Source organism: Sciurus carolinensis, chromosome 4 (assembly GCF_902686445.1).
Source record: "Sciurus carolinensis chromosome 4, mSciCar1.2, whole genome shotgun sequence".
NCBI classification, from domain to species: Eukaryota; Metazoa; Chordata; class Mammalia; order Rodentia; family Sciuridae; genus Sciurus; species Sciurus carolinensis.
This window is the reverse complement of record NC_062216.1, coordinates 16741849-16813473: the sequence shown is the minus strand read 5'-3', so window position 1 is coordinate 16813473 and position 71625 is coordinate 16741849. Positions and strand designations below refer to the sequence as shown.

Genomic DNA, 71625 nt, shown 5'->3' with positions numbered 1-71625 from the left:
GGTTTCTTGAGAACCCACTGCACTTCCACTTAGAAATGTGAGTGGCCCAGAGATCACAGCAGCTGAGGCTGTTAGACCACTTACTACCCCAGTGGGACTGTGTGTCCTGGGTCTTTCTTCATGAGGCCTAAGAAGCTTCTGGCCTGGAGATTCATTCTACCACACGAATGGCTCTGGAAAGGAGCACTCAGAGTCCCCAAGATCCAACTGTTCTTAATGAAAATGGGCATTTTCCCTAGGTAATCATAGCACATTTATACGAGGAGTTATCATTAAACCTTTGCATGCTCAAATCTAGTTGCTATGTACAAGAATTAAAGCAACTCAGATCAGTGAAGACAAATTTCTAAGCCAAGAGAATAACTGGAAACTGATAAAGTCAAAGCCTCAGTAATCTTGCTATGTCCTAAAAGGTGAAATAGTCCTAAGACTCAGGGGAAGGGGGCAGGGGGTAAGCTCTGTTCTTTCTGCCAAGGTGCAAAGTTTCCCAGGCCACTTCTGAAAAATCTCAGTTGGTCCAGGCCTCCGAGGAAATTCCCTTAAATGAAAGGCCCTGAAGGACCTAATGGTACTGGGAGCCCATTCGCCTGCCAGATTCTTGAAGGCTCCACCAAAGCTGTGGCCAGCTCGTGCTGTCTGCAGCAGACACCCACTGCAGACACCCTTGGCTGTGTGACACAGCTTCCTGGTGGCCCCCACAGACCCAACCACCAGCATGCAGCCCCACCCACTGAGCTGAGTCCAGAAATGCCTGGAGAAAAACAAGTCACCGCACCAGAAATGAAGCACAATAGCCTTTCACTTGGGTTAACACCATACTTGCTCCATGCAATCTCTGCAAAGGCCGAGTCCAAAGACGCCCTGGGGATGTGGTCGGGATGCTGTGATGTTCAAGTCCAAGTTTGCTCATGCCCAGCAGAGCAAGCCCGGTGGGTGGTTTTTTCAGCAGAGCTTCCTATGTGTGCTCCAAGCCAGAGACGGGCCCTGCCAGAAGTCTCTCTGGGAACGACTTGCTTCAGGTGCCCAAATCCACTGTTCCTATGTCGTTTGTGTCAATGGGCAGGAAGAAAGAATGATAGGCACCTGGAACTCTGTGAAGTTGAAACTTAACTTCCAAGCCTGATGAACTTCAGGTACACACTGAAACACACAGGTGGGACCTTATTCACCCTGCTCTGTTCCCAACACTGTGGGGTTCCCAAACCCATTTTCCATTGCCACTCCATGTTCTTTGCCTCTTAAGTAAATAAGCCAAATCTATTCTATGTTCATGCAGCTTTTTAAAAACACCTTCCATGTCCAAACACTGACTGCTTGCTACGTGGGTCTCAAAGATGATTCCTAGAGCAGCAGAGAGTCCTTGTAACTGCTACTGTCCCCTCCCTGTCAGCCCCATATGGTCCCCTGGGGGCTCCACTCTCTCCTTCCCTCAGTCCTTACCCTCATTTTCCTGGATGACTCCAAGCCCAACTCCACTGGAAAAAATTCTGGAGATAATTGTCCTTACAGAAAGGATAAAATGAAGAGTCCCCAATCCCCGCAGTATAATATTTCAATTGGGAAAATAAACATTCAGATCAGACCCTGTTGCTGGGCACCTGAGTGCAGGTGAGGAATTGTCTGCAGGGGCCTGTGCCAGGGTCGCCTGCTACTCGGCTCCTGGTGGGAGGTCAGCACCGGCTGAGGCACTGACGCACCGGGAAGGGCTTTCTAAGAAAGGTGGCAGCCCGCACCTTACAATGGGAAATACGCTGCTTCTCCCAGGCCGGTCTCCCCCGCCTTGCCTCCCCGCCAGCCTGTTAAGTGGGAGGTTTCAGCGGGGGTTCTGAGACCTCGGGCTCCCTGGTTCTGTGCTGAACATCAAGCAAACTCCTGAGAAGGGAGGTTCCACTTCCCAGCTGGGAGGAGCCCAGACGGGGGTGGGCGCAGGGAAGAGTCACCAGCGCACAGAAACACAGCTACACAAGGCAATCGGGCTGCCAGTGAGCTCCTCGAGGAAAGAGACCTTGTCAGAGCCTCTTCTCCAGAAGGTGTGAAAATAAGAAAACTGGGACTCACTTGTCACATCCGAGGCGACCCTGTGGGGGCCGTCCTGAGTGTAATGCCACTGAGCCCCACCGCAGCCTGGGGCAGGCGGACCTCACTAACCTATTTTCCCCAGGAGGAAACTGAGGCTCCAGGGTGATTGATTTGCCTAGTGTGACTACTGGCAGGACAGGATTGCTACCCGGGACTGTCTGCCTCCTGCCCTTGGTCTTTTGCCGGAAGTCAAAGCCCTCCTTGCAGACACAAGAGAGCCCTGTGTTCTTCAGGCCCTCTCAGCAGGATTTCCAGGGTGCCGCTCTCTGAAGTTTCCCTTGGTAGCTCACCAGCTCTGCCTGGAATCCACCCCATAAGCTCTCCTTCGGTTTACACAACCCCACAGGGCTGTCACACAGACCTCATAAAAGTACCAACTTAGCCGTATTGAGACATGACTAAAACCCTTAGCCACGGTCATGGGCAATTAGTTCCAGGGCCCCTCAAGGATACCAACATCCACGCTCAAGCCCTTACGGACAGTGACAAAGTGTATGTAAACTGTGCAGCACGTTCTCCTGAGTCCTTTAAATCATCTCCAGAGTACTCACAATACCTGATACAATGTCAGTGCTAGGTAAACACTTGTCACACAAGGAACGAAAGTTCTGTACACGTTCAGTACAGACACAGCCCCTCTTGACCCGCCCACACGCCACACTCTGCTGTTGGTCCGACTGACAGCATGGAAGCCACAGGATCAGAGGGCTGACTGTCGTCCCTGCTGGCTCTGAAGGAAGTCGGAACTCCCTGGAGAGGTTCTGAGGCCTCTGTATTAAAGAATTCTGGGGCACTTGGCCAGACCTGCCGCCTGCCTTGTACTTGCTTCTGCAGGTCATTTGAGGACCTGCCACGCTGCCCTGTCCTTGCCACTCGACTCCCCTTTGTGAGTGAGACACACACTCTTATCTGTACTGCAAGGTCAAATATCTCCTCGGAACACGTTTCTCTCCTCTCCCCCCACCTGCCACAGAGTGGCTGCCCAAGAGTGGCTGGTGGCAGGTGGAGTGCTCTTGCTCCAGGACCCTTTTAATCCTGACAGAGCCCCCCTCCCAAGACCTTCTTGAACAATGATTGAGTTTCTAGACAGGTAGGAACCAGGCTTGATCCAATTTTTCTAGTACAATAGCTGATAGACCATAAGAGATTAATACATGATAATGAAGACCAGACAAATCTATGAATGCTTGAATGAACCAGTGGGTATAAATGGTTGTTTCAAGGACTTTCAGGAAGGAGGGAAAGTGAGGGGGGGGGATAGACTGAAGGGAAAGCAGGGAAAGAGCACGGGGGGACATGCCCACTTCCTGGGTCACCCGCTCAATCTAAATGAAGGGAGCAGGTAGGCTGTGTTTGCCAGGAAACTGGTTGGGGGTTTAGCGCTGGGGAGCTGCCTTGGGAGACCCAGGAGACCTTAGGGAACTGCCGTAAGGATACCACAGTCCCACTGTGATAGGGTGGGTACAGCTTGGGGTGACCGGCACTGCCCAAACTAAAAGAGGACAGCTAAGTGACCAACCGCTTCACAAGCTTTCCTGGAGCCTTTGTGTAGCGGATTGGTTTTCTTTGCTGGTAGAAAAGCTCCTTGAAATTGAGAAAGCTGGAAGTTTCCCGGGTCAAGGAGTCACCAGTGTGACAAGGTCTCCTCCTGCTGGCTCTTCCCTAACCCTCTCCCTCTGTTCTTTTATTCAACTTTCTCTATTTTTTCTTTTTTCTTTTTGTATCTGAACTTGTTTTCTATCACTACTAACAAGTTGCCACAAACTTACTGGCTTAATAAAATAATTCCTTTTTTTAACCTTGCTGTTCTGCGGGTTAAACGTTTAGAATGAGCATCACTGGGCGAACATCAAGGAGCTGGTAAGGATGCCCCTTCCTGCAGGCTGGAGGCCTGGGGAGCCATTTTGTCTCCTCTGCCATCTTCCTGAGACCACCTGCATTCCATGGATCATCGCCCCTTCTGTCTTCAGAATCTCGTTTTCTCTGTCTCTCGCTTTTCTTTTTTTAGTAGTGGGGCTTGAACTCAGAGGTGCTCTACCACCAAACTACATTCCCAACCCTTTTTATTTTTTATTTTGAGACAAGGTCTCACTGTATTACCAAGGGTCTCACTAAATTGCTGAGGCTAGCCTCAAATGTTTGATCCTCCCACCTCAGCCTCCTGAATCACTGAAATCACAGATGTGCCAAATCTTTCTGACCCTTCTTCTGTTGTCACATCTCCTGACTCTGACCTCAGCCAGGGCAAGTCCTCTGCTAAGGGTCTATTTGATGAGATTGAACCTCTCCCAAATAATCAAGGATAATCTTCCCATCTCAAGACTCTAAATCACATCTACAGAGTCTCTTTGGCCATATAAGGCATTATACTCACAGGCTCCAGGGATTGGGATGTTGTTAGGGCTCTAACAAGGTCGCTCAAGGATAGGTGTTTTGACATACAGTGAGGCCTGAGAAGCTGCCTCAAGGTCCCTTGTCTGATTTCTCCCCTGAGGGTGGAGAGAAGCGCTTATCTGAGTAAGGAAAAGAATGCAACTGAATTAAACCTGCTCCCTAGGATTCCCACCAAATCACCGTGGAAGATAATCACTGGGGATAGAAGAGGTGAAAGTCTCCACATGTAGGACACCTGCCCAGACAGACATTTCCAGGATTTTCCACAGCACTAGGCAAGTGCCCAGCCCCTGAACTTCCTCCCAGTTCCTCCAACTGCAGACTGCTCAACTACTCTTCTGAGGGAGAGTCTAAGAGATCACCTAAGAGTCTTCACCTGCACCGGGCAACCTTTGTTCCCCATGCCTTCTTCTCCCACCCCTCCCACAGCTGTCCTCAGCACCTCCAGCATGCTCCAGGCCTCTCCCTACCCTAACTCTACTCCTCTCTATAATTCAGGAAGCTATTTGAGCCTCAACCATCTGGACCTTTGGGGAGACTTATACTGTATTATGATAACTTGCTCTGATTTTTTCTTGTGCGCAAACTTCCCTTCATCTGATCCTTGCAGTAATTCTGCGGCAGCAGGGAAGGTAAGGGTACTGAATCTTAGTGCTTGTAGGAATGGGATGAAGCCATGTGCCTGGGTCTCCCAGGCAGGAGGCATCCAGACCTACCTTTAATTTCGAAGCTCAGGTGCCTTTCCACCAGGCCGTAGTTATCTTAGGAAATGAACGTGACAGAACTAATCATTTCTGAGGTCTTTAATACCTACAAAATGTGCCCAGGGCTTTTAATAAATAAACCCTGACCTTCACATCTCTAATGATCTCCTAGGCCCCAGCACTGAACACCATGTAAAATTTGATCAAGTGAAAAATTAAGTTTTATAATGGAACAAAAATGCTGTGAAGCAATTTAATCAAGTGTAAGATAACATTCCATGTAGGATTTATAGGACATAATTATAGCTCATAAATAGAGCTATTCAATGAAGCATGTATTTGAGGGTAGAATTTCCTTAAATGCAGTCCTCACTAAGGTAAATGCTGCTGGTGCCTGACTCCCATGGGACCCAGAAGCCATGTTCCCCATTCCCTGTCTCTGACCTCTAAGTCATGTTATTTGCAACGCTCCTTTTGGTTTTGAAGAGGAAGGCTGAGGCCAAAGCCTGGTGCCATAATGAGCTCAAAAGTTTCATCTGAGCCTGGCATAGTGGTGCACGCTTGTAATCCCAGCAACTCAGAAGACTGAGGCAGAGGATTGCATGTTCAAAGCCAGCCTCAGCAACTAAGTGAGGCCCTAAGCAACTAAGCAAGACCCTGTCTCAAAATTAAAAAAATAAATAAATAAAAAATAAAAAGTACTGGGGATGGGGGATGTGGCTCAGTGGTTAAGTGCCCCTGGGTTCAATCCCAAGAACCAAAAAAAAAAAAGGCCCTGGGTTCGATCCCCAGCACTGAAAAAAAAAAAAAAAAAAAAAGAGTTCAACCAAAAAAAAAAAAAAAAAAGTTTCATCTGATGTAGTATAAACCTCTAGGGATTTCCCCACCCAAAACTCCCTGTCTCCATATGATTGCTGAGAGGTAATCTGAGGAACCACATGAAAAAATGGCAATATTAAAAAAAAAATCAATATTCAAAAGATTTAGAAAACAAAAGATAAATGGGTTTGCCAGTCACAAATCAGCAAAGCATTTCAGGGGAACGCCCAAGTAATTTTGGCCAGTTCAGTTGCTCAGAATTTCTCTACACAAATACTAATAAAGGACTGGGGTTGTAGCTCAGTAATAGGGCGCTTGCCTAGCATGTGTGAGGCACTGGGTTCCATACTCAGCACTGCATATAAATAAGTAAAATATAGGTCCATCAACAACTAAAAAAAATTTTTTAAAAACTCAAATAAAAGATGAAAGCAGAATACATAGAAGCCTAGAATGGTAGGATTGGCAATGACCAACCTCTTGGCTGCATAGGTGAGGACACCAGAACCCAGGCTAGGGAACGACAGGTAGTGAGCAGGAGTGGTGGGACTTCCGCTCCAAGTTCCCGTCAATCAAGATCGGTCAAGCTCAGGCCCAGCACAAAAGCGCCCTTGAGGAGCCCCCTGGTGGCCTGCGGCGGTCCGGCGCAAAACAATTCAAATGGTAAGCACGGAATCCAGTCATGCGCATGAGTAGCGGGGTGAGTGACGGGGTGATCTCTCTAATTCTCCAACACCAACTTGGTGTTCAACAACACATACAGTCCAAGTTTGACCCTCACACCCAGAGTTAGTGCAGACCACACAGATCCAGGGCTCAGTCCCACGAGACTAACCCCATTTCGGAGGCCAATGTTAAGTCCTAAGCCACCCTCATTTCCGATTGACAGACTATAAATCGGGGTTGCCCACAGCCCCGTCCTCGGGTTCCATTATTTGCTAGAACAGCTCACAGAACCCAGGAGCATACTTTCATCAGTTTATATACAGGATCCAGCTCAGGAGCAGCCAATGGGGGAGATGCACAGGGTGAGGTACTGTAGAGAAGGGGATAGGGAAGCTTTCGTGGTATTCTCCCACCTGCAAGCTCCCTGGATGCCATCTTTTAGGCGTGTGAGTCCAGGTCTCATTGCACAGGCACGATTGATGAAATCATTCACCATTGGTAGTTGAACCCGATCTCCAGCTCCTCTCCTGATGCAGGAGCTGGGGGTGGAGCTGAAAGTCTTAAACTACTCCAAGCCCAATCTTTCTGCCCACCGGCCTTTTCCTAAAACCACTTGGGACTGACAAGAATCACCTCTTTAAGACAAGACACTCCCATCCTCCTGATCACTTAGGAAATTCCAAGGCTTTGGAGCTCTGGGTCAGGAACCAGGGACAATGAGGTTTGTCTTTCTATGATACCATAGTGACACAACCATGAAGGCCCCAAGACTTCTAAAGGGAAAAGGCTCAATGGCCCTCACAGAGGGGAGCAGGGAGGCTGTGCCACTGATCAGGTGGACAGCGAGGTTGGCACTGATGTGACCTGTTAAGATGGGCTGGGGGTATATAGCTCAGTGTTAGAGCACTTAGCAAGTGTGCGTGAGACCCTAGGTTCAATCCACAGCATTGCAAAAAAATTAATAGTAATAATAAAAAAAGCATAAATCAACCCCTGCAGTGGTTTTGCTGGTTCTGAGATTCCCACCTCCTCAGGACTGTCTGGGTCGTCAAATTGGAACTTTCCTGCACATGGCGCATGTAAGCCTCCACTGCCTCTGTGGGCACCTGGGCTGGAAAAGTGCCTGGCACAGAAAGTGTTTGCTTTTATTATTTTAAATTTTTAATTGTTTCTTTAAATATTCTTTTATAGATTCACCCATTGCTAACCAGATGGCAGGCGAAGCTTTTTGTCCTCAAGTCAACCACCAGCTGTCACTTTGAGGAAAGTCGTCAGCACATCCTTCGGCCTCTGGTTAGGATCATCCTTGGGAAAACAGCTCAAAGAAACAGAATCTTCATTCACCGTGAGAGACGGGAGGAGACTCAAGCTGGAGTTCAAAGGAACATAGGACAGAGGTAAAGGGAGGACAGAATGCAGACAACAACCTTTACTTGACATTATTACCTGTGTAAGGTCCACAAGAATTAATAAGTATTAAATTCTCAATAAGTCAACAATATCTGTTTCAAGTTGCAAAAGTTGGTCTGGGCAGTGCGTTCAACTCTCTAGATCAGCAGCCAAGCAGTTTATTGTGGACTGTACTGCCCTCTGCTGGAGAGAATGGAAATTGACCCTTACTTGTGGGACAAGTGGCTCATGAACATTGAGACTCTGAGGCCAGTTTCACTGAGATGAGACAGAATTTGGCAGGAAGCTCAAGAGGAAGAAAAGCAAGGTGGGAACAGGTGAAAGGGACATCATATTTCCTAAAGTGTGCAGAAAGGTTTCTACAGCCCATTCAGGTTTTGGTAATCAATGAAAAAAATAAATTAAAAGCCCTGTATGAAATGTTGTTCATGAGCAGAAGGTATTTGTGGAGATACTGGTTAATAGAAGAAAGAGCTCAGGTTTGAAGTAGGATCAACCCGAGTTCAAATCTGGCCTCTGCTGCTTGTTGTGTGAGTACACCTACTCACACACTGTATGAGCACCAGCCAGTTACTGGTCCCTCAGGCAAAATAGGGAGCAAGATGCCTAACCCAGGGGGATAAAGTGAGATGACATTTAAAAGGACCAACACATTAGAGGCTTCCCTTCAAGAAATATTGTAATGGAAAAGTATAAAATCCTAATGATAAAAATGAAGAGAGACTTGAGTAAGTAGAGACATTAGTTGACGGGGACTCAAGTGTTCCCTGAGGGAGTGGGAGTGGATTTACGCTGCCTGAAGAGGAACACAGGGGCCTTCTTGGAGAGACTAGAAGTGTTGTTTATTTTCATCTGAGTGGTAGTTAAACACAAACCCACCAATTTCTAAAGCATGCACTTAAAAAGTGTACGCTTCACTAATGTATCCCATGCACAATTTTTCAGAAGATGGGAGGGGAGGGAGAGGAGGGAGAAGAAGGAAGAAGATAAGGAGAAAAGAAAGAAAAGGAAAACACTTTGGAAACTGGGGGTAGGGTGGGGGAGATCTTAGAGCTTGAGATAGTGATCGCAGCAATTTCAACCCTACCCTCCACGCCCCTTCGAAGCACATTCCATGACCTGTGTTCTGGAAAGTACGGAAAGAGACAGCTGACTAGGAAGACTTTCTGCTGAAACAGACGTGAGCTGATAGAGTAAAGGTGGATGGACCAGTGTCCACCAGGTGAAGGGGCAGCGGGTGGGGAGCCGGGAGTTCCACCAGAAACAAGCAAAGCAATTCCAGAAACAAAGCATGGCGGATAGAGGAAAGGAACCAGATGCCAGCCCTTGTCCAGTTGCCAGCAAGGCTACTTTGTTCATACTAACACAAATACTTATTATTAATTCAGTAATTTGTGATGCAACCATTTGGAAGGAAGAGGCCAGTAAAAGTACTCACTCCACATCTATGATAAAGACAGAAGATTGTGTCGAAGGATGTCAAGAAAGAATGGAGCAGTTTTCTTAGATATTAAAAAAAAGAATAAATAATAAAATATAAAAATGTGAACATGGAACATAAAATTTAGGAGTGAGAAGGGATGACACAAAAGATAGCTTCTTTTTTGGGTCATATTGCAGGTATTTGTTTGGTACTGGAGATTGAACCCAGGGGTGCTTAACCACTGAGCCACATCTCCAGCCCTTGTTTATATTTTGCTTAGAGACGGGGTCTCACTGAGTTGCTCAGGGTCTTGCTCTTGCTATGTTGCTGAGGCTGGCTTTGAACTTGCCATCCTCCTGCCTCAGCCTTCTGACCTGCTGTGATTACAGGCATGTGCCACTGTGCCTGGCCTATTTTAGGTATTGTTATTGTTTTACCTAGTTATGAATTCTTTGGCAATGGAGATGCTCTGGCAGATGCATCCCTAGGCGTTTTCATTGTGCAAACACCATAGAGAATATGTATACCAACCGAGTCAGTGTGGCCTACTGCGGCCCCCGGCTGTACGGCACAGCCCTCTGCTCCTCTGCTCTGAGCTTGTACAGCAAGTCACTGTACTGAATATCCCAGGCCATCATCATCCCATGTAAGCTCCTGCAACATAGTAGAAAACATGCGTGTGTGCATTAAACATGTCTATCATAGAAAGGGCACACTAGGCATATAGTACGAAAGATAACTGATGGCACATCTGTGTAGGACGCTCAGCCAATGGAACCCACAGGCCTGGGACTTGCTCTGGGTGAGCCACAAGTGAGCTCAATGTGGAGTCAATGTGGAGGCCCAGACCTTGGGCATGCAGCCGGGAGCCCACAAACACAATACCTGGAGGCCATGCTACATTTATAGAAGTTTTTTTCTTTAACAATAAGTAACTTTATAAAGTTTTTAATTTTTTAGAGCTTTTTGACTTTGAAAATAACACAGCTTAAGACAGAAGCATATTACACAGTGGTACAAAAATATTTTATCCTTATATGTATATTGTGTGAGCCTTTTCTGTTTAAAATGTTTTTATTTATTTTACTTTCCGGGCTTTCTTTTTATTAAAAATGAAGACACAAACACACGGGTGAGCTTTCTCACAAAAGAAAGGAGCCCTCACAAAGGGAGGATCATCCGTGTCACCGTCTCCCCTCACTGTCTTTTGTCCCCTTGCAAGGTCTTCAGGGGCAGTGGCATCTATGTGACGTCGCAGCCACTGTTCCTCTGGAATACCTCCTGAGGGACCCATCTGGGTTGTTTTACAGTTAATTTTTTTTTAAGTAAATAAGAGGGTAGTCTAAAATAATGATTTAAAAGTGTAGTAAATTCATAAGCCAGTAACACAGCTGTTCGAAACGAAGTTCTGTGCTGGACGCCTCACAGCGGGCTCTGCTTTCATGTGACAGGCAGTTCAGGATTGTTCACACCAGCATGACACATCCATGTGAGTGATGGCTGCCGTTGGACCTTAGCATGGCCAGTGTCACTGGGCACTCGGAGTTTCTCTCATGGGTCCCGTCCTGTGTCCCTCCATCGCTGACTGAACCCTCTTCCTGCAGTGCCCCCTCTCCCCGACTTCAGGAGAACACTCGATGACTTGGTTTGGGGGCCAAATCCAAACACCTATCTCCTTATTCTCCAGAAGAGCAAAAAGGAGGGAGAAGGAAAGTGGGTGTGGGAGCAGGAGGAGGAGGGGGAGGGAGAAGAGCAGAGGGAGGGGAAGGGGGAGGGGAGGGGGAGGAGGAGGGGGAGGGGAAGGACCAAGCTTCATTTCTGTTGGTTTCCTGAAAACAGGAACTCAAGCCCTGGGTCCCAGGTATATTTCTGAGGTAAGGTGGGTGCCGACTGACTTCCTAGGTTTGTCCTGGTTCCTTACACAGACCTCGCCCTGGAGCTCCCTGAAGGCCACCCCAAAATAAGCCATAGGCAAGACAGACGCACAGAAGGCCGGATCTACAGAAGGTGGTACCATAGCCCAGAGTTGAAAGAACTCGTCCCAGGTCACACAGCCAGCTGGTGTCAGAGCGAGCCGGGAAGCAAGGACTGGGCCCGTTTGCTCCTGATCCAGCCCTCCTGCTCCCCCCGACGGCCTCCCACCATTCCTTTCTGAAGCCCCTCCCACGGAGCCAAGGCCAGCCTGCTGCCCTCCCCTGGATCCAGAGAAAGCCTCCCTCCTGAGCACGAGTTTGCACACAGGCCTGGTGCACTGCCCAGAAGCTCATTCTGCGTGGGCAAGATGAACAAGCGCTGGAAACCCAGAGAGCCTCGGCCAGCTCTGCAGGGACATGGGGGCTGCTGGGTGGAAGGGCGGCATTGCCCTTTCTTCATGCCGGCCTCGAGAACCCACTGCCTCCAGAACACGGAGCAATCTGCTTAGAACATTTGCTTCAATCCGCTTGGGCTTTATCTTGGAATACCGAGCTCCGTAAACAAGACGGCACATGAGGGGTACCATTCTGCAGCCTCCGCCCTGGCCTCCCTCCGCTGCCCAGTGGTGCAGAAGCGCCTCCCTGCGGAAGCCTTCTGAGGCTCTGAGGTGGCCGTGACCGTGCCTTTCTGGAAATGGTCCGCTACGTCCACACCTCTCCTTGCGTCGTGTTCCTCCTGCAGGAAGTCTCCTGGCTCTTCCCCCTCTCTCTCCCTGCCGCCCATTCATCCTCCCACGTCTTCTCCGAGCTTCTTCCAGCTCTTCAGTTGCTGCACGAGCGGGTGGTGCGGTAGCTCCCACAGCAGATGGAGAGGTGCCCGCTCGGGGAGAACACGTCCTCTGGTTTGTGTCCAACGTCTCCTGGCTTCTTGAAGTTCCACTGCCTTCTTCGCTCTGTTGCAACCGGTACTTTGGAACTCATCATCCCCAGGTAGGTTTAGGGTGGCTGCACCTCCTCCCCGTCATGAGGGAATCTCTCCAACAGGCCCACTCTGCAGACCATCTGCCATTTTATGCCACTTTTATAGAAAACTCCCTGTGGCTCATTCTCACCAGACTTGGCATCTTCAAGTGCAGAAGAACTTTGTGTGACCTGTCAATGTGGGAATTTTACCTTGCATCCTCTTACTTATAGTGTTTTTAAGGCCACCAATAAAGACTTACTTTATTTTTGTAACAGGGATTGAACTCAGGGGCATTTAACCACTGAGTCACATCCTCAGCCCTTTTTTGTATTTTATTTATAGACAAGGTCTTTCTGAGTTGCTTAGGGCCTCCCTAAGTTGCTGAGGCTGGCTTTGAACCCATGATCCTCCTGCCTCAGCCTCCTGAGCCACTGGGATTAGAGGTGTGCATAACTGTGCCTGGCATAGACTAATTTTACTTTCTACGTATTTTATTTTTTCTTATTTTTAAAAATCTTTCATACATAGGCCCAGTCTCTGGTCCTTATCCTACTTCTGGTCTATAATAAAAAAGGTGCACTAACTTTGTAGTGTTTGGAGTTGCCTCTTGTCAAGAGACTCTTGATGCTCTTAAGAAATGGCATCAGGGCTGGGGATGTAGCTCAGTTGGTAGAGTGCTTGCCTTGCATACACAAGGCCCTGGGTTCGATCCCCACAAATGGCATCCATTGGTTTCCTCTTATCCATATCTTTGCATGTCGTTCAAGCAATGTTACCTGACAAGTCAGGGATACATTCCCTTTAAAAAAAAAAAAAATCTCGGGTGGGAGGGGGGCAAGAATGGAGGAAGGAGGGACTGTATAGAGGGAAAAGAGAGGTGGGAGGGGTGGGGGGAAGGAAAAAAATAACGGAATGAATCAAACATCATTACCCTATGTAAATGTATGAATATGCAAATGGTATGCTGTTACTGCACGTACAAACAGAAACATGAATCCCATTTGTTTACAATAAAAATAAAATTTTAAAAAACTCCTTATTTTTTTAATGCATTAGCAATTGCTGTATCAAGCCCAACTTTTATTATGAATCCCACCCACACAGATGTGGGACAGCAGTGGTCCAGCGCTGCCAGGGCCCCTCCCGTGCCTCACTCCAGCTTTGCATAGGAGCCTCACTCTCCCGGCCTGCACTGGTAGATACGGTTTATACATTTGGACATTTTTCCAATTCTACCTTTGGGCTCCTTCAAACTCTGAGATATACAGCATCCTTACTAAATGATTAAAGTCCACCAGGTTTTGCAAATCAGGGGGTCTACTTAATACCAAGCCCCTAGAAACATGTCCATCAATCAGGTATTTGTTGTTGGAGTGAAGAGGGTTGACTGAGAGGCTCAGCACAAATGTGTTCTGGTGATTCAGGGTTCCTCCTGAACCCATCAAAGTCCTATGGGGGAAATCAGAAATCAGAGCCACGCATCACTCCGTGAAGTCCCAATGCCCTGTGTCACATCGGTGTTCCCTCTCCTCACCCCTGGTGGGCCTCTCCATCCTTCTTCTGCTTCATCTCTACCATTATCCCCTATCCAGACCTGGAGCATCCTGGCCTCTTTGGACTTGAACCCAGGAATAGTAACTTGTACTCTGGTTTTTAGATCATGTATTTCCTGTTTGTCCAAATAGATGAGAAGCAATGTAGGGTGGGTGCCACGTCCCCCATCTCTTTGAAACTTCATCCCCCATAACCATTTCAAAAAGATAAGCCACATGTCGTAATATTTATGGCACCTACTGCATTTGCCCACACACTCTCTTGCTACAGAACAGCATCTGGTTTGCCATGTCTATATTGGGTAATAACGTATTCATTCACAGGTGTGAGTAATGCCTTACTTTATTTCTCATACTAGGAAATCCACCCTGGGAGAGATTTCAAGGCAATTTCTGTTCACCTCTTCCCCTGAGATCTTGGGTCCCACAGAATGCTTTATCTGTCCTTTACCTACTTTTATTTCTAAGAGTCTGAGAGGTTGAGGGAAGATAGTAACACACACACAGGGTAATTGTGAAAATGTCAGTAACTGAAGCACAAGAGAAACCTCTTCTCCTCCTCTCCACTGGATGAGAAAAAACCAGGGAGCCCTCATTAGTCACTGAGGTTAAAGTCCTTCTAGCAGCTGTAGGTTTAGCTACAGAAAAACCACTCTGTTTATTAAAAAATAAGCAGCAGTACGATATTGAGGACATCTTCTCAGCTCAACAGGGGACACTCAGAGGAATGTATCAAGGAACAGGGGCCAAAACTCTCATTACTGGTTGGGGATATGCCAGAGAAAATCAGAGAGCGGACACAACAAGGCTTCTCAGTCGCCCCTCTGGTTTTAGGAACACGCTGCTCACTGCCGCCTCCAGATGAGTCACCCCTTTGCAGAGCTTGTCACAACTCAAGTGTAATCAACCCCATGGATGCCTGGGAGGAAGCACCACTCTGTCCTCCCACAAAAGGCCGGCCACCTGTGGCATCGACGCGTAGAGGGAGAGGGATGCACGGCGCCCAAGGTGGGGCGGAAAGGAGACACCCAGGGGAGAGGAAAGTGAAGCCCAATGAGCAGCGTGTCGCCACCGTGTTCCAGGGGAAAAAGGTGGTTCCCGAAGCCCAGGCCTCCTGGATTCACCGGTGACAGGACCCAGGGACACTCCTGCTACTCCTCCTCACTGTCAGGCTCCTCGTCACTGTTCTCCCCCAGGGGAAATTCCTTCGTGGACTTCTGGGTTGCATACATCCGGGTCTCCATGGGGCAGTCCTGGCTCAGAATAGCCTGCAGCGAGTGACAGGAAGAGAAATTGCTGCACATCTCTGATCATCTCTCGCTTCCCATGCCCCCACTAGCTCATCCAAGTCCAGTGTTGCTCAGGGAAGCTGCAAGAAACAAGCACACCCCCTTTCTGCTTCATGAAAAGCAGAGGCCTCACAAGGTAGCTAGGCACATCGACTGTAGTCAGGAAAAACATCTGATAGTCTTTTAGCTGAATCCTGACAGCAGTAATGCAAGACAAAGCAGGAAGTTGGCTGAAATTGGCAGCACCCGCTAGCAGACCTTCCTGTCTATTTTTTTTTGCCTCCATATATATCCCCAACCACTCAGACCCTTGGGGCACTCATGCTGCACAGAGTGTACATATCTGACCGATGTGATCCTACAATGTGTGCAATCAGAAAAGTGAGATTACACTCCATTTATGGTGTGATCTATCAAAATGCATAAATGCATTCTTTGTCATGTATGACAAATTAGAACAAATAAAAAATTAATTTAAAGAAAGGAAGTACCTTACTGACTAAAATCATACAGTGTAACTCTTTCTGTACTTTAATAGAGATGTCTTGATCATGACAATGGCAGACTAAAATGAAAACAAATATTCCCACTGGAATTCTTCCCAATGAGAACAGAGATAACTTGATAATTGTGGTTTGGATGTGAGGTGTCCACCAAAAGCTCATGTGCAAGAAAATGCAAGAAGTTTCAGAGAAGAAATGATTGGGTTATGAAAACCTTAACCCAGTCAGTGAATTAATCCCCTGACGGGATTAACTGAGTAGTAACTGAAGGCAGGTGGGGTGTGGCTGGAGGAGGTGGGTCCTCGTGGGCGTGGCTTTGGGGTATATATTTTGTGTCTGGCAGATGGAGTCTCTGTTTTCTGATCAGAGTGTGAGCTGCTTCCCTTCACCACACTCTTCCACCATGATGTCCTCCCTCACCTTGAGCCCCAAGGAATGAAGCCGGCTGTCTATGGATTGAGACCTCTGAAGCTGTGAGACCCAAAATAAACTTTTCCTCCTCTAAAGTTGTTCTGGTCAGGTCTTTTAATCACAGCAGCGAAAACCCTGAGTGAAACAGAAATCGACACCTTGCTAGTAACTACCCTAACTATCGGTTGCCACAGATGGGTCCCTGCTCCCCATTCTCTGAGTTTCCCATTTTCCATTTTTTACTTAAGGTTTTTCTTCACAGCTGATAGAGGCTTAAGAGAAGGGACAAAGGAAAGATAAACCTGAAGAAGGAACAAGAAAATGTTGCAAAGAGAGAGATCAACAGAGGGAGGAAAGGGGTGTGAGGGGAAGAAGGATAAGAGAGGCTTTAGGGAGAGACATGTGTGCTTTTATGTTTTGTTTACAAAGCCTTACAAGCTTCTCCTCCTTGGCTGGGGGGTTCCGCAGGAAGTAGCAGAGAGGAGCATAGCTGATGTTGATGACCCCAATGATGACCATGAGCCAGGGGAAACCGATGGCCCTCACGATGGCACCCCCAGTAGATGGGCCTGCAAAGAAGAGCTCAAATTCACAAGGGCTCACGGAGCCTTGATCACCCGCGAGACACTGTGCTGGGTGCAGTGAGTGACCCAAGGATGTCACAGGACCAAACGGCCTCACACCCCTGGGACGTCAGCCTGCTGGATCCGCCTCTAGTGGATCGGAGGAGACAGGAGAGTGGGGCGCCCAGGTCTGGGGCCTGCCCTCTCCCCCGCGCAGCGTACCTATGGCAAAGCCCACACAAAAAGCCACGTCGGCGATGGCATAGATGCTCCCGTACACTGAGGTGTGGCGCAGGTCCACCAGGTGTCCCATGATGGGCATCAGAGAGGAATCCACCATGCCTGTGGTCAGGGCAAACAGGACACTGTGGGTCAGCAACACCCTCCTCTCCTCCGGCCCTCGTCCATCCCCTGGGCTTGCGGTGGGAGTCGTGGTGGGAATTAGGAGCCCATCTCGTGTCCCAGCCAGCTGCTCTCCTGCTCCTTCTGCCTCTCCTCCTACCTCCTTTGATGAGGAAAAGAGGAGGAAGGGCACCCACAAAGCCAGTGCTCAGGGACTGCTTCTTGCCTTCGAGGACACTTCTTACCTATGGCAAAGCCCAGGCCTGCATTGGGGCCAATGAGACCGAATATACTGTGGGCCAGAGGAACCTGCAAGAGGAGGAAGGGGGGAGGCATCAGGACCCAGCTGGGTCAGGCAGGGAGGGCGCAAAGGGTCTTCACCATGGGCTGATCCAGCGTGTGCTCTGCGCCACATACGCTGTCTCCTTGTGAAGGAGACTCTTTGCCTCTGTTTTAAAGACACAAAAACCAACCTGGTACCATCTGGGACAAATGCCCTACCCAAAGTTACAGAGCTAGTAAGTAGCCAAGATCAAGTCTGGACCTCAGACTCAACTCTTCAGGCCATCCCATGGTCCTTTTCTGTTCAGGGACTGTCCCTCCTTGTCCTCTGGCCTTCTCTACCTAACACATTCTCCTGTCCCCGTTCTCCACCGAATGGAGTCGCCTCTCTTTTCCATGGCGGACATCATCCACAGGTGTTATTTAAGACCCTAACAGGGTAGCCACTGGAGCAACAAGACAGAAGAACCCAACGGCCCACCAGCGGGGCAACAGGTGGCATGGCTCGGTACCACATCAGCAACCTGGAACCCATCCTCACGGCCCGCTCAGCACCCTGACTTTCCCTCTTTTGAAGGTACCTGACACTGTCCCTGGGCAAACAGTCACCCAAACCCACCACCGCAGCACACTCACCCCTCAAAGTTTTAGCGTACCATTTAGACATTAGCAGCTGAAAACAGAGGTGACCCCTCAAGAGGTGTTTCGTATTGGTTAAGACTCACTGGGGGCTGGACACTTGGCGAGGATTTCCTCCACCACCCGAGAGAGCCTGTCAGAATCCTCTTGGGACAGACGGGAACACAGAGTGGACCGAGGTGGTGCAAGTAGCTCAAAGTCACACGAGTGGCGAAGCCGAGATGGAGCCCCGAGCTCCTGCTCACCATCAGGGCCGCCAGCTGGTGCTGGGTGTGGTGCTCAGAGCTCTGCCACTCTGTTCTCACCTCCCTCCAACCCGGAGGCCAGTGTGCTCATGATCTGCACCGGGGCAGGAGAAAATGTGGACTACGGGAACCTGAAGGGGGCTCCTAGTCTGGAAAAGCCCTTTTTCCTTTCTTCATCCACCGGATATTCTGGCACCAGAGTCCGAGGCATAGCTGATGGTTGGCTGTGACTTCTGGGGACCCATCAGGGTGGGATGAGTACAGGAAGTCATGCAGTGCACCATTTGGCTGGCTCCAGACACAGCTACCAGCATGCTTCACTTCGCTTGCTCTCTCCCAGAGCCTCCTGCTGCCCCCCTTCAATGGCATGCCACGTCCGCTGGTGGCATTACCCCAGTGCTAACTCCTGCCTACTCAGAAACAGCGTGACAGGCCTTGCCAATCATTTTGAAGGAAATGATCTTTACCTGTCTGGCTTTCCCTCCCTCAACAGGGCCTCGTTATACTCACACAGAGCAAGCTGGCACCTACGACCACCATGCCAATCAGGGAGCACAGCCACCTGGGAGGGAAGAGCCATCGTCAAACAGTGCTTAGGGGACAGGTCCCTTCCACCTGCCACCCCAAACCCACCACACCAGCCAGCCCTCCCCTCCCTATTCCAGCAGCCCCTAAGGACATGAGAAGGCAGGTCATCTTTATATGACTCAGGTCCGTCCCTGTCCTTTCCTTGCCATATCTCCTCATGGGCTCAAACACGATAGAGGCGGGGGTGGGCAGCAGGGGTCTGCTGACCCGGGAGGTACTCGGGGAATAGCCCTGGAACTCGATCCAGGCTGTTGATGGGTTCAGAATACCTCCGACTCTTCTATGTGATTTGGTCTTACAGATCCATCTCAAAAACCACCAATCTCCTACTATCCTATTTTATTTGGTCTCAGCATCTTAAAAAAACCACAAAAATATCAACTTTGTCTCATCTCTAATTTCCTACGTCAGTGCTTTTGAATTTAAAAATCTGAACTCCAAAGATAAAGCTCTAGCTGTTTTCCTCATAATACAGAAACAGAATTGGGGCTTCCACTTCTGGGATCCCAATCCTATGCCCTTGGTGGCTTCTGAGGCCCTTTTGTAGAATTCCCCGAGGTTCCCTGGAGCACCTTTTGACAGTCAATGCCCCCAGCTACCCAGTGGAGGGTAAGGGTTGTTGTCCCTCTGTGCCCACTGCCTCTTCTATAGTGACAGCTCAGGACCGTCCTTTCTCCATGTCACCCCCACCCCCACCATCCCCCTCCTCCCGTGGGTAGTTTTTATCACCCTGTGCTTATCTTAAGTTTTCAATCTCAGAGAAGCAATCCCGCACAGGGACGGCCTCGAAGGACTCTCCCATCTCACATTCCTATCACCCTTCCCAGATCTCCAGGCTACATACCGACCCATCTTGTTGGCCAACACACCAAAGAGGTTGGTGCCGATGAGGTAGGATACACTGGCAGGCAAGAAAGCTAGACCTGCAGAAGGACACACAGCCTCGTCTTGGAATGTGCCTGATTCATCAGAAACATCTTATATCCTACGAGACAGTGAAGCCCCCCGTTGCCTTCCAGGATTCCCAGACCACTTTGTTTTATGGTTGGAGGTCCATATATAAACACAGAGTAGAAGCTGTAGAATCCACATCTCTGCCCTTCTCAGGTGCAGGCTTCCTGTTTGATGATGTGATACTTGGCTCCTGCCATCTGCCATGGAGCCCCTGTATAAACTAGCACTATGCTGTTCGGACTCAGCTTCCAAAATGGTGAGCTAAATAAGTCTGTACTTTATAAAGTCAGCCTGCCTCCGGTATTATGTTATAGTAATGAAAAAATTCACTACATAATACAGGGGATAATAATTCTTAACAGATGGGCTGGTCGTGAAGTTTAAGGGAGATATTTAAGAAAGGCTTAAGGAAGATCAAGCACTTTGCACAGTGCCTAGAACAGATTAAGTTTCCTATGAGCACCAGCCTTAACTATTATCATCAAAGTCAGTGTCGGGGTAGGACTCAAACTCAAGCTCCTCTCTCCAATGCTGGTGTTTGCATTCTCCCACGCTACCCAAGGCACAAGTGGCTCTGGTGTAAGGGCTTGCTTAGAATTAGCAGTGTGAGTTTCCTTGAGTCTCACTAGCCCTCTTTGCACGTCTGTAGACCTGGAGGAAGCAACATACAGCCCAGCAGAAAGCATTTATTACAGTTAAACCCAAAGTCAACAATTCCCCAGCTCCTGGCTGGCAGCTTATTTGCTTTTTATTTTCCCCCGGTGGTACTAGGTACTGAACCCAGGGGCACCCTACCACTGAGCTACACCCCAGCCGGGCTGCTTGTTTGCTTTTAATATTCTCTCTGGTGGAGTAGAAGTGAAGCACACCTTAGTGTATTTGCCGACTCTATCCGTACAGAGTGGCGATCTCTTTCAACTGTGTCTATTTGTTTATAGTTAATTGCCTTTAAAAAAATTAGAGGTTATAACTACTCGATTGTTTATCTGATTGTTGAAACAGGCACCTCTGGGAAGCTCGCTGACCTGGACACACCTGCTTCGCATCATTGTAGGTGGTGTGAAGTCTGCTCAGTGAGATTTCCCCTCTATGGGACTTGCTTATTAGGACCGGCCATATCTCACTGTTCAGAAGCACTTTGAGATGCAGAGTAAGTGTCTATCAACATATGTTTTTCACAGTATGTCCTCAAGAGATAGCAAATTACACAGAGCCATGATTACAAGATGATTTCAACCACACAAAGATGAAAATACTAATGATTCCTATTGACTGATATACTCCACATTCTGTACCCTGCACTTATCCCTAGAATGACTATATACATCAAAACAACTCTGAAAATTATCTCCACTTTTGTGAATGAAAAAAATAGAGTTCGAAGAGGTAAAATAACTTATCTAACGTGACAATCAATAAGTGGCCAGGTTAGAATTCAAACCCAGGTGGACAGGTTTCCAAAGTTCTGGTTATTTCCTGCACCTGGGGACAGTTCCTAGCACCCAATGGGCCCCATGACAAAGACAAGTCACATCATGATCAACAGAGTTGTCCCCTTTACTCCTCCCAGGAGACTGGAGAGTTGTTCTTCATGTAGAACAGAGATTTTGAAAGTGTGGTCACTGAGCAGTTCACAAGGAACACAGACTCGTTTTTCCTGACCTGCTGGCCAGCACCCAGCTCGCAGTCTTAACAAGCACCCCAGGTACCTCCGATGTCCTCATTGTAGAACTTTGATGTGAGACGTCACAGATGCAGAGAGCTTTAGGAAATGCTGGTAAGTGGTAACTGAGTCACTGGTAACTGAGACTGGTAATTGGATTGCTGGGAAAGGACCACTTTATGCCACAGTTACTCATGGGTACCAGTAACCTAAGTGGCCAGACCCTCGGGCGAGGGGTGCATTATCTGCACTGAACACTGACTAACTCAATTAATTGTCATGGTCAGAAGCAGTTTCCGCCCAGAAAAATTCAATTTGGGGCTATGAGGCAGGTGGGAGCCCTACTTAGAACTGTCCCCTTAAAAATTAGATTTGGTGCTTTCTATTGCATGTTGAGCTATATCAGGCTCTTATCAGCTTCCCCCTGGCCCCATAAGCCTCTCCTCCCTGCATGACTCAGTCATTTGCACGTAGCAGTCTCTCTCCCCTTTCCTCAGCTTCCCAGAAGAGGCTGGAGCCTCAGGGGAGTCACAGAATCTAAGTTCCCATGAAACAAAAGAGGCCAAAGACCTCTTTGCAGGCCCTAGAACTTCCCACCGGGATCCAGAGCTGAGCACCTTCCGCAGCTGAAAGCTACAGTGCATCCTTCTTTAACACCATTTTAGAGGTGAAAAAAAAACAACAAAAGGGGATGGGGAGTGGAAGAGAGGGAAGTGTGGGGGGAATGGTCTTACGGATTGTGTACAAGACAGTCCCACGCTGTCATCTAGGCCTACAGTCCCTATGGACGGCAGGGTGGTGCATATTAAAACTGTGCATGGGACTAAGCATTTCTACAGCTGGGTCATTTATTCCTACAATTCCCTTTAAACTCGATAATTAATTTCCCTTTGAACTAGTTATTTGATACTTTGGAGATGAGAAAGGTGGTTTGCACAAGTCTACACAGCTCATCAGTGGAGCCGAAACAAAAACCTAAGTCTTGTGACTTAATTAATATTTAATCATTACACCACAAAGCTGGGTATGTGGTCTCTCAATCGTCTCCTTCAGCCCTTTCCCCCCTGTCCTTCTTAGGCTGCTTTTCTGAAGAATTTCCCACCCACTCAGGCTGATTCATGAATGTGGACATGAGGCAATTCTGTGAAGGAAGCTCATGGTCCCCCTGAGAGGTCAATGTCCTGGACTTGAAGGTACCTCTTGATTACCTGTGGAAGGGCCCGCAGCACTCGCCTTCTGCCCGAGCCCAAGGCAGGAACCCAGGTCACTCACCTAGCTGCCACTCAGGGGAGCACATGGTCTGCATCATCCAGATGGGCAGTGTGGGCTCCAGCATGGCCACTCCCATGTTGGCAAAGCAGATGGAACCTGCGAAGGCAGTTCGTGGGCCACTGTGCCCGAAGCCCACATTCTCCCCGCCCCCAGGGAGGCCATGGCCAGCCTACCTGCAGCCACCAGGATATAAGGGTCTTTGAGAAGCATAAGCAGTGGAGTCCCCTTGGCACTCTGAGGACAAGGACAACAAGAACTTCCGTTTATACAGTGTTTACATCCCTCTTATTCTCACAGAAGCTGAGAATGTGCACACAGGACCTTAGAGACCATCTACAGCAGCCCTTTGCTGTAGAAACCTGGAAACGCAAGTCCAGGGAGAGAAAGTGACTTGCCTAATGTCACTGAGTAAACTGGAGGCAGAGCCTGTCCCATGTGCAAGGCAGGGTTTGTGGGAGTCACAGGGAGTGGGACCACATCCTCTAGATGGGATCCCTGCCTCCAGATAACAGTCAGGCAGGTCAGAGCGAGTGGCAGCAGGGTCAGGAGTAGACAGCAGGTATGCCGGGACACCGATGCTTGCCCAGAACCACAGGCAGAGTGCTGCATGCCACTCTGCTTAAAACACCACCTCGACTCCTCCAGCTCTCTGAATTATTCCTTTTCACCATTTTGGACTAGTGTAACATAAAGCCTGAACACAGGGGTTAAAACACCAGCCCAAATGACCCATTCTGACTCCCCTTCCCTCAAGATGCACCTCGTCCTGGCCACACTTGGCCACCCTGCCCTGCTTCCGGCGATCCCAGCAGCCCTCTGCCATCGTTGCTGTCTTGACTTCAGCCATCTTGCTTCTCAATTCCAGGGCTCCTCATCCTATCCACTCGTCAAAGTCAAGTTCAACTGGCTCCTTCCTTTCCACGGTGTCCCCTGACTCAGCAGCTGAAACCTCTCCCTTTATCAAGCCTCCTGAGCATTCTGTCCTAATCTTCGACAGTGTGTACTGTAGTCTGTCTTGTAAGAGATTTGATAGTTTTGATATAATCCTCTTTGCCTACACACAAGGTACATTCAATAGAGAGACCCTAAACTTAAACAGAGCATGCCTCATCCCAAATGTAATTCAAAGAAACTGATGTAAATCATAAAAATACACATAAAGAAATTCCAATACACTCTTTGTTGCAACCATCCCATTTCTAGGAATTTAAGGACTACTGCCAAGTTTCTAAAATGTATGTATATAAGGTTATTAATTGTATCATTATTTGTAACTGCAAACTACTGAAACCTATCTAAATGTTCCCAAAAGAAATCAAATAGAATGAGGTAAATGCACACATTGGTGGACCATACCGCTTCAAAAGCATTGCAGAAGAATTCTACGTCCAGATAGGAAGTGCTTTTCAGGATGCATTGTTAAGTGTGAAATAGAAAGGAGAATGCAAAGGAGAATACAGAGTATGAGGCCTATCTGTAGGAAAAAATGGGGAAATAAGGAAATGCGCACGAACTATTTATTTTGGGGAAAAATGCATAGGGAAGACAAGCTGAAACACAATTAAAGTGATTGCTTATAAGAAACAGGGATGAAGGAGGGGAAGGGTAGAAAAGTCCTGGTGGGGCTGACATTCTCTGAGAACACCTTTTTGAATCATTTTTCTACTAGGTGGTAGCATTCTATATATTCGAAAAATGAAATTGTTTTCATGCTATGGATTGAACTGTGCCCTCCCCTGCAACTCACAGGTTGAAGCACAATTCCTTAATGTCCTGTTCTAATATGGGGATTTGGGGAAATAATGATGACTAAATGAGGTGTACATGAGTGGAGTGTGATCTGATAGGAGCAGTATCCTTGAAAGATGAGGAAGGGACACCAGCAATCTCTCTGTCTCTGTGCACAGACATCAAGGAAAGACCACCTGGAGCCACAGTGAGAAGGTGGCCATCTGCAAGTCAGGAAGAGAGCCCCCACCACAAACCAACACTGATCACACGTTGATCTTGAACTTCAACCTCCAGAGTTGTGAGAAACTGAATGCCTGTTGTTTAAGTCACCTAGTCCATAACATCTGTTATGGCAACCCCAGGAGACTAACACAATTAACAAGAATGGAAAGAAAACACTAAAATCCAAATGCCAAGAAAAACAAGTGAACACATCTGAATTTGAAGAGTCTCATGCATCATAGAATCACACTAAAGCTAGAAAAGAAAGACTTAACACAGAAAATTTTCTAATTGCAATACTTTGGTTATATTCCCCAAATCCAGGGAAAAAGAACTGAATGCTCTCTTGAATGTTTCTTGGCAGGTTTGCTTTTCGGTGTATGGGTGTACAAATCACAAGCATTGTAGGACTCCAGAAATAGGCAAAGGTCTTGATTTGGGGGGAACCAGGATTCTCTCTATGGAGAAGGGCAGTACAAAGATGGAATGAGGAAAGCGATAAAAAGTGGAGTTCACTGGGGCTGGGCTCTTGCCTTGCCTGCACAAGGCCCTGGGTTCAGTCCCAAGTACCACACACAAAAAAAGTGGAGATGAACTGGAGGCAGAGGTCTCAGTGTGAGCTCATGTGGACAGACCAGCTCTGCCACTGAGATGGCCTACAAACAAGGTGTCCTTACACCCCCACAGCAGTGGGACACCAAGTGCCCATATTTTGGTTTCTAAACACCATTCCCCATTCAAAGGAACCTAGGATTCCTGGAGAAATGGTTGATCCCAAGGCTGAGGATGGGGAGGGGAAGGTAGAAGAAGAAGAGCATGTGATGTATTTTTGTATCAGAAAGTAAAAAATTACTCAAAAAAGACTGGGAGCGTTAAAGTGACTTGGAAGGCAGTTAGAAAGCATTCACACTTGCTAAATCTATGACAATTGACCATCAAAATAAACAAAGATGGTAATGAATTACAATCTACTGAATAAAATAAGAATCCATGAGTTCCAACTGAAAATAAGCAAAGAAATGAATTATATGTATTTACATACAATATATGTTAATATGTAGTTATGTATAAGGAGAGGAAGAGAAAGGAATGGCTATTTCTTTTTTTTAAAATTATTCTGATTTTGTCTACTTATTCTTATGTGGCACTAAGGTTTGAACCCAGTGCCTCACACATGCTAGGCAAATGCTCTACCACTGAGCTACAGCCCCAGCCCATGATGACTATTTCTTACAGAAAAATGTCAACTGATGATATGGGGATCAGTAAAATAGAAATCGCTACATTTTGCAAACATCATAGTAAAAACTGGTTCAGGCAAGGATCGTTGATGGATAATGAATCTAGGGGGAGGTGACTTTTTGAGGGAGATAGGAGATTTATATGCTCTTACAGTGTTTCCCAAAGATTGTCACCACAAAGTGAAAGAGAATAACTACATAAGGAAGAAACCAGTGAACTCCTTGACCCAGGGATCAAAAGGGTCTCCACTGAGAGATGGAGAGGCACCAATGACACTCCAGGGGAGACTAGATCACTCAGATGATGTGACAACAGGGGCTGCAGAGCCCACAGCAGGTCATGAAGAAACAAAAGGCAAACCAAATTTAGGAAGATTTTAGAGAATAACTGTTGGTGCTCTTCAAAAATGTCAGAGTCTTGAAAGGCTAGGAGAGACTGAAGGACGTTTCTGGAGTGTGACACGTGAATAATTCTGGTCTGAGTCCTGACTGGAGGGAACAAACCTGGTAAGAGTAATGACAAATCAAAGGTGAACCGTAGATTAGATTAAAGTGCTACATCAACATCCAGTCAATGAAATTCAGAACTCTAGTGTCACTGCATAGGAAATATCCTTGTTCTCAGGGAAAACTCAGAGATGTTAAGGGGTAAGGAATTATATAAGCAATGTACTCTCAAATCACTAAGAAAAAGAACAGGAATAATAATAATGTGTGAGAGAGAGAGAATAGGATTAAATATATATGGCAAAACGTGAAGAGACGGTATATGGGAATTCTGTGTATTGTGTTCACAACTACTCTGTAAATTTGAAGTCATCCTGGCCCTACGTCCTCCTTAGCAGTGGCAGAACCATTTGGACACCCATCCCTAGGCCCCAGCCAGTCCAGAGCAGTCCTGGAGCCTAGCACATTCCAGGCTGGGAGTCCAGGCAGAAGGTATTAGGTGCTCCTTGCTCTGAAGTTTCCTTCCCCGGCACCCAGACATTCTGCTCCTAGAGCCAGTTCCCAGAGGGTGCCGTCAAGACTCTGAGTCACCTTGGAGCACTCTCACGGTGCCAGTTGTGTCCACAGACCCAGATTTCTTTCAGATGCTTCTCAGCTTACCTTCAATTTCTCTATCTGTAGAATGAGGCTAAAAATAGTCCAATATTTCATGGAATTTATAAGATAAGCATAGACAGCACACTGCAGAGAACCCGGGACCTAAAAATCATTGGGAACTTCAATGTATCATTATAATTACTTCCAGAATACCTTGATGGACAATGGGAGGCAAGATCAAGGTCTTTAGATCAGACTTTCCCATATGTCTCTTGCACTTCATTATCTTTCCTTCTGCGTGTTGAGTAATTCATCACAATATGGTTTGATATTGATTTCCCAGACCATCTTTGGCTTAGAACCAGACAAATACCAACTCTGATATTTATTATCTGTGACAGAATGACATACTGTTAGGGATGCTCTTGGAGGAAGTCTTTTACTGGGGAAAGTTTGTCCGAAGGCCTTTGGGAGTCTTCCCTATTTCTGAGAAAAGATTTTGGTCTTTCATGGGTCCTTTCTCCATCCTCGTCCAATTTTAGCCAAATTGGACACCAATTTCCTGTACTACCCCCGTGGAACCCAGCCTAGGGGCCCAAGTACCGAGCTCATTTTTCCTGACTCTGTTGCCCTTCACCTTTCTCCCAGGGGTTTGACAGCACGCCTGGGTCCCTGCCGCTGGCCATTCCATCTACCTCAATGCAATGGAACTTGGTCTCTACTTACTTCAGGAGAGACTTTGGAAGGCTTCAGGATGCAAAGTTGAAGTGCTAAGAAAGAAGAGAAAGGGAGAGAGAGAGTGAATTCCGTTTGTTCGCTCATTAGCGGGCCCTGCAGTAATGGTCACTTTGCTGCCAAATCTCTAACTCCCTGAGTTTCTTCCCTCTTTTCTAGGATGGGAATGTTCTTGATTCATCTAAACAGGTCCACACTGACCCCACAGCCTAATGCACTCCCATCCTGACCTGGGCTATCACTCACTGGGGGTCCAGTGCTGACTTACCTCCATCCAACAGGGCCAGGAAGGCCAAGATGAGGAAGGGAGCGGACTTCCCAACAAACTCGTACATCACACTTCCAAAGGGAGCGCCCACTGGAAAGGAGAAGCAGCAAGATCCCAGGAGTGAGGGCAACCCCAGCCAGAGGCTCAGCGGACCCAGTGGGTGCTTGCTGAAGGCCTACCAGGGCTAAACATCACCTGGGATTCTGGGGATTCTTCAGACATGGAGCAGACCCGGACCCTGTCCCCCAAGGAGCTCAAGTTAGAATGAAGAAAATGTGGGGGACAGGTGCAAATAATTGCCATGTGGTGACAAGTTTGACAGTAAAATTGGATGTACAAGGTGCTGTGCAAACACAGTGACAGGGGGCTGGGGAAATAGCTCAGTTGGTAGAGTGCTTGCCTCGCATGCACAAGGCCCTGGTTCAATCCCCAGCACCACAAAAATACAAAAAAAAAACAAAACATAGTGAAGTGGGTCAGAAAGTCCTGATGGTCACAGAACCTTTGCTAAGTGCAGAGTGCCTAGTGGGGAAAAAAGAATAAAGTATGCAAGAAGAACACAGAGGATGAGAAAAGAGGGTGTCACTACAGAAGGAAGGGGAGAAAATTCTTGTTGGTGGATGTGTGTTGGGGGGTGGGCAGGGGTGTCAAAGGTTGAGGCCACTCAGCCAGGGCCCCAGCTAGGCAGATGAGGTGTCTGCTGAGCCCTGTGATCCAGGGGAAAGCATCAGTTCCTTTCAGTGGGAGAAAAGCACCACCGGCTCTGGGCTCAGGAAGAAGGGAACATGAAAGAGACTGGGCAGGAGGCTGGAACCATGTTCCAACCCAGAAGGGGTGAGGAGCGGACCTTGAAGTGGCTGTAGAGGGTGTGATTGGCTTGTTCATTTGGGAGTGACTGTGATGAAGGAGTCCAAAGCATATCAAGTTTAAGGTTGAGTGTTTGGAAAGATGAATGCTAATGAAGAACAGGGCTTTGTTCCCTCTGTGGTTGTACAGGGTGGGGATAGGCTGGGGAAGAGACTATGGTGTCTTCTCCTCGGGGGGCTTAAGTCCTGGAAGGCAGGACTATGTCTGGGGTTCTTACCTATTGCCCTCTGCTAGTGTTGGCTCAACAAAAGAAACAGCATGTTGGACTAGCCCGCTTAAGCCACGTGAAGGATGAACCTCAAGGAACACACGACCTTATGGCTGAGAGCTTGGGATTTGAAGTGCAGAAAATCTGAGGTTTTATCCGAACTCTGTTGTTGCCTGACTGTGTGACCTTGGATAGCTACTTAATCTTTCTTATGCTCAACTCTAACCTAGGGACCATGTATTCATCCTTCGGGGTGGCAGTGGGGAATAAAGGAGAATATATCTGCGATGAATTCAGCAGAGAATCTGGGCGGGAGAGCACGCTCTCAGGTTGAAAGCACTGGCCATTGGTGGAAGCAGAGGTGAGGCAGGCAGAGGTCACTAACACGGGGAAGTTCATTCTCTTGGACAGGCTGGCTTTCTGGGTCTCCCAGAGGCCCTTACAGATTGTGCAGCTTATTAAAGAAAAAGAAATGAGAGCGTCCCTTGGTGATATTTCTGAAGAAGCCCACCTGTGATGAGTCAGGAAGGGCAAGGAAATACTCCGTCATCTTCCATGACCCGGGACACCTGCCTCCTGGAGCCAACTTCCAAGGGTCTGCAGTGCCCCCACGCTCCTGAGTTTAGAGTTCCAGCAAAGTGCCACTTACCCAGCACCCCCAAAGCCAGGCCCCCCAGGGCAATTCCCATGGCTCGGCCTCTCTCGTGGTCATCAGTGTAGACACTGGCCAGCATCCCAAGACCTGAACAGAGAATGACAGATGGAGTTGGACCCTGGGAGGGTTCTGTCTGCCTTTCCCAAAGTCCTTAGTCTCTGCCCTATTATATCTTGAGTGATGGTTTTAGCTAGACTTTCAGTTTGAGGGACATTACAAACTTAGACCATAGTATATTGCAAATACTATCCTTCACTGAGCCCTCAAATGTCCACACTACTCATTCCTTCTCTGCATTAATACTGTTGGAAATGCAAAGGTTTCTGGGAAAGGTGACACAGAAGACCACTCTCTAATCGTGCCATTTTTCGAAGTGTTTCATCATTTCCTGGCACATATTCCCACATGAGGGGGCTGTGGAGCGGCGAGGGGAAGGAACAACTATGAGCAGAGACTGTTCTACTCAACGCTGTGCCCGAGGAGCAGGGCCTGGGCTGGCAAGGCACGGCAGCCACAAAACAGCACAAAATATCAGCCTCCCAGGGTGCCATGAAATATTGTATTTAGCGATACTTAGCAAACTCTGGTGGCAAGGAAGTGTCATTACGACAGTTTCTATAAAATGATAAGAGAGAGACAGAGAGAGGGAAAGAAGGGCACTAAGTAAAAATATGGTCTGCTCTGTGGTTTTACCTGGGCTTTTCCTGAATGGAACTAGAAGCATCTGAATATTATTCCGGGAAGTTATGCCAGGCTTAGGGATCCATGGGCACCACCAGCAACTCTACAAGTACCTTACTCCAGAATCACCATTTCTACCTACCGGGAAGGGGTTTTCCTTAATTAATTTTTTCATATAAATCTTACATAATCTGAGTTAGCAAGAGATGGTAATAGATGTCTCTGTGTGTGCGTGTGTGTGTGTGTGTGTGTGTGCGTGTGTGCGTGTGTGTGTGTGCATGGCGTGTGTGTTGAAGATGTCAGCATTACCTGCAACAGATGAAAAGGAAGATCCAATGCCTTGAAGGGTTCGGGCCACAAACAGCAGGGTATAGGTGGCAGAAAAAGCAAACACTGGGCAGAGAATATCAAGAATGCTCCAGTTAGCAAATGGCCTTTGATTGCCCAGTCACCAGACAACATGCCCGTGATAAGCAGAGATGAGTCAGCACTCAAACGTTTCAATAAAGCATGATGATTTGAGCTTTCTGTTCTTGAAGTTGTCCTTCTAATCTCCCCAGCCTTTATTCAGGACTGAATTTTTTTCTGTGGGACTGATTTTTTTTAATTGGCAAGAAGACTGAGAAACCACAGATGCATACCAAATCACCACACAGGATGAATGGAAGGCCAGGTCTCCGCATTTCTTGCTGAGAGTTGCACATTCAATTCACTGGACTGAGGGATGTTTGTGAAACCTAATGCCCGGGGCTAGGAACTGGTCCTTAGATCCTACTTCAAAAGGTGTTGCATCCTCTGTAACACCCAGATTTGCCATTGCTGAGCCACACTGGGTCACCTGGAATACTGTGGCAGGAATTTGTGTGTACATAGTGTGGAAAATACCTTGCAACCAGTCATATCCTCCCCCTACCTTATGTTAGAAGATCTTTTAACCGAATTAGTATGCATTAAAAATTAATAAAGGCATGGCTCTGCTAGATTCTAGCAGATGTGAAAATAAAGAGAATATCCAGTTCATGGAAACTGTGAACCAAAGAGGGATAAGTTATCAAAACCAAAATTATAGGGTGTTGGTGGTCAGGTTGGTAGATGCAGACATGCCTCACCCTCGATTCCAGAACAGTCTCCTAACAAGAGAAAAATCCCGCCCAAAGTGTCTGAATCAGAAGAATTTTAATCCTTTGGCCCATGCATTAGAAGGTGTCTCTGGCTGTGCTTGTAATCTTCTTCAATTACTCTCCGACATGATCACACGTTGTCTACCAAACATGCACATTCCTGGTGTCTCTCTTGCTGGCCTCCAGTGCCCTTTCTCAGCCTTTCTGATTTCCAGTCCACTATTCCTGTGTCCTTTGAGAACAGAGTGGCCAACTGATCTTGGTTTGCCCAGGACTTTCTTAGTTTCAAAACTGAAATTCTCACTTTTTGGGAAATCCCTCAATCCTGGGCAAAATGGGAATGGTTGGTCACCCTATTTAGAAAGATCAAAGTAATTTTCTTTCTACTTTGCACATGGGACACTGTTTAGTTCCCAACTATGTTAAGCCTAGTTTCCAGATAGGGAGCTTTATGGGAAGTAATGGGCATCAGAAAACTCTTTTTAGTATTTTGAAAACACTGAAAACACTACATAGGATATCCTAAACACTAAATATATTTTCTTTTGCCTAGAATTAAGCCAACTTAGTTTAGCAACACTGGTGATCACATGGAAATACTCATTTCTATTTAATATATATAGTTTGGTAAATAGGAAAAGCTTTTAAAATATGAGTTCGTATCAGAAATTCAGGAAAGGACCTTATGCTAAAGAATCTGGGTTCTACTAATACACTGCACTGTATTATTTTCCTCGGTGTTTGTCATTCATGTCTCACCAGGCAACCACCATCTGCCCCTGGACAGCTGGAATCATGTCTACTCTTCTTTAAGTTCCCTAATACATATGTTCCCTAAGGTTTTGTGAAATGAATTTGAAATCTCATTGGATGACATCATTTTTTAATTTGCTCTCTAGCAAGGAGCGAGTTTAGAAGTTCACTGGACGTTACTTTCACTTCCTCATTTTCTTTGATTTAGAACAGCATGAGGAAATCATAGTTCTCAGATAGAAGTGCATTTCTTAACTCCTGCATTTTGCAGTCTTCCTGCCCTGTATACAACAAATTCTTACAAACATTGGGTTGGTAGGAGTTTGGTCCTATTCTGGGAGGGAAGAAAAGATGAGAAGGAGGAATAGAGAAAGAAGATAAATAACAGAAAGATCAGAAATACAAGAGGGGGAAAATGTTATGTTGCTGGAGAGCAGGGAATCAGTAGAGGTAGCAGGAGCCACCAGTGTGCTCACAGGCTGCCCCTCCATCTATTAATCCCCAAACGAGGACCCTCCATTCATTCCTTTTTGTTTTACATCCCAGGAGCAACTACTAGACTTACTTTTGTTGCTTATTGTTTTTATTCCATATTCCATCTCCATTCTATTTGGAACATTTAGCTGATAGGCTGTCTATGCTTCTAATTTCTTTAACAAATTTATTTTGCTAAACTATAACCTTTAATGTCCTTTGATGGAAAGCTGGAGACTTTCTGGAATTTTCCAGTTACTGTTGTCCAACTTCCTTTTTTTTTATTTTTTCTTTTGTCCTTTACCATGGTATATCAGAATAATTTGATCTTTTCCCAAAGCTGGGAGGTTTGCATTAAAGTCACTGAAGGGATTACTGAGAGATACATCCACAAGCATGTGTGAATTCTCATGTACACACATAAATGTATTAATACACATTACACAAACAGCCTTTATGATTTCCACAGATATAAATGAAGTATCTGTTCTCCTATAGCAGAACAGACAAATTCCAGCTATACTAAGTTGCCACTACTATCCGAGTCCCCATTCCAAAACTGCAAAGCATTCAAATCAATGTCCCAGTCCAATTAAATGGTTAATTACCTGATGGGCTAACCTGACCCTGCTCTCTACACTGCATTCACATGATAAAATCAAAGGTACTCGGTGAAGGGGAGAATAGGGGAAGTAAATTACTTACTGATGGTGGAGAGAAACATGATAACAAAGCCAGCGAACATGGGAATGTGATATCCAATCCTAAAAGGGAGTCAAGGAAAGGAGATACCATTCCAACAGGCATTCGGAAACATATATTTTTTAAATATCGGTGGGATCAGAAATGTGGTCAATTTGAATACGTGGTAAAACATGTCTCTGAATGCAAGTGTGGAGAGGGAATACAGCATGTGACTGCAGGCAAATAAATAAGCATGCAAATTTACCTGCAGACTGAGGCCACAACCCCTTCCAGAAAGGCTCCATAGAGTGCATATCTCCTTAAAGCATTGGAATCATTCCCCAAATAACTAGGAAGCCAGTGCTTCCGAGAGCACTGGGAGTGTCCCATTCCCACCTGGGTCCTGTTCAAGCTATGTTCCAGAGAACTGAAAGAACTTCAGGTCTAATCACTGCTCACTGGTTCTCTTCTTGACCCTCAATATCCATTACATCACTAAGGAAATCAGAAGTCCGTGATGTTTCACCAATAACATGTCATCCACTGGGACTTCGCAGTAAGCATCTTTCCAAGCAGCTGACTCCCCTGGGACCCACAGTGTTCCTTCTTTTTCCCTTCTAATCACTTATAAGAAACCTCAGCCCATCCTGCTTTTTCTGAGCCCGGAGTACCCTGTGGGGTATGGCGCCCACTGAGATACCTGTTGGTGAGAGGTCCCACGAATGGGTTGACCAGAAGTTGCATCAAAGCCTTTGAAGCAAACAGAATCCCAACCCGGATGTTCTCTTCCTCCAAGAACTCTGTGTCCTGCTGGCAGTTGTTTCTGGGAGCTGTGTTGGCTTCAGTGACTGGAGGGGGTACTGTGCCAGAAGAGCCATTTGTCCCTACTGTGCCCCTGGGTGCACTTTGTTCCACAGCTATGGTGGTATTGTCAAAGAAGGAGAAGATGGCGGAAAAGGCAGGAAGGGCGAGGGCCTGCTGGGAACCCACGGAGAGGCTGGTGTGCACAGAAGAATTGACTTCTTTGAACTCCAAGGCATACAGAAAGGTGGGCACGATGGGCACTGAAAGTCAATGAAGACCAGTAGTAAGGGTTAGGGACAGATTATCTTTTGCCACTACTAGGTTTAGGGGATTCTGCTAAGGTTCAGTTTTATGCCAAAGGAAGACACTTGTTAAGTGACATCATTTAAGGTGAGCTAAAGATGGTGCCTGCCCAAACTGTGCTGTTAGCTGAGGGACCTGGGTCCCAACCATCAGGTTTCTGGTTCTTCCAGATTTGCAGATTCTGTATTGGCTAATTTTCCTATTCACTAAGATTTATTTACAACCTGAAAATCAATACTAGCTGAGCTATAATGACATTTCACAGACAGATATAGATCAGCAACATATTTGAGGCACTCAATGTGCAGTTAAAGCTAAAATGGAGATCTGGGATGGTTCACGGTGCTTGAATCCAGCTCTGGTACCTGTTAGCAAGCAGCCTCAGGCATATCATTCTATGCTTCTTTTTGTTTAAAAAAAAAAAAATGTGTTGTTTTTAAGATTTAAGATTTTAATGCATGTGGTGGGGGAGAGGCACGCATGCTCCTATTTCCCCCTAGGAGCAATGATTCAGTATTCGCTAATTCAGTATTTGTGGTAGTTTTATCAAACATAACTCTAGAACCATGAATAATGAGAACTGACTCTATTAGATTAGCCCCTTGTCTCAGGAAGATTCTTATTTAAAATAATATATTTTACCCAGGAGCAACAAGTTAATAACCATTTATACACTGGTATAATATCAAGGAAGTATCATCCAGAAAAGGCAGGACTCTGAGGGAAGGAACTGCAAGAAAGGTAGGGCTTGATAGGAATCGAATGTCCAAATACGGTTTGCCATTTTTAAAGGACAGAGCCTGGAGAGGTGTCTTTGCAGTGGGAAGATGCTAATGACTCCCAGAGGCCACTGGAGTCCTTAGCGCCTCAGGAAGACAGGATGGGGAAGAACAGTGAGGACGGTCTGGTTCCAGGGCTTCCTCCTTTCTGACCAGATACTCTCTGAACCTCTTTCTCTTTGAACTTCTGGAGCCATTAACCATGGCGGGCAGATTTACCCCTATCATAGGCAGTTACCTCCAACCCCTAGCAACCTCAATACGTATTCCACCAGAAAAGTAAGTCCACTCACTCACTCACTGCTGAAATTGAGCACAGTGTGTGTTGCCTGGTGGAGCCCAGAGCAAAGTAACTCTCAGCACAGAGACCCCCAGACGTACCCACCACAGTAAGCAGCATGTTGTCCAGGAGCAGAGCAACGAACACCACCACGAGGACCAGCTGTCGCGACCCTCTGCCTTCCTCCAGCAACCTCTGAGGAGCATCCAGGACAGTGCGAAGCATGGTGAGGGTGGGGCTCGGGGCTGGGCGTGGCTTCTCCCCAGGTGCTCAGAGGCTCCTGTCACAACCCCAGGTTTTCTGCTCACCTTATACAAGAAGAGGAAATCTGTCCTTGCCAGTGAAACTCATTGTTAAAAAGAAAAGTGCAAAGGGTTACAAGTAGCAGGAGAGTTTGAAAATTTTTCCATGTTTGTACCTCTCTCTCTCTCTCTCTCTCTTTTTTTTTTTTTTTGCAGTGCTGGGGACAGAACCCAGGGCCTCATGCAAGGTACTATGTGCTACTGCTATGGAGCTACATCTCCATTCCTTTTAGAATTTTATTTTGACACAGGATCTCACTAACTTGCCCAGGCTGGACTCAGCCTCCCAATTAGCTGGGGTTACAGGCATGTGCTACTGTGCCTGGCTCTTTTTTTTTTTTTTTTTTTTTTTTTTTTTTGCGGTGCTGGGGATTGAACCCAGGGCCTTGTGCTTATGAGGCAAGCACTCTACCAACTGAGCTATCTCCCCAGCCCTCTATTTATTTCTTATACATCTCAATAATGCTATGGATTCCCAGATTGCTTTCCAGATAAGCATTGCTTACCAGTGATTTATATTTGGAATTTAACCTAATACATTAGCCCTATGCTTCTCAAATGTCAGGCATCTGCCCCTCACCTTGATTTATAACTGAGTGTGTCTGGACAATTACACTATTTACTCTTTTCCTTTAAATTCATGCTTTTTAAATATTGAAATACTGTTTTAAAAAGCACTTGAGGGGCTGAGGAGATAGCTCAGTCGGTAGAGTGCTTGCCTTGCAAGCACAAGGCCCTGGGTTTGATCCCCAGCACTGCAAAAAAAGAAAAAAAAAAAAAAAAAAAGCAACTTGACATACCATGCTAAACACACACACACACATATTATATATATATATTTCTATGTCCATGTACCATCCCCAAAATTATGGTCTAGGTTCTTTAAACCACCCAAAAATATCTCATGTGGCCCAAATGTCACTCATGATGCCCACCGAGAAACATTGGTCTGGGCCAACTTTCATCTCACAATGACAAAATCAGAGACTCAGGAGCTTAGGAAGTTTGCCCTGGGTCACATTAATTGTCAAACAGAGATCAAATCATAAGGTTTTTAACTTGGAGTTTTACTCCACTGTTTCCATGAGCTCTGGGCACTAGAAGTGCTCATAATGTTTAATTTATGTTATAAGCCCCTGCTCAGAAAGCTGTGTCACTGTGTATAAACAAGATAATAATTTTCATGACTAGTTTCCCATATAGGATTTCATATCATGTGTTAGTCTTAAGTCACAGTTCCTTGTCAAACTTCAGGTAATTCCAGTTTCTGGAAGATTTCATTTTCTTTTATATGGTTTCTATTGTGGTATCAATGATACCAATCGTCTACATTTTTTTTAAAACAAATAATTGTCATGAAATGTGTAATGTCCTTGAAATTGTATGCTCTTGATTTGAGAACTCCACTTCAATTAACCTGTTCTAAAGAAAGGATCAGAATGCGACTAAAGATTTATGTTCAGAGTTATTAATTGCTGAATTATTTTTATAAATGAAAAATGAAATATTTTAAAATCATGTTTTCAAATAATTTCAATGACCAGAAAATATTCTTAACATAATGGTAAGCAAAAAAAGAATATTAAGCTGTATTGACAGCCAGATCTCAGTCATGTAAGAAGTTTATATATGTGCATTTTTTTTTTAAAGACTAGAAAGATGCACACTCAAGTGCTGGCCATGTATAAGCAATGATTTCAATTATCTTATTTTTCATTTTCAATCATTTCCAAATATTCTGTAATTAACTACTTTCATAATACAAGAAGAAAACAATTTAAAATGATTATCACTGAGTTCAGTCATTAGCCTCAAACATTGGAAGAATCCTAAGTGCTGATCTGCTCTGCTCTAAGCCCAGAGCTGACGAATGTCCTCCTCCTGCAGTTCAAGCCATCGAGATAAATTTTAACCAGAAAACACATTCAACGATTAAGACCGTTCATTTCTCTGTATCAATAAGTGATTTCCAAATACAAACTGACATGGGATACACAAGGATGAAAATTAGAAGAGATTCAAAGGAAAGCAATGAAAACTAAAGGTTACTCAACAGAAGGGAATATTACAAGGAGAAAAAACAAAAGATAAATAAAAAGCCCTTCCCAAGATGAGGATGTACCAACAAATCAGTAGTAAATTTTAGAATCAAAATCTTCTAATGAGAAACACAAGTGACAAGGAAGAATTAAATTTATCTAGAGACAGAAAATCCTATCTTACCGCCTGGCTTAGCGTGAGCCACTCAGCGAGATACCGGCAGGTGTTTTCAAGACAGCAGGACTCTGTTCTCTGAACGTGGATGTGCTGATGGATTTATTACCACCTGTTATCTGAGGATGCTGTGTGTGCCCTTTGTCCACAAAGATTTAATTGGAACTTCCAACAGGTTTCACTCAGACCCTTAGCTCCCTGCGTCAAAGGCAGGTCGTCTGGGCTGGAGAGGGCAGAGAGAGCGATATCTTGCTGAGCAAAGAGGCACTAGGCTGGGCTGTTTTACATCTGTGCTTATCTATCATCAAACCCTTTTAATTCTTGCCTGGATCACAATACAAACTGGAACACAAGATGGAAGCAGGATGCGTTTCCTGTCCCTTTCCACTTAGTCAAAGAGGCTCCTTGTACCCCAGTTTGCTTCCTGGAAAGAAAAAAATCTTAAAAACATTATAGGGGTTGGGGGAAATGCGTGTTTGCCATTCTAAAGCCATAAAAAAAAATCAATATCTCTGGTCTGTGTAAAGGTGCAGGTTGTTGTGTACTACATCTTCATATCCCAACATGAGCTCAGGGCGTGGCACGTAGTGACCCCCAGTGCACCTTTCTTGTGTGGATGTTTGGATGGATAGTAAGGTCATGAAAGAGTAAGCTCCATGACAGCATAAGCTCATTGTGGGACCTTGGGGGTCCCATGGATCCATATTATTCTGACAGTAAGAGTCATAGGTGGACAAGGAGCATAATCAATTCAAAAGAGCAAACACAACTATAAGCAAGGGTGGCAGCAGAGGTTTCCTATTGTGGACCTGGTGGGTTCCTCATAATTGTAGGAGTGACTTCACAGACGTTCGATTTAGGGCTAAAAAAAAAAAAGAAGGAAATAATTTTAAAATGGAAATCTGGAGAGAAATAAGGAGAGGAGAAAAGGACATTAGGGGAAGGCATTAGTCCTCTTGCTGCTGTAACGACACTGCAAACTTTGGGGCACAAAACAACACACATTTTCTTACAGTTCTGGAGATCCGAAATCCAAAATGGCTGTCACTGGGTTAAAACCAAGGTCTCGGCAGGACTGAATTCCTCCTGGAGACGCTGGGGGACAGTAGTTTCCTTGCCTCTCCCAGTTCCTAGAGGCCCCTTCATTTCTTGTCTCATGACTTGCCATGTTTAACTCTTTCCCCACCTTCACTTCCAAGGACCCTTGTGCTTACCTGGGATCCACCGTATAATCCCAGATAATCTTTCCCTCTCAAGATCCTTTGCTTAATCACTTTGGCATCATCTCTTTTAGCAGGTACAGGAACATAGTCAAGGTTCCAGGATTAGGATGAGGGCATTTCTGGGGTCCCACTGCTCTGTGTGCCCCAGAGAGTATGGCACACTGGCCCTGATGCCCTGGTGACCTGAGTTTCTATGGAAGGAGGTTGTTAGAGCTGCATTAATAAGATATATACTAGACTCTGGGCATGAGGCAGTGTCCTGTTGGAGTCTAGGTGACACTTCTTCCATCAGGCCCTCCCCACTCTAAGTACAGTATCTCTGAGGGCTTGAGGCAACCCCTGGCATAGTGGAACTAAGTCTAGTGGAGAAAAGCACTCACTGGAGACCTCTAAGTGAGGGAAAGCTGCTCTAAGACACCACCAAACTGGGGGTGTCCCCAAATAATTGGGACACCATGGTTTGGGGAACCAAGACTTGAGTGATAAGATGTAGGTGAAGAACTGTCATACTTTGGCAATAGAAACGACAGCAACAATAACAATAGCTACCATTTTGGACATGTTGCTAATATGTAACTTGTCTGTTATAGATATATACCATATTGTTATTTCATATATATAATATGTTATTTCATATATAGCTCAGGTTTTCATAAATCTATGATAGGTTTTACATACACACACACACACATTTGTTAACTGTGCTTGTGTTTGTTCACAGGCAGGACAAGCCTGAGGTGTCCTTACAAAATGTTCATCACTGTTAATAATCAAAGCAATGTCTATTAAACAGGAATAAGCTCTCATCTTTGGTCAATTTTTTCATGTAAAAAATGAAACTTTGAGACCAGAGAAATGAAATTAATATAGACTATTAGCAGCTATGCAACATCTCAAGTGTCTAACTACAGAAAAATATTTAAGTATGTAGACTTGGAAGATGGTCATGTTACCAGAGGAAAAAAGGGTTATCATGAAGACTACATATCAGCCTGGAAAAATTCACACATAAACAAACACACATATCATAATGGGAAGTGAAAAAGGACAATATCAAACTTTATGTACATTTATAATAGAACACGCAATAGCCAGAATGTGGAAGCAATTCAGATTTTCCCCAAAAGATGGGTGGATACACAAAATGTGATATATATATATATATACACACACACAACAGAATATCAACCAGCCTTTAAAAAGAAAGGAAATTGTGACACATGCTGCAATATGGGTTAATGTTGAGGATATAATGCTAAGAGAAATGTCATTCACAAAGGACATATTCTGTTATGTTCCATTCCACTTAAGAGGAAATTGGACTAGTCAAATTTGTAGAAATACTGAGTAGAATGATGGTCTCCAGGGTCCCAGGGAAGGGAAAATTGGAATTTTTTTTTTCAGTATTGGGGATTGAACTCAGGACACTCTAACCACTAAGCCACATGCCTAGCCCTTTCTACTTTTTCATTTTGAGGATAAGGTCTCATTAAGTTGCTGAGGTTAACTTTGAATATGTGATCCTCCTGCCTCAGCCTCCTGAAGCATGTACCATCATGCCCCTCGAAGGCTGTTTTTTTAATGAGTATAAAGTTTCAGTTTTAAAGGATGAAAAATTCATTGCACAACACTGTCAATGTACTAAGTGTACTGATGTGTGCATTTAAAAATGGTTAGGAAAACTCAAAAAAAATAAAACTGGTTAGGACGGTAAATCTTAAGCTTATGATGCTATAATCAATTTATTAAACTTTATGTATATAGTGATTATATATCTTTATTAGCCAAATAATAAAGGAAAAATTAAAAACTAAAAAGTTACCAGTAAAAGCAGTAACTTTTTCTTTATGCATAGATACATTAGTGGACTCTGAGTCCTTGACTTGTGATTTCTAGCCAGAGAAGCCAGAATTGAAGTGTGAGGCTCTTTGAGGGTGGTTCTGCTGTCTTTCCAGTTAAAGTAGCTGGAGTTGAACATCCTCAGACAAGGAGCTTTTTCTCCAGGCCAAATTGCATATAACCCAATTACATTTACCTTAAGCTGGGGCTGACATGGCCTGCCAGAGTCAATGGTCCTGTGACTTTGATCTGGAGGGTGCTTTTGTTTCTCACTGCTTCCTGTTTCCCTCACTGTTCAAATATTTAACGATCAGTCCCGACTTCCTCATATTTAGCCAATGTCAGTGTGCCAGCCTCAGACTGGAGAGGTTTGGCTCAGAAATCATAGGATTCTGAAAAGAAGGTCAGGAGCAGGGGCCATATTACCTTATATGTTCATAAGCTACATGGCACTGGGAATCTACAGGAGTAGAGATCTGTCCACAAAGATAAGAAATTGTTATATCTGTGAAAGAAAGTGTTGGTTTCAGATTTAAGAGAACACGGTGTTTTAAAACTCCAAAGTCAGAGCTAAGGATATAGCACAGTGGAAGAGCACTTGCCTAGCCTGTACAGGATGCTGGAGCCTATCTCCAGTACTGATAAAGAGAGAGAGAGAGAGAGAGAGAGAGAGAGAGAGAGAGAGAGAGAGAGAGAGAAGGAAGGAAGGAAAGGAAAGGGAGGGGAAGGGAAGGGAAGGGATGGGAAGGAAGGAAGGAAGGAAGGAAAAAAGAAAGAAAGAGAGAGAGAGAAAGAAAGAGAAAGAAAGAATTTTTTTTAAAGAACCACCCAAATCAACAAAGGTTGGAACTCATGATGATGTGGGTACTGGTAGCAAACTCAGGAAAACTCAGGAAAATATAAGTAGAGCAAGGATAGGAAAATTCAGCAACCCCCAATCCTGACCAGCATCCCTCATCCCAGTCCTCTTGAGGAAAGAGCCTCTGTCTTTGCAGAGAACAGATCTGGAAAGGTTTAAACCCAAAGAAGACAGAAGACAACCTGTGAAACCAACTTCCTTTTCCATAGAGTCAGGTCCCTTCAAACTCAGCCTGTATTTCCCCTGGCCAGGGTTTCTGGGGAAGAAGCCTGCAGCTGTCCTGCTACAATGCAGAACTTGTCAACAGGTTGCCTGGTAGTACTTACTCTTGGGGGACCCTGGTGGCTGTTGCCTCTTACCTGCAACCTCAACCATTTTCTTTGTTTCTTTGGTATAGACCTAACCTCATGCCCACACCCATGTTCACCTTGTACTCACTCCATGTTCTCAACCTCCCTTTGACTCCTCTGCGCTGGTGAGGCCTCCCTGCTTCCTAGTTCCTCCCTGCCTCTCAGTATATCATTTCAAAGACATTTACTGTCAAGTTGCTGGCTCTGATCACCTTCCCCTGATCACCAGGGCATATCATCTCTGCCCAATTTGACTCAAGCCTGCTCTGCTTGGAAAATGTAACCAAGCTGCATCTACTGGTCAGTGCTTCTACCTACTCCCCTTTTCTACTGGTCAGTGCTTCTACCTCCTCCCCTTTAGTGCCCACCTTGGAGCTATGTCGGAGTTGGTTAAGAACAAACTGGCCAAATCCAGAAGAGATATAGCACATTAGGAAACTGTGGCATTTTTTCCTTCCACGGCAGTGTTTGACTTCTAGACTGCATGCTTCATGTTATGGTTGGCTATGAGGTGTTCCCCAAAAACTCCTGTACTAATGCAGGACTATTCAGAGGAGGAAAGATTGGATCATGGATTAATTGTGTTAACTGTAAACAGGTGGGGCTTGGTTGCAGGAGGTGGGTCACTGGGGGCCTGCCCTGGAAAGGTGCTTCTTTCCTGTGGCCCCTCATCCCCTCTGCTTCCTAGCTACCATGTCCTGAGCGGCTTTCCTCTGCCATGCCTTTCCACCATGATGTTCTGCCTCACCTTGGGCCCAGAGCAATGGAGTTGGCTCACATAGACTAAATCTTTAAAACCATGAGCCAAAATAAATTTCCCCTCTCTAAGTTGTTCTTGTGAGGTATTTTGGTCACAGTGATGAAAAGCTCTCTAACACTTCATAAGGGTAGAGATTTTATCTTCTTCATGTTTGTGTACCACACAGCACTTGGCATCTTGCCTACTAGAGGTGCTCTGTAACTGTGTTATCAGGCTTTCTGTTACTATGACAAAATCCCTGAGATAATCAAAAGAAAAAAAAAAGATTTGACAGTTTCTGAACTTTCAGTTCACAGTAACTTGGCCCTGTTGTTTTTAACCTATGGTGACTCAGTACATCATGACAGGAATGTGTGGTGATGGAGGTCTGCTTACCTCATGACAGCTGGGATGCAAAGGGAGAGATAGGTAGGGGGCCAGGATTCCAATTGCCCCTTCAAGGGCACACCCAGTGGACCAACTTTCTTTTACTAGATCTCATCTCTAAAGGTTCCATCACCTCCCAATAGTGCCACAGGCCGGTGACCAAGTTTTTAACATATGGACCTTTGGGGGACACTTGCATACCAAATCACAGCAATAACCCTTTGTAGCAGTTGTTGCTGACAATGAGGAGGAGGGATCATTCTTACCTGTGGGCTTCACATAAGACTGGGCGAGGTGCCAGGAGCCCTGAAGGAGGTGTGCACATTCCTGGAGCCTCATTGTTTAAGGATGGTAATAAAGAAATCCCACCTTCCTTTTGGATTTCAGTTTCCAAACCCTCCCATATGGACCATGTGAACAGATTTCCATAAGGAGAGCTAAGGGTTTTGAAATCCACCCCTAATCCCTCGGCTCTCAACCTCAGCAATGGCTCCTTATTAACCTCAATTCATGTACCAGATAAGGAAAACCAACCATCCCCTAAGACCATTGCATTCGACCAGAGAACTGGTGGAAATAACCTTGACTTCAGTGGGGCAGGAAAGGCAATGTGTGTTAGAGACAAACCATGTTTTTTTTTAAAAAAAATCTTTATATATAAATATAAATTTTGTGTCCACAATTTAGCTTTTAGCTCCTTAGAAATAATGTATTGAACCATAATGTCATCTTTGCTTTAGCAATATGATGTGTTTAGTTCCTGCTTCTGCCATTTGCCAGCTATGAGAATTTTGAACCAACTACTTGAGATATTTCTGCTAACCGACAGGATCCTAGTGAAGATTTAATAAGTAAAGTAACAATAAGTACTTAGGAGAGTGTCTGGCACATAGCAGGCACACAGTTTTGTATCCTAAGAACTTACTTATCATAAAAGCAGGAAGATACTAACTCTGCTCTGCTGAACTCTTCTATTTGTTAGGGGAATTTCCAAATACTAAGTTCCCTAAAATAAATTCCTCTTAGAAACACAGCATCTATGCTGATCTGCTTTCAGAGCTGTTACTTCTTGCTAACCAGGAAAATTTACATGGATTGCTCAAGACTTTCTTGGGACAGTCAACAGTGTTCTTCTAATCCATAGCTTGTCCAAAGTCTGTCTGAGTGAAAGCCTACCTCTCTCTCCTCCCACCAAGGAGAACCACCTGACCAAAATCAATCCTAGCTGATATTCTCTTACCAATTACACAATCCAGTATCTCATTCTATATTGTTTTGCATGTTGAATCATATGTGTAATCTTGTCTTCACAATTTAGCTTTTAGCTCCTTAGAAATAATGTATTGAACCATAATGTCATCTTTGCTTTAGCGATATGACGTGGGCCCTGAGATGCAGAGCAAGTGAGCCTGAGGCTGCTCCCTCTAGCTCACTGCAAAGAATTTATGGCTTAGATCACAAATGTGTCCAGTAGTTATTCTGAGGTTCTCCAGTGCCCAGAACCATGTTGAGTCCATTGATAATGCTCATTGAATATGTACTTGAAAGGCATCATTCAAGTGTTTTGGCTTCCCTAATGAGTACATCATAAGGAAGCCAAGAAATAAGGCATTTTTTCTGGCAATGAGATTCAGACATTGAGACAGTGAGGGCACATTACTATGACAACTGGCGGAAAAGTAGAGATGATCCAAATTAGAATATCCCTAGAATTGTTCCTGAGAATCCCAGATGTTGTAAGTCTAGCTTGTCCACAGTTCATCTTGGATGTCAGACAAAGGGTTTCAGAGAGATGCCAGATCAGATCCTGGGTCTTAAATTCTTATTTCAGAGGACAAGAAGTAGCCAGCAGTCTTAGAAATATTAGTTTTTGCAAAGTTTCCCTAGATGAGAGTAGAACAAACCATTAATAACTATCCTGTATCAGAGGGTAGGTATCTCCTGGACTTATCCAAATTTGTACAAAGAAGACAGAGACAGAACTAGATAACTACAGAGGCTGTGGAGTTTAAAAAATAATCCATGATCTAAAGTCTAGGAAGCACAGATCATCAGTTTCTTATTTCAGAACTTGGATCACTTTGCTTTGTTGGGTTACAGATAATTTCCTTATCTGTAAGTTGAAGACATTGGTCTAGTTGATTCCTACAGCCCATTTCAAGTATAACAGTCATAAACTAGAAGCAAAGCAGTGAGCACTCATCTAATGTTGACCTTGTCATCTGCTACCAATCGCTGTGACCTGATTCCTTCCAGGTCTCTGTAGTGCAGAAATTTTCATATACCTGATTGCAGGTTGTTGTACCACTAATCACAGAACCTGCAGTCTATTAATACCATTAATAAAAATACCATTTTAAACAGAAAGCACCTTCATTCCTAATTTTAGTTCTAGTTAAAAGTATGGATGCTCAGACCAAACAATGACAAGTATGAAGAAGAAACAACAATCTCATCATTCAGATAATCACTGTTAACATCAGTACTTACTCCTTGCTGATGTTTTCTGAGTGTGTGTGCGCACCACTCAATAATGGAAATCATTCCATGTATGTCATTTCATATGAAACTTTCTACTTAATACTGTTTTGTGAAGATTTCCCCATGCATAAAATACTTTCTGATCAGGCTTAGTGTCTATAATATTCCATCAAATAGATACATCAGTATTTATCCAACAACTTCCCTTCTGTTAGAGCACTTGGATGTGAAAGAACTGTCCTGATCTGGCAATGAAAGGAAGTCTTTGACAAGGGAGCTTGGAGTTCCAAGGATGTTTTCTCCCTTCAGACCATCAGTAATGGTACAGTAGCCTTGATAAGGGAAGTCCAGCCATCAGCCTCTTCTTAGTATGTTTAAACATTTACTCTGCTTTCATAAGTTGCCATTGATTTGATCATAGAGGGCCCTCTGCTGTTCCCTCTCTTTTTCACAACACATTTGTGACCCTAGTGACAATGAAAGAAATACGGAATATGGAATAGAAAGAGAGATCTGTTTTCAGGAGGTCAAAGTAGTTTCTAACCTATAAATCTCACCCTGCATCTGATGCTCAGAAATTAAAAAACAGTCAACACAACAACAAAGAAAAATAAAACATTAGTTTCCTCTTTGACCTTCTGCTGAAATTTTTATATTAATGATTTTATGAGTTCATCCCTTCTTATGTGGAAATGTACAGACCCATTTATTTAACCTGCTGTGGTTTATCGTCATAATATTTTCCTCCATCAGGATTTTCCAACAAATGAAGAAAGATACATATTACATGGGGAAACTCTGGGTCACTAGCATGAGTTTTTCTTACCCTTCTCTTCCCCATTTTTCTTCCCCATTAAATATTTGCAATGAAAGAATAAGAATTCACATTTCTGTATAATGTGTTGATTTCTGTGAACCTTCTTTTAAGTCCTTGAGAACCATAAATGACATGTGATCTTCGTGCTCACAGATGGAAACACGGTGACAGAAGGAACTGAGGATTGACCCAAGGTCACACCATGCATGTAAAGAAACAGTCAGCATTGAAATCAGGCTGGTGACTCTGAGTCTCATGTTCTGACCACATTCCTTACTTCCGGGGCCAAGTAGTCTTTCATTCCTTGGGAGTGGAGTAGGGATAGGATTTCAACAAATAAGAGAAGAACAATGACCACTATATAATCTGACCAGGGCTACTGTTTCTTAGGAAAAAACCCTTCATCTACAAAAATAAGGTTGGGAGAAAGGAGCAGCACATTTTCATTCACCTAATAGATATTCATTAAGTGTTAAGTGCAAGTTATCTTTAGATAGAAGACATAAGAAAATTACAAGATATACTACCTGCTAATTAAAGGGGCATGCTATTTAGCTCTCAGAAAAAGAGCCTGACACATGGTGTTGTGTAAATGTTTTATCAATCAATAAATGTATGAATAAGGTTAGGTAAGAGCTCTTCTACTATTTGCCAAAATTTTTCATTTCTTATCTCTTTAATGCTTCCAAAAATTGCATGGAGAAAGCATTATTATTCTCATTTTATGAGTGAGAAAAAAATGAAACCAAGAGAGAATAAATTTGTGTTCAAGTTCATAGAACTAATAAAATCAAGACTTTAAGTCTATCTAGCTCCAGAGTACATGCTTCTTAACCATAAAACTGTACTATCCTTTGTTGCTGGGTGATACTCTCTGAGCATATGTGACTATCAAATTGCTCTTCTGAACATCATACTAATTATGCTTTAAACAATAAATCATGAAAATTCCTGTTTTCCTTTTACTCTTGCCTAGACATTATTTAAACTTAAAAATTGGAGCCCATATCATAAATTTAAACAAAACATTGTCTCATTGCTTTGCCTTTAATTATAAAACATACTAAATAATACTCAATCTCAACCATCATTAAAGAAGACTTTAAGAAACTGAGTAAAGGTCACTTCACTTATGACAGCAGTTGATTATCCCTTATTTTACATGCTTTGGACTAAAAGTGTTTTGAATTTCAGTGGGTTTTTTTGGGGGATGGAATATTGGCATGTATTATATATTATATATTTGCATATATAATGAGATATGTTAGGAAATGGGACCCATCTCTAAACACATTATGTTTCATATGCCTCTTATACACAGAGCCTAAAGGTAATTTTACACAATATTTATAATAATTTTATGCTTGAAACAAAGTTTCAGGTGTATTATTTTGCACTTGCAGCATCATGCTGACACTCAAAATGTTTGGATTTTGGAGTATAAACTACTCCAAAGATTTGGACTTTTAGATAGGGATTTCAACTTGCATACCACCATTATATAGTTCGACTCTAAAATCTTCCTCCCATGTGAAAAAGAAAAAGGTTTGATTTTCTTCATCAAGTATCACAATGATCTTCTAATGGTCAAATACAGTGTACACTAGCTTTCTCTTCTATTTTGGGCAATAAGGAATTAAATTTTAGTCTTCTTTTGGCTTCTGGAACATGTGCTCTGGGTTTCTTGGCATCTTGACAACATTTCAAGTTTGATTGTAGGAGACTTTTCCTTTGTTTGTCCACTAATCTCAGCGTTACCCATAAAAGTTGACCTTGGACAGTTTCCTACTCTACACACAGTCTTTGCTTTGTCTCTTTTAGTTCATGATCAACTTACTTATAAGTCACAAATCTTATCTTAGTTCATCCCAGAGGTCTTCTTGGATATTTACAAACAATCCAAGGAAACCCGAGAGATTCCAGGACAGTTCTTGTTTTCCTCTCTCAACAGCATCAAGATTTCTCTCTTCTTTTCTGTGCTAGTCTTGTAAACCGTGTCACAATCCATTCAGGCTTCATCAAGTCTGGGCTGTCATCCTCTGCAGCCTTCTCATCCTATGTTATTCCGACCTGTGTGTAGCTTTCAAATCTGTTCCTGTCTTTCACACCAATACCCACCCCTTAAAACCAACCAACAGATGTTTGTTGAATGGATACACGAGTGAAAGAACGGGGTAGGCAGACGGTATAAGGAAACAAATAATGGCTCATAGCACCCCATTAATAGACCTCACATTTCCCCTGTTTTTCAAGACAGATTTCATAGTTTGAGTTCTCTTCATTCGGTTCGATGGAAGGGCATTCTAAAATGGACCTCTATTGGCCTTTTCTTGCACGCGTTCGCCTCCCGCCTCTCTCTGGCCCCGCTTTGGCTTCCCCTTTCCCTCTGCCTGGCCGGCACCGGCCCTCCCAGCACGCTGGTCAGCTCCTTTCGCCTGCGCGCCCTCAGCCCCGCCCACGCGGAGTCCGAGTCACGAGGCTGGGGGCAGTGAGCCGCGAAGGAGGCGGAGCCAAGCTGGGGCTCCGCAGCGCGCCTGGGCGGAGCCTGGTGCGCGGACCGCCCTGGTATATCTGCGCCTGCGCGGCGCTGCTGTGGGGCCAGTCGGGACGGAGGAGACAAGATGGCGCTGCGGGCGATGCGGGGGATCGTGAACGGGGCCGCACCCGAGCTACCCGTGTCCACCAGTGGTCCGGTGGCAGGATCTCGGGAGCAGGCGCTGGCAGTCAGTCGGAACTACCTCTCCCAGCCTCGCCTCAGTGAGTATCAGAAAGCAGGAGATAAACAGCCTTCGCTTCTTAGCCTAGCCCTTTGCTCCCGCTCACCTGCTTAGCCAGCGGGCGGGGTGGGATTTTTTTTTCTTTCTTTTTTTTTTTTTTTTTTTTTTTTTTTTTTTTTTCTTTTTGCGTCCCGGGACCCACAAGTGTCTGTCTAGGAGATTTGCGTGTGCCTGACATTTCCACGATTATTTATGTGGGCAGAGCGCAGGAGCACCGGCGGGAACTTTGCTGGGGTTGGTGGGCTCGTGGCTATTGCCCTTCCCTCTCCAACCTCCCCGGGCTGGAGCATTCACAGGCACTTGCTTGTGTCTGAGGGCCACTTGTCTCTCCGATCTTAATCTTCTCCTGACGTGGTTTGAAGCTGTAGGGGTCGAGGGAACGCCCCCTTCCCATCCCCTCCGGCTGGTGAGGACCTCAGGGCAGATCGTCAGCTCCTGCGGAGGGCCGACTATGTAGTGCCGTCGCTGACGTGGTCAGGCCTTTCGTGGATGGAGGTCAGGCCGGCAGCCAGAGGGAGATGTGTCTTGTTGGGTGGAGGGGCTGCTTCGCAGGAGAACACCTAGATACCAGAGAACCCTAGAGCTGAAAAGTACCCTGCAAGTCATCCAGTCCAGCCCTCTCATTTTACAGGTGAGAAGCCAAAGGTTCTGGGAAGGGTAGGACTTGCCAGACTTCAGACATCTCTAATTATTGTCAGAGCAGGAAACTGAAAATCTAGGTTTCCTAATTCCCCCTGGGCTTTTTTCTGTGGTTGCCTCTTCAATTATTGACCAGTTAACCAAACTTGGTTAAGTGCAAGGTTCTTTGGGAAAACCAAGCAGCTTTTCCCTTATCTAGTATATATGCATAGGCTTAAGTGTTATGATTATAAAAGGACTTAATAAACTAGGTTTAGGTAGACAGTTCTGCAGTTCCAATAGAAGTGACTCTTGATTATTTAAGATAGCAGTTGTTAGCATCACACCTCTTCAACAGCTTCCTTAAAAACTAGGGATGAACCCTGGAAATACTTTTTTGAAAGCTTGGATAAGTACCTGATGTTTCCCCAAATAATGAGACTGCATTTGCCCTGGTTAATTGCCAGCCTATCTGTTTGTGGGTGGCTCATTGGTTAAAAAGAATTTCAGAGGAAGCATTTTAGTGGAGCACTCTCCAGCCTGACTAATCCCATCCTGATCTGTCACTGAGTCATGTGATAGCACTGCAGCCTAAGGAAGAAGGAAAACGTATTCGAATCTGTAGATTGCTGAGATGGGCCTTTTACAGTGGAAATTGTTTAAATCAGAGAATGCCTATGGGGGGGCGTTATATGAACTGAGGTAAATGTTTAGGAAATTGATAGATGTTGGCATTCTTAAGTCTTGGCAGTATGTACCTAGGAATTACAAATTCTCTTACAAATTGCATTCATATGCTTCACTTTGGGCAGAACAGATAGACATTAATGGTGCCTCTAGAAAAAGGTTTTAAGGGTACAGTCTTAAGTTTATCCTTGTAATCATTCAGTGTCAATTCAGAATATCAACAAATAACAACATTGTTTAAAGAGTACTCCATAATTAAATTTGTAAGCCTTTTAGAAATTGGAGCATGATTTCTTCACATTTGTGTGCTTAGCCAATATCTGAAGAACTTCCCCACAAAAACTGTTGCAGCATCGTGCTTAAAATGGGACCTTTATAGGTGGGGATCCATTTTGTAGCCCCAGTGCCTTCTACAGTGTTCTGTAATTCTTGTATAACTTACTATAAACCCCTCGTTCTAATAATTTAATGGGTAGATTCTTTTTTATTTATTTTTATGTGGTGCTGAGGATCGAACCCAGTGCCTTGCACATGCTAGGCAAATGCTCTACCACTGAGCCACAACCCTAGCCCCAGGGTAGATTCTTAGTATGGATGAAATCAAATTAGGGAGTTAGAATACCTGATTGAACAGTTTCCTTTCCATATGTGAGTTATTCTAAATATAAATAATATACATGGGGGCTGGGATTGTAGCTCAGTGGTAGAGCACTTGCCTAGCATGTGTGAGGTACTGGATTTGATTCTCAGCACCACATATAAATAAATACAGGTTCATCAACAGGTAATAAAAATATAAGAAAATAATATACATGGGTGTACAACTTCATTTGAATATCATCTTTTTCCTATTTTGCCACATCTTTTGGTTCTAGTCAGTTTTAAATGCTTCTGAGTAAATATTGGTTAACATCTTTTTTTTTTTTTTTTTTTTTTTTTTTTTGGTGGTGGTGGTACTGGGAATTGAACCCAGGTGTGCTCTGCCACTGAGCCATATCACGAGCCCTTTTTGTTTTTTATTTTGAGACAGAGCCTCACAAAGTTGCTGAGGCAGACCTTGAACTTGAAACCTTCTGCTTAGCCTCCTGAGTTGCTGGGATTACTAGGCCTACACCACAACACCTGTCTTAACAGCGTAACTCTTTTTTTTTTTGGCCCTGCTGGGGATTGAACCCAGGGCCTTGTGCTTGCGAGGCGGGCACTCTACCAACTGAGCTATATCCCCAGCCCTAACATCTTAATTTTTATAATGAAAGTTTGATGATGGCATCTAAGGTGGTCATAGCTATTTAATGTATGCTTTAATTTTTCTGTTTTTATTTTTCTTGTACTAGGGATTGAATATAGGACCTTGCACATGTTTGATAAACTCTCCCACTGAGCTACATCCAAAGCCCCTAATGTGTGCCTTTTGCATGAAGGAATGGAATAGTATTGGCAGTTTCACTGTACAAATTAGATCCTATTAAAAAACAACTTTAGGATTACTGGACTGTTAGAAAGAAATGGAAAGTAGCTATTCAGCTTTGAAATTAGTAAATAATCTTGAAACTTCAATTGAATTTTTTATTCCTTTTTCTTTTCCAATTGAATTTCTAAAGTCACAGGATAAGCTTTTAAACCTTTGGATTCAATAATATACATAGAGCTTTTGAATGCTAAATATTTTTAATTTGGTGATCTCTGTTTTTCTTGAGACCCTCAGTCAACTAATCTAGTTTCTTACATCATGAAATGGAGCTTGCTCCAACAAAAGTCATGTAAAGTAATGTTTTACCTTTTCTAGAACTTCTCTCTCAGGTGCCCACTGCTAAGGGTTAGTTCTCTCTTCTTGCACAATAGAAGATGATTGCTCTGAGTTTTTGTTTTGCTATTAAGGTGTAGCCTAAAAGACTAGGACTCTTATTGTGCAATGACTGTTGAGTTTTCTCATTGAATGTGTTGCAATCATTAAAGGCATTCCCAGTGTTGAACAGTCTCTTATCAAGCAGAATGAAGGGAATGACATCTGACAAAATAGGTGTTCCTCAAATCTTTTGTGGATTTTGATTTTTTAAATAGTTATCATATGTTCTGTGTTTCAGAACCAAAGATGTGGCCTTTTGGCTGTAAAATGTGTTGAGTATGTAATAGAATCATTTTTCTACTATATTGTCAGCTTTCTGATCATCCTTACACTCACCTATGGACTCAAGTTCTTAAGAAATTTCTAAGAGGAGTGATTTTGATAAATAAAATAATTGATAAATGGTTAACTTTTGAAGAGCAACTTAATGTCTTTGAAAGCTACGCTTTGATATCTCTCTGAACTATTAATGGTAATGGTGAGGAAGGTTGGATGAATGAGGGATAAAAGGTAGCATCCAGTGCTTTCTCTGCTTAATTTTATTTGCAGATAGTTTCATGACCATGGAAAGCTGCAGTTGGCATTTAAACTGTTGTCTAGTGCCTACTTGTGGTCCAAGTACTAGGAACTGTGTGATCTCCATATTTTTAAATTATAGTGGGGACTAAGGTAAAAATTGCTGTAGGGTCATAGAATACCAACCTTATAATTAATTAGTAAGCCTGGTTTCTCCATTTGGTAGCAGATTTCTTAGGGATTTCATTTCCTTAAGTGTAAAGTGAGATTGTGTCAGCCTTGCTTACCTTTCAACATTTTGTGAAGATCAAATCAGGCAGTTGATCTGAAATGAGTGTAAAAGCATGACACTCTCCAGTTTTTTTTTTACCTAGTTTGAGTTGTAGTATTTATTAGCTCAGTTTTCACATGTCAGTTTAAACTGAGCATGTTTCACCTCTGGTTTATACTTCACATTTTTCATGATTTCTAGTGAGGTAAAATCGCTGTAGCACCTCCATCAGGGACTCCTCTGTCTGCTTAATCTCTTCCAGCAGGTGTGACTCCACTGGAGAAAGATTGTTTTGCAATAATGAGAGAATGAAGATACAAGGGAAATAATGCTTAGTGCAAGATAGTAAAAAAACAAACAAAAAAACTATTTTTCAGAGCTGAAATTTCAGATTGGTGAAATTATTTGGGGTGGTGCTGCTACATAATTCTTGCAAATAAGTGCTAGAATGTACCCTACCACACAAATAACCAACTAGTTCTGTTTTAGAATTTGGGTTGCAGTAGTTTAAAGACCAAGTGACTGGAAATTCAGATCCTTGGGCAAGTTATTTAATTTCTCCAGGAGTAATTTTTCTTTTCTAAACTGTGGAATAATATCTAACTCAGTTGTATGATGGAGGTTAAATGAGAATTCCTGAGAAGCACTCATCAGATGTGTCTTGGGTGTTGTTAATGTTCATCAGTTAACTTACAGGGTTTATTTGTAGACTTTTAAAGTCTACATAATGTTGCAAATTTAGAAGACTTTTCTTTTGAGGAAGTAAAATCTCCTGTAGTAGAAGTTAGCTCTATTCACTGTTTCCAGGAAAAGCCATGATTAATGTTTCTTTTTCTTGGTCATGCTTTTTGCTCCTGACTGGCAAAAGTTCATAGTTCGGCATGAACTTGAATTTTAAACAGATTCCAGTGCATAGTTGTTGTAGAGATTAGACTTTCAGAAAAGAATATTTTGTTTAAAAATATAGAGTTTTAAGAACTTGAGGGATTTTAATGACGTACTTTTTTTCAGGACAGATTTTGTTAAATATCTCAAAACTTGATTCCCTTCCATACCACACTGTTTAGATGAAGGTTTTGAGAAGGTCTGTGTTTTTACATTTTCAAAAAACTGGGTTTCAAGAAGATATGTTCCTGATGTAGCTCACTTCCCGTTTCCTTATGATAATTTTAGAAATTCCTTGAAAAACAATGTTTGGAGTCTTTTAAATGAGAACAATAAGGAGGGTTTTCCTAAAAGTGATAAAAGCCACAAAAGGAATCTTTTTAGTAATTTTAAGGGAAATGGGTGACCCTCTTATATTCTCATTCATTCAGGTATCTTACTTTTTCAACTTGTGATATGCCTTTATCAAAGGTTAAAAAAAAAAAATCTGACTCAGTTTGGGGGCCCGCATTGAGACCGTTACAGTTACTGATCATTTGTACCAGGGCACTGGCCTTCCTGGCCTTGTGCTGGAGGAATTGTGTTTGTAAATTTTAAAGCCCCTTGAGTGGACAGACTGGTTATTAAATGGTTTCCTCATTCTTGGGAGTTCATATTTGTGCCAGGAATCTCTGTCCAAGCTCATTTGAAGCCCTCAAATCAAGCAAGTGAAAAATTCCTAATTGCTTAACAGCTTTATATAAATTATTTCGGACTTTGTAGTAATTTTCTTCCAAAACTTTTTTTTAACTGTTCTGATTGTGAAATTTAGTGAATTCTGAAGTTGTCTGTTAGAGTTACCCTCTCCTAAATGTTCTTTTTTATACCTAATCACGTTTGCTAGGAAGGATGACTACCTCCTTTCTAAAATGAAGGATTTGGGTAGTACCTTATAGAGTAACAGTTTATTTCTAGGCCATACTTTGCAGTGGGTAATATCAGTCTCCAACCTGGTAGTAGCACTTGACTTTTTTTTTTTTTTTTTTTAAGAATACTTTTCTTATCTTAATTGATCCCTAGCCTTTTATCCCATTGCTCACCACCTCTTTCAAAGGCTCTTTCCCATATTTTTTATGATTTTACTTTACAGGATATGTTTTCCCACCTTTCTTTTGTGAGTTTTGTCACTTCTGCTTTACATTAAGATTCCCTTTCATTCCTGATCCACTTAGTTAAGTGCTACCTCCTCTATAAAACTTTTCCTTTTTTCTCCAAGGTAGGAACTTTATTCTGTTTTTTTAGCTGTGCTCCCAGGAACCCTCTGCATGCCTCAGTTAGTATCCTTATCTCAGAGCCCTTATCTCATCACATTGAAATTCCCCCTCCCTGCATGAAAACTCAACTTCTAAAGGCAGGCAGCCTCTGTGCCTGTTTTTGTATGGGTGCTAAGAACAGTGGCTCAACCAGTAAGATTCAGACTGTTTTTGATGAGGGTGGATAGTGAAAAGTTGTACAAGTATAGGCATATTTTACAAATTCATTTTGAAAAAAAAAAAAAAAGCTTGTTTAGCAGTTTCAGTGTTCCATAGTATAATAGATATAATAAAGTAGAAGTTTTTTGGTAGTATCAGAGAAGGTAATTTAAGCTCTTGTGCTGTTGACAAAAGTTGACTCTTCTGTGTTTCTTTTCAGCATACAAGACAGTTTCAGGAGTCAATGGTCCACTGGTGATCTTAGATCAAGTTAAGGTAATCCACTGTGTTATGATCTAATTGTGTAATTAAAAGTGGCGTTAAGTCCTGTTCCATATTCTTTAAATTTTGTTACGATTTTAAAACTGTTCTGTGATCTGAATGTCAGTTCTGTATAGGAAACAAGTTGGAGACCAAAAGTCAGAACACTGGATTTCAGTATTAGAGCTAGCGTAGGTTCTGTTTGTTCACTTGAGTCCCTCATTTGCAAAATTGGGTAAAAAAAAATCCCTAATCCTACTTAATATTTTCATTAGAAAGAGAAACAGCAATAATATTTATTAGTGTGTTTTATAAACTTTAGGATATTATACAGGTACATGGTATTTTATATCTTATAGATATTTTTATAGTATTTATCTTATCTGTACTAAATTTTATGCTCTTGAGTAAGCATTGTTACTTTTATCTTTAAGAGCCTGACATTGGTTTTGAAGTAATGAATATACAAGAACAGATTATCTCAATAGTGACTGAAATCCTAAAGCAAAGAATGGTGTGTACATATTCAGTTTGTTTTAAGAATCTTTGGATATGTTGGATTTTTACCTATAAGTAAGAATTATAAACAGTTATGTTAATGTAGAAAGTGAGGTATGGACTGCGGTTTAGTTGGGCATCTCGGGCTAAGCTTTCTGCCTGAGCTCTGTGATCAGAATGTTCTCAGGAAAAGTAATTTATATAACTGTTGTCTAGAACAGTAGTTCTGCATTAGTTGTTCTTAGGGTGGGTCAAGGGAGAAGCACAGGCTTACTAATTTGTTGGCAGGCTACTGATAGTTGTGTGTTTGGCATGTGATCCCCTAGAAGCAGAAAATAAAGTGAGAAGCATTTCTTATAAGAAAGGGCAAAGTTCATTGTCTCTTCAGCTTATCACTAAAATAATATTTTTAAAGATACCTTATGTATGACAAGGTATCTTTACAAATAAACCTTAAAAATTAAGCCTAGCAAGTTTACCTTCTGGCCACAGTTTTATATTAGTCTGCAAATTTATCAAAGCCTCAGTGTATTGGTCTCAGGTTATACAATACTTAGGCAAGTGTCTGTTAATGTTCTATATGAGAATAGAGTCCACACTTTTATTTTTGAGGAAAATATTAAGCTTTATTAATCTTTTTTCTACATCCTTTGCTAAATAAGTTTTGGCTAATATTTTTAAAGAATGAATATTTTTTTATATTAGTGTATTATTGAAAAGCAACTCAAAAAATATTTAGGTTTCAATTGTATTAAGCTCTGAGCTCATCCTTTCCCTAGTGGAGAATACGAGTAGTGTAGTAGTAGAGTCGATTGTGTGTTAGGAAGTGCTGTGAATGGTGACTGAGGAGGCTATGAGAATCAGTGATGGAAAGGACTTAGAAAACATCCTTGTGAAGTAATTTTAAGAGAACTAAAAAGTCTGAAGTACAGCTCTAGCTGAAGAAAAACTGGTAATTTTTTTTGTTTAGAAAGATAGCTCCATACCATGAAATTTGGAATATTTTTTTTTCTTCTTGATTTGGTTTAGTTTTTAGTGTTTGACTTTTGTTTCTTAAACCATGCACATGGGATTAAGGAACAGATAATTATATGGATTGCATCTGGATAGAAGATGGAGAGCTATTCTCCAGTCCATTATAGCATGTATTAAGTTCTAACACCAGACAAATGGGAGTGATAGCACAGATTTCGGAATTCTTAATGAAATGTACTCATGTCAGATAATAGCAAAAACACCTATGTAAAAAAAGCAATAAAATTATGACAAAGTAGTGTTGATCCCAGTACTACCAAGTTGATTTCATATTAGAAAATACATCAGTGTAAAAGCAAATTTTTGATTAAACTAGAAAAAACTTACACTCTTCTCAATAAATACAGAAAATGTATCTGGTAAAATTACTCATTTATTATAAAAGGAAGCCTCTTAATAAGTAAGGAATAAAACAGATTAACCTCTTTCCAGGTATCCACCTTCTACAGCAAACAGCATCCTTAAGGAGACTCTAGAAACATTCCCAGTTAAATCAGTGAAAGGAACTCTTTTCTCTGACACTGTTCTCAGTACTTCACTTCTGATGCTAGATGTGTGGGGTTTTCCCCTCAACAGTTCATGTCAGTTTTCCAACAGACACCTAGTAGGCTTTCTATAATTTAACTCAGTTCTGACACTAACTGCAGACCCCACAGGGTAAGGGCTTAGTCACATAAGACTGCCCTCACTTCAGATACCAGTCACAAATTTTGGGTGCCTAGATTATCCACAGCTACTGTCTGCCTTGGCTATAAATTGGAGGTTCTCTTGTCACATTTCATAGTTTGCTAGAACAGCTCACTGAATTCAGGAAAACAATTTACTGTTACTGAGTCATTACAAAGGATATGCTAAAGATACAAATGAACAACCAGAAGAAGAGATAACATAGCATGAGGTCCCAAAGGGTCCTGAGCACAGGAGCTTCTGTCCTTATGAAACTGGGGTTGTCACCCTCTCAACACATGGATGCATTCTTCACCACCTCCAACGCTCTCCAAATCCCTTTAGTTAGGATTTGTATGGTGACTTTGTTACATAGGCATGATTAATTGCGTGGTGATTGCATCAGTGTCCAGTCTCTCCTCTCCTCAGGTCAGCGTATGGGGTGAAAGTTACAATGCTCTAATGATGAGCTTGGTTCCCCTGGCAGCCCACTCATCCCTCCATCCTCAGGGCATTTCCAAAAGTCTCCATCCTAAGGTACACTCAGGTACAATTGAAAGGGTCTCCTTATGTGACGAAAGATGCTCCTTTACCCTTTTTATTCCTATCACTTAGGAAATTACAACGGTTTTAGGAGCTCTGGCCAGGAGCAATGAACTAAAACCAAATGTGTGTTTCTTTTTATATCACAGTACACAGTCAGGAACAGGATGAGGATGCCTTGTCCCTATTACCATCTGCATGTTTGACACTTAGCAATGCTGCAGGGCAGAGAAATTGGAATGTAACAGTATTGGAAAGGCAACAACTATCGCCATTTCTTGATATGATTAAACAGAACACTCAAGTCATTTGGTGGTAAATGATTAGAAATGATGATGTAGAACAGAGTTTCTGGGTTCAGGAGCAGTCTACACAAATCAGTAGTGTCCCGTATTCTGGAAGTAATTAATTATTTAGAGAAAACTATAAAACTGTTGAAAGACCATGAAAGGAGACCAGGAAAGAAATGAATATTCTGCTTATTTTGAATGAACTCAGATTGTTAAAGGTGTTGATTTTTCCCCGGTTGCACAATCAGAACTAGAACAATTGAGCATAAGGATTTGGAGTGGGAATAAGCAAATCAGTGGGAAAAAAATTAAGAGCCTTCATAGATGTAAATGAGACGTTGTGAGGCCATAGGAAACAGCTTGTGCTAATTATAATATTGTTGAAGCATTCATTTCCCATGTGAAAAATAAGAAAAATAAAATTAGATGCCAGAAGTAAAACTGGATCAATTAAAGGCTTAAAATGAAACACAAGCCTGTTAGAAGACAACCTTGAGGACCCTTTTTAAAGAGTTCAGGTGAAAGGTTTTCCTAAATAAGACACAAAAGGTGTAAATTATCTATAAAGAACAATCATTTTATGACTTAAAAGATTTTAAACTTCTGAAATAGTCAAGTACAGTGGTGCATGCCTAGAGACTGTGGTAGGAGATTCACAAGTTCTAGGCCAGCTTTATCAATTTGTGAGACCCTATCTCAAAATAAAAAGAACTAAGGATGTACTCAGTGGGAAAGGGTCCCCAGTTCAGTCCCTAGGATGAAAAAAAATAAAAACCCACCTCACCTGTCCAGAAAAGACTTTTTTTGGTGAAAGATTCCATAAACAAAATTAAAAGGTATTTATAAAAGGATTAATATCCAGAATCGATAAACATCCTACAAATGAGTATAAGAACATAAGATTAGCAAGGATGGAGGAAAAGGATACTTGTTTATACTAGTAGGAAGATTGTAAATTAATATAGTGTTTTTGAAAATAATTTGGCAGAAAATGGATGCAGCCTGTATATAGCCTACTAAATACCTTAGGGAAACTGGTGCACTTAATATGAGGAGCAGCATGCAAGAATGAGTATTCACTTTAACTTGATCATTGTTGCACTAGTGTCAATTGGGAACAACCTGGTAATCCATTGGTAGAATAGCTGAATAAAATGTAATATGCTCATAGAGTTTATTTTAACTATATCTGTGCAGTTTTAATATTAGTTCTGAAATGCCCATTTGTTCACATTTTAACATCTCTAAAATCCAAAGGTCTTAATTATTAGTGCATTATAGTTTGGCAGTATTTTTTTTCCCCACTTCAAACAAAATAGTGATGTTCAATAAATTATGTTGATAATTTAAAGATACTTATTAACAGGACAGTGTATTATGTTGAACATAAGATCAAGTAAAGAAAAGTTGCCACTCATGAAAATAAAACGGTGTAATTTTGGAGACATTTTAAAATAGTAAAAATGGATTAGAGGACCACATCTGGTTAGGAAAACTAGACTGAGGGGGGCACTCAAGCCCTGTTTTATTATAATAGTAATTGTTATGTAGTAACTTTGTATCATTCCCCTGAAATATTGCACACAGTATCAGACCCCAGGAAGTAAACATTCATTTTGACTGGTAGGAACATTGTTATTTGTAATTTTTGTACCTTCCTATGGTCTCAAATATGTACACAGAAGAAAAGCAATACATTTAACTTACATGTTTTTATGGGCATAAGACCCTTCTTTCCTTACCCTGTGTTGATTTGTCAATGGTGTGTATTATAAGGACTTAAACTCTGGAGGATGCTATAAATCTTCACAAAGCTAATGTGTTGAAGGATGGGAGGATTGCACATGCAGTGTGCTATGGTAGAGATGGCATACAGAGTGATTTAGGGAGCTTTTAAAATGTTGGTTATGGATCCCTTATTTATTCCTGTTTAGTTTCCCAGATATGCTGAGATTGTCCACTTGACGTTACCAGATGGCACGAAGAGAAGTGGGCAGGTTCTAGAAGTTAGTGGTTCCAAAGCAGTGGTTCAGGTAAGCATCTAATCAAAAACACATAGGGGCCAGGCGTGGACATGTACACCTATAATCACAGCAGTTAGGGAGGCTGAGGTAGGAAGATAGCAAGTTCCAGGTCAGCCTCGGCAATTTAGCAAGACCCTGTCTCAAAATAAAAAATAAAAAGGAATGTTTCTCAGTAGTAGAATGCCTTGGTTCAGTCCCCAGTACCAAAAACAGAAAATACACAGGAAATACTACTTGTTTTTTTCTGGTGATCATTGTACAAGTATCTTTACAGATTAATTACTGGCTGCAGGGGGAAAATATTCATGTTTTCTTGAGTTTTAAGTGGTTAAAATGAAATCGTCATCTCAAAGGAGAGAGATACAGAGCAGGATTCACTGATGGTGGTATGAAACCAAAATGCTGTCTGAATCATTTCCTTTAAATCATCTCTTACAGTTCCTAATTTTAGTGCTGCCTGATAATGGAAAAGACAAACAGTTTTCTCAAGTAAAATGCTCCCCTAAAATATATTCTAGAGCAGGGCTTGGCAAAATTTCTATTAAGAGTATGGAGTCAGAAAATTTAATTTTCTTTCTTTTGTTTTTTCATTCCTTCTTTGAACACTCTTTTAAAAAATGTTAAAAACAAACAATACTAGCTTGCTGTGGCATTTGATTTGCAAGACTCTTGGTCTAGTAAGTGCCCATGCTCCAAATTGCTTTTACCCTTCTGATTGATTCTCTTTCTTGATAGGTATTTGAAGGGACTTCAGGTATAGATGCCAAGAAAACGTCCTGTGAGTTTACTGGGGATATTCTCCGAACACCAGTGTCTGAGGATATGCTTGGTAAATGGACATTATTATTCATTCTGAGCAGAGATCTGTTTCCTTTTAAGCATATTTCCTAAAATCCTTTTAAAAAATACTATTTGGAAGTCAGGGTGTCCTCTGCACTGCCTTACTGTGTTTTGCAGGCCGGGTGTTCAATGGGTCAGGAAAACCCATCGACAGAGGTCCTTCTGTGCTGGCTGAAGACTTCCTCGACATCATGGGTAAGGGCACTAAGTGGATTTCTGTTTGGGGCAATTAACTTCTGTCTATCTGGTACCTTTGCCAAATAAAGATTGGTTTTGTGTTTTCCGAAATAGTAATCAATGTTATCTGTAAGTTGTAAATTAGGCATATATTTTATTTATTAATAAATTAATTTTTCCTAGAAATTATCTTCAAATTTTATGTAATATCATAAGATATTGTAAAAATCTTATTAGGGCAGGTCTGAATGTTCATGGTAAAAGCATGGCTGTGAAATTAGAACTTCTCTGTTGTTTGCTATACTTTTAATTCACTTTAGGAACCTCAATATTGCTGTATGTTTTGAGTCTACAGAGGACTAAAAGAGAAAATTATTTCAGATTTCAAAAATAATATATTTTTTTATTTTTAAATTTTATACAGACTGCATTTTGATTCATTGTACACAAATAGGGTACATCATTTTGTTTCTATGGTTGTGCACGGTGTAGATTCATACCATTTGTGTAATCATACGTGCACATAGGGTAGGGATGTCTGTATTCTTTTAAGAGTAGAAATAAATGCTTTCTGGTTTTCTTGGGCTTTTTATTTTAATTTGGCTTGATATCTGCTTTCACTCATGAGTAGTTTGCAGACATACTAAAGTCTCCCCTTCTGGAATATATCAGGTCAGCCCATCAATCCGCAGTGTCGAATCTATCCAGAGGAGATGATTCAGACTGGCATTTCTGCCATAGATGGCATGAACAGTATTGCCCGGGGCCAGAAAATTCCAATCTTCTCTGCTGCTGGGTTGCCACACAATGAGGTGAGAATTAGGGTCTGTTCTATAGGGAAGAATTCCAAGAAACCTACTAAATACAGTGCTGTTTTTTATGTAGACCTGTTACAGCGACTCTCTGTGCATCTCATCTGTCTTCTTGCTTACACTTGTGCATCTTTGCAAAAATTACTAGTTTTGTTGAGTAAAACCACTAAACCATTCCCAGTTTCATTAATAATCACAGTTCTTAGGATAAAAATTATTTTGCAATAGAAATTTTATTTCAGAAGTACAACTTGATTCTTTTAATCCTTATCAGATTGCAGCTCAAATCTGTCGCCAGGCTGGTTTGGTAAAGAAATCCAAAGATGTGGTGGATTACAGTGAGGAAAATTTTGCCATTGTATTTGCTGCTATGGGTGTAAGTATGAAGTTTTTCTTTGTTAGTGTAACGTGGAATTCACTGCTTGTGTTATTAGATCACATTGTAAACTATACGAATAGTTGACTCTATCTCTAGGTAGAGAACTTAAACAAGTTGTCACCATGGCCAAACTGAGGATTAAAGTTTAGCACTTGACTTGAAACCTAAGAATAATATTTTTCCTGCACAAAGCTCTTAGTAGGCTTTTGTGAAAATTTTTTGGATACTTTAAATTTCAAGAGAAGGAACAATTCAGATCTATAGCTTGGCCTTTATCGGTAATAAATGTTGAGAATCATTCTCTTCCAACACTGATGAAGTCATTGCTATTTAGGTAAACATGGAAACTGCCCGGTTCTTCAAATCTGACTTTGAAGAAAATGGCTCAATGGACAATGTCTGCCTCTTTTTGAACTTGGCCAATGACCCAACGTAAGTAAATAGAGCTATTTCTTTCTGTTCGCCCAGACTGAGGGTCAAAAATGTTACCTCGGACTAGAAAGGCAAAATGTTATCATGAAAGCCTAGGGACGTGGGACTGAAGTGACCCTGTGTTCATATGCCAGCCCTGCTTCTTGGGAGTTGGTTGTCTTTGGGCGAATTACCTAGACCCCGAAGTTCATAAAAATGTGACAGACAATACTACTGTCACAGGGTTGTATTATTAAGTGGGGTCATATTTTTTAATCATCTAGCACATAACTGGTACTCAGTGAATGACTTGTTCTTGGAAATTTGTCTTCCATTTTTTTCCTTCGTTTCTTTCCTTACCACTCCCTCTTAGGTTTGAGAATCCATGTAGCTCTGAAAATTTATAGGGCATTTATAAAATCATCAACTTAACTTTGTAGCACTGAGTAGTTCTTATTTTGTAAGTACACAAGGAACAGCCTTAAAATTTTTAAACTCACAATTGCTTTACTCCCCTGGATTTATTGAACACTTCACAAGGGAAACCTGCTGTTATTTCTAGAATTGTTTTGTTTTTGGCCTTTTACTTTGTGTGACCTGGGGATTACTTTCCCTTTTAGTATTGAACGAATTATCACTCCTCGCCTGGCTCTGACCACAGCCGAGTTCCTAGCGTACCAGTGTGAGAAACACGTGTTGGTTATCCTGACAGACATGAGCTCTTATGCTGAGGCCCTGCGAGAGGTGACTTTTTCTTTTTCTTCTTTTTTTCCTTTGTAAACAAAATGGGTTAATTTTCAGGGCTATCTTAACCCTTTATAGGTTTTATTTTTCTTAATCTTTACGCTCATTGCTTATGAATTAGTGGAATAAAAATACTTCAGAAAATACAGCTTCTTTTCTGTCAGTGTGGCAGAAGTGATAGCACATGAGATTAAATTATTAGCCTGCTTAACGCACTGTCACTGTCACTGTCACGGTGGGCTCAGAACTGACTGTAAACCTGAGTAAACGAGCTCTTCATTCAGCTGCTCTCCCAGAAGTGCTCTGTCCACACTGTCAGTTTTTAGCTCTTTTCAGAATTCTGCTTTTAATGGTGGTGATATTTACATAAGTAACTTGGCAGCACTCTCTTTGGAACTTCTTCCTTCAGAAAATCAAATGTTTAATTTGGAATGATATTAAGATTCTTATCACCCAGAAATTTTGGGGTATTTGTTTTAATATAAATTACTGAAATTTTTGGTAACCATTCTTGCTGCAGAATAATTTGATTTATGATCTTTTTCCAACTCATCACTTTAAGACAGTATTTAAAATAAATAGGATGGAATTCTGAATTTTAATTTGGCATGTTCAAACAAACGTGTTCTAATAACCAAGCTTTACTTTTTTATATTCTGGTATGTGATATTCTCCTTAACTACCTGTCAGGTTTCAGCAGCCAGGGAAGAGGTCCCTGGTCGACGAGGTTTCCCAGGCTACATGTACACAGATTTAGCCACGATATACGAGCGTGCTGGTCGAGTGGAAGGTCGAAATGGCTCTATTACTCAAATCCCTATTCTTACCATGCCCAATGATGGTAAGTGTTTGGTTTTTGGGTCATAGCAGACCTAATCATTGCAAGGACTTTGATTCTCAAACCAAAGACCATCTCTCTTTTTTGAGTTGAAATTCTTTTGCAAGCTTATCCTCTAAGAGTTTGCCTTAACTAGTTACTCGTACTGAAATAAAAATTTTCATTTGAGAATTACTCATGATTATCATTGTTTTTGTGGAAGAAAAGCTTCTTTGTAATTTGAATTTAAAAGTTTTATTAGGTGCAGTTTGCCAGCTGTTTTAGATATAAGAAATTTAAAAATTTCTGGTTTCTGCTTAAGGTATAGTTACTCAGTCTAGTTGGGGATGTTTCTTATGAGTGTGCAGCAGGAATTGAAGGTACTGTATGTTATAAAGTGCCACATAGAGAGCACAGGTAGTAAAGGCCACAAGACTTTAGAGACAGAACTTTTCAACCAAGGACTGGTGATCAGTGACTTTTTTACACTGTGCCTATGAAAGCACAGGGCAGCACCTGCTCAAGTGTACGCCTGGGCTGAGACTGCTGAAAATTCCCCTTCCGTTGCCCCCCCGCTGTGTGTGTGTGTGTGTGTGTGTGTGTGTGTGTGTGTGTGTTGTTATGGGGGATTGAACCCAGGGCCTTGTGCATGTGAGGCAGGCACTCTACCAGCTGAGCTACATCCCCAACCCTTCTTTTGCCTTTTATGAGGTATTTTCAGAAATAGTAATAGTTTACTATAATTGAGCACTGTTCTGGGTCTTTTTAAATATTCACTGGTGGGATTATCATAGCAACTTAGAAGTAGGTCTGAGGGACAGAGAGGTAATTCGTCAAGGGTAGGAAGTGGAACATTTACAACCTAGACAGTCTAAATTCATAATTCACACCAACTGCTGCACTGGACTGCCTCTGACATAAAAATTATTCGTTCTGAAGGAGTAATTAAAAATCGCTTCAGTGATTCAGCAGATTTAGAAGTGTATGGTTTTGTGTGACCTTTTTGGTGCTGCTTGAACAGCGCTGCCTCCTTGTCTAGTGCCATCTCGTTTGTGTAGCAGAATGCCACATGTCCGTCTAAGGCAACTTATGATCTAATAGTGTCCTGTCAGTATACATAAAGTTGCCACATTTCCCAGTGAGAACTTTGTGTTTAAAATGGAATTTTTTTTATATATTGAGGGGAAAGCACATAACTAGAAGAGATAGTACTTTTCTTTTTATGAGTTCAGCCAGTTTACCTTGTAGTGCCAACACAACTGAACTTCTGTGACCAAACAAATTAAATGGTATACTGTGTACTCCCAAGACCCATTTAACTGTATTTAGGCTAATACAGATTAAATAAAATTTGAAATTAAGCTCTTCAGATTCATCAGCAACACTCTTGAGTGTTCAGTGGTCACATTTGGCAAGTGACTGCGATGATAACACAGGTACAGAACATTCCATCATAGAAGTTGGTGTGTGGCATTCCTGGGTGATGCTGCTTAGCTTCCGGTGGGCTGGTTATGTGAGTGGCCACATGCTTAACGCTATACCTGTATCTTTCTCCCACAGATATCACTCACCCCATCCCTGACCTGACGGGGTATATTACAGAGGGGCAGATCTATGTGGACAGACAGCTGCACAACAGACAGGTATTTGATGTTTAAAGTTCTGTGATGCTTATGGAGCCACTCATATACTCTGTAGTGACTTAAATTTCATTATTAAGGGCTATTTTGCTTAGCAAGTTTCAACTTGAATTGCTTTTAACACGGCTATAAAGTTGTCATTCCTGGATACTACAATTCCGGTGTGGGCAAAGGACCAGAATTAATACTTACCATCTTTCTTTATTGTACCTTAAAATGAAGTCATTTGTCTCAAAGAACTTTTGGGGGTATTCTGTTCCATTGTGGTATAAAATCTGCCAATCTTGTTATTAATAGAAAAACAAAATTGATGATTCTCTAATAATACTGGCTTCTAAAGTCACCTTTTAGGTGGATTTATTGTTAATCTTTTAATTTTGTTTGGGTTTTTTGTTTGTTTGTTTTGGTTTGGTTTTTTTAATCAGTTTGGAAGACTGTTTAGACTCGATGTGGTAGTATCAAGCATATGTTGAAAATTTAGAGTTTTTCAAAATAGTCTTGTACTGTTTTAAATTTTTCAAGTGTTTTTGGACTTAATTGAAGAAATGTTAGGTCACAAAGTGTTTCTTGCTTCCATTTCTTCCCAGGAAGATATTGGAACACATCTTGTAAACAACTGCAGGAGATTTTGTAATTTAAGGAAAATAGTTTCAAAAGCTTCTTTACTACCAGTAAAGCTTGAATTTCATACTTAAATATAGTTATTTTTTTCCTCCCAAGATTTACCCACCTATTAATGTACTGCCCTCACTCTCACGGTTAATGAAGTCTGCTATTGGAGAAGGTATGACCAGAAAGGATCACGCCGATGTATCTAACCAGCTGGTACGTATGTTCTTCTAAGGATGGTATTTAAAAGAAATGAGTGCCGTTCTCATTTCTTTCTTTTCTGCTGTCTTACTCCTCCTCTTCCTCTCATCACTTTTTTTCTTGTCCAAGTAGAATTTTTAGTATAGACTTTACATAAAGTATATAATGGTTCATTTGAACCAAAACAATCCTTTTCTCATTAGGATAGATGTTAATAATCAAGATTAAAACCACCAAGTTTGAAACCCATGTTCAGTGCTATAAAAATAGTTTAAAAAAAAAGAAAACAACACAGTCATTTTAAATTTTAATGGTAGAATATCCCTGAAAGGTTATTTTATCTTATTTCTTGCTTAACGTGGTAAGCACCAGACCACTGAAGGCTACAGATTGGTATATTCTTTGAAGTCCTTCATTTGAGTAGTCACATGAGATTGTGCAGTCAGCGCAAAGGGCGGGATATTTAACCATAAAGTAGAAATGACAAGCCTTTGATGTCACAAATGGTTTTCTTGAGTGAAACTTGGAGATGGATTTCTCTGTGGTTTAACCGAGTTCTTTTTCAGATGCTGTATAAATTGTAAGGTCATTGCATACTGAGGAAGCATATTTTTGTAGAGTGTTAGCAAGTGCGTTGCATGCCTAAAGTCTTAAGGAGGATGTAATGAAGTCCTTTTGGTACTTCCACACGAGCTCTTGTGGATGTTTGTTCAGTTCTGTGGCCTCTTGTGAAGGGAGCTGCAGCAGTACCCGTGTGCAAGCCGTCTGTCACACTCTCTCCTCAGTACGCCTGCTACGCTATCGGGAAGGATGTGCAAGCCATGAAGGCAGTGGTGGGAGAGGAAGCCCTTACCTCAGATGACCTTCTGTACTTGGAATTTCTGCAGAAGTTTGAGAGGAACTTTATTACTCAGGGTAAGATGCCCATTTTCTTAGAAATGTGAAAGGCCTCATGTAGTTTTTAAGACCTCCTTCCCAGTCACAGAATTTACACTGGTCTTTAAACAATCTTCCCTCTCATTAGAGAAGTTCTTTCAAGGACCTGCATGTCTTTCTTTTCCTTAACCCTCTGGCTCCTTCCCCTCTGCCATCTAAACATTTTGAGAGGATCTTAACTTGATTATCCAGTTATTTATTTTTCTTTTCTCGTTTTTTTAATCTTTCTACTTCTTGATTGCTAATACTTCAGAAACCTCAGTTACTTTTCTGTGTTCCCCTCCCCGCTCAAGCATAGACTTTTCACTCTGCCCGCCCTGACTTCTAAATTGCTCTGTGCGATCCTGACCCACTGCTTATTTAGGACTGCCACTGCTGTCCTGGTACCATCCCCTCAAGCCCAGTCGAGCCAGAATCAGTTTTTTCTAAGTGACCTCCTGCCTAGCCTGCCGCCTAATCATGTTCTGCCTGCCTCTGGCCTGGGCATTCCTGATGGTTCATGCTCAGTAACTGGGCATTATTCTTTTTTTTTTTTTTTTTTTTTGCGGTACTGAGGATCGAACTCAGGGCCTTGTGCTTACGAGGCAAGCACTCTACCAGCTGAGCTATCTCCCCAGCCCCCTGGGCATTATTCTTAACCTTCCTCTGTTGTTCTCCAGTATTTGGATGTTTGCTAACTGGTCTTGTTCTCCCTTTAAACATCGGATCCAAATCTGTTTTCATTCCCATTACAGTATCTTAGTCTAGTATTTCTCAAACTTTTATTTGCTTTTGAATCAACTGGGAATCTTGTTAAAATGCTGATTCCGATTCAGTAGATGTCGGTGAGGCTGGAGGTTGTTAGGAAGTTTCTAACTGATGTTAAAGCTGCATGTCTCTGGCCATACTGAGACCAAGCCCTAGGCCAAAGCTTTGACCCATATCCTTGACCTTTCTCTGGCACCTTTCTCCCTAACTTGAAGGCAAATTTATTACTAATTTTATTGGTTGTCCCACTACTAAAAAACCTATAATGAGTTTTCTTAACATAATGTGTGGATTTTCAGACTGTTCACCTTGTCCCTCCCCTGTTGTTCCTGGTAATGCTAGAAATACTCCATTCTGGGTAATTATAACAGGTGTATTACTTTGAAATAATGCCTCAAAGGGTACACTTGGGATTTGTGCCCTCTTTTCTTAAACATTATTAATATTAAAATCATCAAACATAAAAGGTTGTTGAAGTTTTTTTTTTTTTTTTTTAATTTTAATGCAGAACCTCAATAACTGGGAAGATTTCTAGAGAAACCTAGTCACTCTTGGTTCTTTGGTTGAAGAATAAGATTTATTTGGGGAATGAGGATGATTCTGCTATTAAAAATAACAACTCTGAAAACCACTGACCTGTTTGAGTATTTGGGTGCTTGCTTGCCATTTAAGACGCTGTTTGAGTATCTGTGTTTGTCTCCCTCAAATTCAGTCTTTTCTCCTGCCTTTGTATTCTCATCTCCACACTCAGTCTTGTTCATTCTTGAGCGTTCTGACCTGTTCCCTTTCTTGTATTATGCCCACATGGCCTGCTAGTCATTTAACAAAGTAAATACTGAATGGCACTGATGAGTTGGAGGTACCTTGCCATTAATTAATTCAGTGTCAATTTTTTTAAGGTCCTTATGAGAACCGCACGGTTTATGAGACTTTGGACATTGGCTGGCAGCTGCTCCGAATCTTCCCCAAAGAAATGCTGAAGCGAATCCCCCAGAGCACCCTGAGCGAATTTTACCCTCGAGATTCTGCAAAGCACTAGCTGCTGCTGCTGCCGCTTCTGTGGTGTGAACCTCCTGTGAAGTACTGGCTCCGTCTTCTTGATTCCTTTCGCACTCCTCCATCTCCACCTCTGTGTGGGAGTTTACCTGTTACCCTGTAATTAAAAACAAAGAATAGGTAACATTGTGCCAGTGTTGCAATGTCTTAAACTGCTCACAGACTTCAAAATATCCCTGTTCAGGAAACCTGATCTTCAGTGCTTTGTTTAAAGTAGCTTCAGGGATGGAGTGAAGTTTTCTTATTGATGTATGTATTTGTACATAGTGGTGTAGTTGCCTAATAATGTTCTCATTGTTTGGGTCTCTCAGACCTTACCCCTCGGCCCTCTCACAAGTATCACGATCTGAAGTTAAATGCTTTGGTCTCAAAATTAGGAGCAAGATCAGGTCTGGAAGAAGTCTCCTTTCAGAAGTGTCAAGAGACTCTTTCCTGAGCGTTTTCTTTTGGGTTGTTGGTGTGCCTGTGGGTCTGTGCTCTGCTCTAAGCAGGTGGCTTTTACTGTCCACTTGCTCTTTCCTATGTAATGAGTAGATTGACAAAAGGTGTTTCCTTTTCTCTCAGCACCTCTGAGTTGGGGTTCCCTTTGGGTAACACACAGAATCATGCACCTGCACAGCTGGCATTCATTGATGGTGGTGAGATGCCTTCTCTTGGGGATCCCTGCTGGGTTTCTATGCAGAGAAAATCACATAATTAAAACCACTAGTAGAGTTGTTGCTTGGAAAGAGTTGGGGTACAATAAAAGAGGAAGAAAGAAAGACCTAAAGCCCTTCTGCACGCTGACATGCCAGCAGAGGTTTAGGTTTCTTTAAGGCTTAGCAGGTGCTAAGGCAAGGTCGGGGGAGCGCCTAGGTTTGTGGATGTTACAGACTGTTCGAGAGCAGCCTGTGAGAAACCCCTGTTGGCCTCGCTTTGTGACCCAGCTCTGCCTTTTCAGGGTGATCTTGTGGCACAGGTGATTGTTTCATGCACTCCTGCTCCTTCCTGGGGTGAGCTGAGCTTGCTTTTGTGCCACGTCTGCTGTTCATTTGTGTTTTGTGTTACTCGGGTGCAGTAGCGACTTCCTGTTCTATGCATTCCATCTTCCAGTTGTGTAAAGTTCTTCACTTTTTTCTCTGAGGGGTGGGGGTGGGGAGACTGAGCATGAT

General features: G+C 42.9%; 2 protein-coding genes across 2 annotated transcripts; one reads left to right on the top strand and one right to left on the bottom strand.

Annotated features, from left to right (window-relative positions):
- Positions 1-15104: 15104 nt before the first annotated feature.
- Slc18a1 (solute carrier family 18 member A1) lies at positions 15105-35751 on the bottom strand. Its single transcript, XM_047551260.1, has 14 exons — positions 35628-35751; positions 34061-34424; positions 33382-33440; positions 30638-30721; positions 29642-29734; positions 27918-28007; positions 27641-27684; positions 22850-22910; positions 22677-22772; positions 19632-19710; positions 18710-18761; positions 17279-17342; positions 16914-17033; positions 15105-15193 (listed from the first exon to the last, which is right to left on the bottom strand). The coding sequence occupies exons 1-14, from the start codon at positions 35749-35751 to the stop codon at positions 15105-15107; spliced, it is 1419 nt and encodes a 472-aa protein (XP_047407216.1).
- Positions 35752-49325: 13574 nt separating this feature from the next.
- Atp6v1b2 (ATPase H+ transporting V1 subunit B2) lies at positions 49326-71221 on the top strand. The gene is made up of 14 exons (XM_047551072.1): positions 49326-49494; positions 56009-56064; positions 61016-61114; positions 61841-61934; positions 62063-62140; positions 62795-62934; positions 63209-63310; positions 63648-63745; positions 64345-64468; positions 65159-65309; positions 66846-66928; positions 67646-67750; positions 68521-68650; positions 70318-71221. Exons 1-14 carry the CDS (start codon positions 49359-49361, stop codon positions 70455-70457), a joined length of 1536 nt encoding a protein of 511 aa, XP_047407028.1. The 5' UTR covers positions 49326-49358; the 3' UTR covers positions 70458-71221.
- Positions 71222-71625: the final 404 nt, after the last annotated feature.

Bases quoted from the DNA above. Each gene is read 5' to 3' on its own strand.
- Slc18a1 (XM_047551260.1), bottom strand. From the start codon at position 35,751: ATGCTTCGCACTGTCCTGGATGCTCCTCAGAGGTTGCTGGAGGAAGGC. The intron at 28,008-29,641 runs GTAAGTGGCACT...TCTCCTTTCCAG, and splicing joins CCTGGCTTTGGGGGTGCTGG to TGGGCGCTCCCTTTGGAAGT. The intron at 27,685-27,917 runs GTAAGTCAGCAC...CTTCTTTCTTAG, and splicing joins CCTGGCCCTGTTGGATGGAG to CACTTCAACTTTGCATCCTG.
- Atp6v1b2 (XM_047551072.1), top strand. From the start codon at position 49,359: ATGGCGCTGCGGGCGATGCGGGGGATCGTGAACGGGGCCGCACCCGAG. The intron at 61,115-61,840 runs GTAAGCATCTAA...CTTTCTTGATAG, and splicing joins GTTCCAAAGCAGTGGTTCAG to GTATTTGAAGGGACTTCAGG. The intron at 65,310-66,845 runs GTAAGTGTTTGG...TTTCTCCCACAG, and splicing joins TCTTACCATGCCCAATGATG to ATATCACTCACCCCATCCCT.